The sequence below is a fragment of the Dioscorea cayenensis genome, chromosome 18, assembly GCF_009730915.1.
Source record: "Dioscorea cayenensis subsp. rotundata cultivar TDr96_F1 chromosome 18, TDr96_F1_v2_PseudoChromosome.rev07_lg8_w22 25.fasta, whole genome shotgun sequence".
Classification (NCBI taxonomy): domain Eukaryota; kingdom Viridiplantae; phylum Streptophyta; class Magnoliopsida; order Dioscoreales; family Dioscoreaceae; genus Dioscorea; species Dioscorea cayenensis.
Window position 1 is genome coordinate 1 of NC_052488.1, and position 67812 is coordinate 67812.

The following is a 67812-nucleotide window of genomic DNA, read 5'->3' on the forward strand; positions in this document are numbered from 1 at the left end:
TATAATTTTTGAAATAAATGTGGATAAGCGACGAGTTTATTGAATAGGAAAAAGCATGTCAAGTAGGAAAGCTCCTCCGTCGGGGTGAGGAGAAAGCGGAATCTGATGAAGTAAAAAACGAGGAAAAAAAGATCTAGGTAGGCGGAAGACACCGTCTAGCATCTCACGCCTTCCTAGATCATATTTGTTTGTCAGTTTAACAACTTCTAATGAGTGGCATTTGTTGTCATTAGCAAATGGAAAAATAAAATAAAATTTGCCTACTTCCTCTTATTCCATTAGATTGCATATAATACATATTAACAGTAAATCCAAATTTCCGTTCAAGTAAAGTGTGAGAGCGTATTAAAAGATTGACTCCACGCGCGCTTCTATATTTCTTAAATATATATATATGTATATATACATATTAACAGTAATGTTTTCAAACAAAACAGTGGCGGTTGGCCGGAGGTTCATGGCAAAGGGAATATCATTCAAGAACACAGCCGGACCAGATAAACACCAAGCGGTGGCGTTGCGTGCCGGCTCCGACCAGTCAGTCTTCTACAAATGCTCATTCGACGGGTACCAAGACACTCTCTACGCCCACTCACTCCGCCAGTTCTACCGTGACTGTGATATCACCGGCACCATCGACTTCATCTTCGGCAACGCCGCCGTGGTCTTCCAAAGCTGTAACATAAAACCTCGTCAACCACTCCCGAACCAGTCCAATACCATCACCGCACAAGGCCGGACTGATCCCAATCAAAACACCGGCATTTCCATTCAATCCTCAACCATCTCTGCTTTGGATTCTTTAACTCGTCCTACTTATCTTGGCCGGCCTTGGAAACCATACTCCACTACAATTATAATGAAGACTGAAATCTCCGCAGTGGTTGATCCCTCCGGCTGGATGCCGTGGGTGGCCGGCACTGTGCCACCGGAGACTATAATGTATGCTGAGTATGATAACACTGGGCCTGGTGCTGCCGTTGCCGGCCGGGTTAAGTGGCCGGGATACCAGTCTTCTGTGAGTGATAACGTGGCTCAAAAGTTTAGTGTTGCTTCTTTCATTGCCGGTGATGAATGGTTGCCAGACTCTGGTGTTGAGTTTGTCTCCACGTTGACTTGATTTTTTCTTTTCTTTTGGTTGTTTTTTTTTTTTTTAAAAAAATACCTATCTATTTTTAACTGATAGAGTTTTAATTATAGAGTGATATATTGATGTATATGGTGAATTGGTCAATGTTTTTATTGAATTAATAATATCTGGTCTAGTTTATGTACCAGTTGATTGATTAGTTTAAGTGTGAGTGAATTACAATGTGGATCTTCATAGGTTTTTAATTGAAGTGATTTATTAATGTTTTTTTGAAAAAGTGGATAAACCACATTCATTAAATAAAAAAACAGAACAGAGTAGCACAATCCACTAGATGTGGTACAAAACAAGCCAACACAAAATAAAGTTCAGATCCATGAGAGGCCACCGGGCACTCTCCAATCCACAGCAGACCACTAGCCCGTACTCAGACTAGGGTTCTCCTCCGGTGTTGAATCTTCATCAGGAATTACAACACGAGGTCCCAGGAATTCGAGGCTTCTACGAATGGACGTCATGGAGTCTGCCAATTTTTCTTGGTCACTAGCTAAAAAAGATGAGAACCAAGCAAGTAGCATGCGATCAACTTTCAGAATAAGCACATGAGCAGGCAAGAAGTTGGCATTAAAAATACAATCATTTCTAGCAAGCCAGACGTTCCACACAATTGCTTTTATGACTAAGTCCCCCAGCATCCTACACGAAGGATGAAGCGACGCCCTCCATGAATCCCAAAGGATCCCCATAGAGGGAGGCGACTCAGGCCACTGAAGTAAATTACAAAAGTAATCCCAAAGCCTTTTAGAGTAAGGACACTGAAGAAACAGATGATGAACTGTCTCCGTGGTAGAATGACACAGCACGCACGTCGCAGTTGGGAGTTTATTGCATTTTCTAATTGCCAAGTTCTCAAGAGTCAAAACTCGATTATTCCAAACCAGCCAATTAAACAAGTTGATTTTCCTAGGACAGAATTTACGCCAGAAGAACTTCGCAATCGGACACCGCAGGCCACTGTCGTTGAGAAAATTATAGAGAGATTTCATCGAAAATAAACCATTTCCGTTAAGCATCCACCGAATCGCATCCTCCGATGCTCCCTCATTCACTCTCCCTACCTCCTCGCCTGGGATATTACCAAACAAAATGCGTCCTCTAAGAGCTGGCAAGCAGCAAGATGCCCCTTTCCAAAAGTAGGAAATTCGACCCGAAAGGTTAGGGTACAAGTTCTAACGCGACAAACCATAATTAAACTTGATGACGCGCGCACCACACCAATTGGAATCAGTGACAAACTTCCACCACCATTTTCTAAGGAGGGCCATATTGAAAATGTGTAGGTCCAATATACCCCAACCCCCCCGTTCCCTGGAACGGCAGAGATTTTTCCAACATACCAACCGACATCCAGGGTTGTCCATGTCAGGGCCCGACCAAAGGAAGTCTCTCCTGATCTGGTCAATTTTCTTGATGACCCAAACCGGTAGTCTGAAAATGGACATCTAATAGGTGGGAAGGGCAGAGAGGACCGAGTTAACCAAGATGAGACGACCACCAAGCAACAGGTGCTGAACTTTCCAGGATGAAAGCCGCCTTCTAACTTTTAAAATTAAGCTTTCCCAATCTTGTCGCCTGGGTCTTCTCCCGGAAATAGGTATTCCCATATAGGTGACAGGCAGTAAACCCATACTGCAATTGAGAGTTTTAGCAGCCCGGTCCTCAGGAGTAATGCCCATCGCACTCAAAAAGAGACAAGTCTTGTCAAAGTTCGTTGCAAGTCCTGACATGCCTTCAAACAGGAGCAAAATCAATTTAACAATCCTAAGATCCTCAATACCTCCCGTGGTGAACACCAGAAGATCATCCGCATAGTGTAAGTTGCACTTGCTCCCGTATTCGCCTAAAGGAACACCAACTAAAATTTTGGATCTCAGAGCATGATCAAACATAGTACTTAGTAAATCAGTAACTAAGACGAAAAGCAAAGGAGAGAGTGGGTCCCCTTGGCGCAAACCACGCTGACATCGAATGTAACCATTGGGAGACCCATTCACTAAAATGTTAGCCTTAGAAGAGAACAGAATCGTCTGGATCCAACCGATCCATTTGCCACCAAAACCTCTCGCCACCAGCAGATCCCAAAGGAAGTCCCAATCAACTAGATCAAAGGCTTTCGCAAAGTCTACTTTCAGTAAATGACCCGGTAACCTCCGCTTATGCATACTAAAGAGCAGTTCCTCAGTAGTGGCAATGTTATCAAGGATGCATCTCCCTTTAAGGAATGCAGACTGGTCGGAGTCAACCAGATCATTCAAGACCTTCCTCAGACGGTTCGCCAGCAGTTTTGAAATAATTTTTAGAGAAGAATTAATAAGGCTGATGGGTCGGTAGTCCCCCGGGGACGCAGGGGAGTCAACCTTGGGAATGAGGGCAATATTAGCCCAGTTGATCCGCTCTAGGTTGGCCCTGCCAAAATAAAAATCCTCACACAATTTAAACAGGTCTAACTTAATTGTTTCCCAAAAAGTTTTAAAAAATTGCATGGGAAAACCATCATGACCCAGGGCTTTATCTCCACCTAAGTCAAAAACTGCCTCCTTGATTTCCTCTAAACAGAACGGCTGTTTCAGGTGCAAGAGATCAATATGTCTTTTATGCTCAAACAACTTTAGGAGATTAGTCTTAAATCTTGTTTTTTTTTTTAAAAATTACAATATGGATCCAATGTTATGACACACTGGTTTGGTGAGCCTGAAACATGACAAAAGACTGTGCATAAACAAGGCCAACATGTACACATGTAATAAGCAAAGTTTCAGACCCGGTCTCAGAAATTTTAAGATAAGATATTAATTAATTAAGCAAAAATATCAAATTTTAATTTTTAAGAAGTGTTGATTCAAATGCAGTATTTCACATCAGACAAAAGATTTCCAATGCAAAATGCACAAGTATAGGCCTCAAAGTGTTAGAAAATATTGATAGAACACTAAAAAATCACATATTTGAGACGCAAATGATATGGTATGGTGAGCTCAGTTCTTTGGCAGACTGATGCAGAAACACCCGACAAAAGTGCGCCAACGTCAAGCCTCGTGACTGCAAACTCACGTGGCACAGTAGCGCCAATGGAGCGTGATCAACGTCCGAGGCAGAGACCACACAAGTTCCATGACTTTATAATGGACTGACCAATCAGTTCATAGTTTATATATTATAATGTTCTATCTAAGAGACAAATGGTAGTGGAATGCCAGGTGGCGGGCTATGTATGGCATGAATGTTATAACCATCTTATTATATGCCAATGAATTGCATGGGAGCAGGGCATGATGAAGCAAACCCTCTCTTCAATTCTCTCTCTCTCTCTCTTTCTCTATCACCTCCGTCTTCTCTCTACTCTCTCCCTCTCTCCGACTCTCTGAATACAAATCTCCGGTACCACAACGCCCAGCAGCTTCTAGGACAAGCGAGAGCACGCATCACAGACCCTTGTCAATTCAGTTGTACCCGTTCATGAAAGTGGATTGAGTTACATTGAATTGAATGATGGATTGGATTTAAGAGTGGGAAAGTTTTTATTGTTTGTATTTGTATCAATAATCAATATGCTTCCTTTCTATTAGATTTAAATGAAAAAAGAAAAATATAAATAATTATTAATTTAATGTAAAATAATTGAATAATGTTAAAATAAATTTAAAGAAGTATGTATCATCGCAATTATTTTACATTAAATTAATATAATTAATATTTTTAATTCCATTTTCCTTGTCTAAGTACTCTACTCAATTTACAAACTACTAACGAGTATAGGAGCTCATTTTATTAATTTTGTTCTTTTTAGAGTAAGTAAAATTCATTGTTGACAATATAACTCTAAAGTGTAAGGTGTTTGTGTCTCTTGTTGAGAAAATAATAAAATATATTCTAAATTTAGTTATCGTGAGGTGAGAATACAAGTGTGTTGAAAAAGTATCTACACTTTGTGTTCGCTCTTGACCCATGATTTATTCACATTTAATAATATATATATATATATATATATATATATATAACGCATCATCTAGGATGCCCAGAGATTTTAAATCCATGAACGTCCTTCAGGGTTCATTGGATCACTACCAACACGCCTCACATCTCTCGGCCCCCAGTATGAATGTTCATATATGTATGATGTTTGCAGATGATGTGAATATATATATATATATATATATATATATATATATATATATATGCAAATAAAATCCCTCCATCAGTTTCTTTATTGGATCCTACTAATGTTGCTTAAAAAATTATTAAAATATTATAAAAATTATTAAAAATTATTAAAAATTATAAAAACATTAAAATTTTAAAAATGTATGAAAAATTATAAAAATATTTATAATTATTTATAAAAAGTATTAAAATTATTTAAAAAATAAAAAATAAAAAATATTTAAAAAAAATAAAAAAAATATAAATCATTTTTGGTAAAAGAGATTGAGATTAGGGTTGGAGAAGATAGGTTGTGGTCCTGTGGAGTTAGTTTAGGTTTCGAGTTTGTGGAATTTTATACTCGGATCTTAAATGAAGTGGCAGTTATTTGAATTTTTTAAATAATTTTTATAATATTTTTGAGTTCAATAATTTTAAATTTTTGCATAAATTTTAATTTTCTTTATAATTTTTAATGTTTCTTATAATTTTGTTATAATTGTTAATAAAATTTTAATATATTTTAATATTTTTTTATAGATTTTAAAAATTTTAAAATTTTATAATATTTACTGTTTATTATAATTTTTTACAATAGTTAATAAATTTTATTTTTTTTATAATTTTTAATGTTTCTTATAACTTTTTTTATAGTTGTTAATAATTTTTTAATAATTTTATAATTTTTAATAAATTTATCTTCTTTTATAAGAGTTTAATAATTTTTTATTAATATTTTAAGCCACATCAATAGAATCTAATGAAAGGAACTAACAGCCATTTAGCAGAAACACTTAATTTGCTCAATTAAAATAATAGATCAGTAACTTTTATAATGGAAACATCAAAAGGGTCAAGTAGCTTTATCTTTTCTTCAAGAGATTTTAGGGTTTTTTTCCACTATAGCTATTTTTTTTTTAAATTATCAAAATAACGCTACCCAAAGTATATTCACCAAACTAATCATAAAACCATCACATCAACCCAATCTCATAACCCATGTGATTTTAAAATATAAAATATTCAATATTTTTTCAAAAACACCCTTTATTTAAAAAAAATACAAAACAAAAATATTTTTATTTTTAAAACCATTTTCTTAAGTTATTATTAATAAATATTTATTATTATTTTTATAAAAAACCAAAAAAATAAAATAAAATTTTCACTGGATTTTATTTAAAAGATATAGTATTTTAATATATATATATATATATATATATATATATATATATATAATTATTTTTTAAAAAAACCAAACTTTTTTAACGGCATTTATTTTAAAAAATATATCGTTATTATTATTATTGGTTTAGATATTATTATTAATATTATTAAAACCAAAACTTTTTTATTTTTAAGTAATTATTATTATTATTAAAACCTTATTTTACAGCTTTATTATTATTATTATTATTATCGAATAATTTATTTGTACTTTAAAAAACAATAATTGCATTCAACTACAAATAGAAATACATTCATCAATGTTCTTACATTACATATTTCTATCCCGTGTTGGGCAAATAGTTCTATAATGTCCAGCTTGCTTTCATAAAGAGCATAAATTATGTCTACTGGAGTCAGGGTTTCGATCCATGTGTTAGAGGGTGGATGCCTCAAGCTGGTAGTGATTATGCAAAAAATGTTCTATTGGGATCAGGGTATTTTCTATTTGATGAATGTATTTTCTATTTGTACTTGAATGCAATTATTGTTTTCTAAACTACAAATAAGTTATTCGATAATAATAATAATAATAATAATAATAATAATAATAATAAAGCTGTAAAATTAAGTTTTTAATAATAATAATAATAATAATTACTTAAAAATAAAAAAATATATATAAACCAATAATAATAATGATATATTTTTTAAAATAAATGCCGTTAAAAAGTTTTGGTTTTTTTTAAAAAATAATATATATATTTTACAATAATATATCTTTTAAATAAAATCCAGTTAAAAAATTAATTTATTTTTTTGGTTTTATATAAAAATAATAATAAATATTTATTAATAATAACTTAAGAAAATGGTTTAAAAATAAAAATATTTTTGTTTTGTATTTTTTTTTTTAAATAAAGGGTGTTTTTGAAAAAAATACCTAACATTTTATATTTTAAAAACACATACGTGATAAGATGGGGTTGATATGATGGTTTTATGGTTACTTTGGTGAATATATTTTGAATAAGGTTATTTTGACAATTTTAAAAAACTTTATCTTTTCTTCCTTGTCGCACCAGATCAGGGATAATAAAATCTTAACTTAATTAGGTCCTTAGTTAGGAATGATATGATTATAAAATCATAAAATCATATTTTTTCTTTTAATCCACCTGTCTAATTTCGTTTTTGTTTTTTTTTAATCTCAAGTACTTAGAAGGATAAAATAAATTTTCAAAAATTAAAATTTTGATTTGTTTCTAATTTTTTTTTAAATTTAAAATTTTGATTTAATTTCCTTATTATTCCCTGTTTAACATTTTTTCCTAATACGTTTTCTCCTTTTTTTCCAACTACGTTTTTATTTGAAAACAATCTTTATTATTCATCCTCTCTCTCTCTCGCGCTTTGAATTAAATCTTAATTTAATTAGATCCTTAATTAGCAATGGTCTAAGAAATACTGAAGGGCAGAAAGGTAAATGATCTCATCTTCCGCCCCGCTCTTTGTTTTGTTTTTGTTTGTGTTTAGGGTTTGTCTCTCTGATGACTCCCCTAGTACTGGTGGATTAGATTCTCCGATGTTGGCGTTGGTGAGAGCCCTGGGGCGTTCACGACCCTGTGGTCGGTGCCGAAAGGCACCTCATGTTGGAGACTTCGAGGCGAGGATTCAGCGGGATAATAATGATGCGTCTTCGATCACAGATCTGTCCTCATCTCGGCGTCGGATAGAAAACAAGAGTGCTGCTGACACCTTCACTCCCCTTGGATTTGATCGGCACCAGCCCTGTGAGCTATCCCTCCGATTCCTTTTTCCATGGTAAAAAAATAATTTTGCAAGTTTTTCTTTTATTATCTTGATGAATGAATGGCTTGCTAAATCCGTTTTGGTTTCTGTACGTTGATTTATCTTTTGACCATTTCTAGGGTTTCTTGACAAGATAATTTTTTAAAATCCTGCGGTTTTTTTTTTCCTCTGGACTGTGTGAGTTCTAGCAAAATTAATGTATGCGTTTGAGGCGTCTGTCCCGATTTAATTACTAGACTATGGATTTGTCCTAAGATAAACATAACAGAAAATTTTAATGGTTGTTTCTCCAGCCACCCAACCCAAGTGTCTTTTAAGTGCATGATAAAGGTATTAGGTTTAATGTTATCTCATTTAGTGAATGGTGAAATAACCGCGCGTGTATATTCAAGCTTGCCCGCACGGCACATTAAGACATGATAAAGAACAAATAAGTCGGTGTATATATATGTCTACGTGTGATGTAAGTTCATAAAATACGAATACGATTCTCTCTTTCTTCATTGAAAACATCAATCCAAACTTCACTGCCCGACACAGAGGTTCCTTTTAACAATGATATTGTAGTTATAGCGCCATTTGAACATGTCTAATTAGTGGCTATACATTACCGCTTGAGTCAGAAGCCAGTGGCATTCATGACATCTAACAAGTGCTTTATTATGATTGGCCTTGATAGTTCCTTTTTATGTTTCAGTGATTGTATCTCGTATGCTGAATGAGACATCTATGGCCGATAGATTTGAGAGGTGGATTGTTGAGCGTGGCCGGCACTACAAAGATGTCTCTGAGAAGCAGCGTCGCTTCGAGATATTTAAGTCTAATGTTGAGTACATTGAGTACTTTAATGCCGGGAATCACATGTATTGGCTTGGCATAAACAACTTTACCGACCTAACAAATGAGGAGGTGACAGCTTGGTGCACTGGCTATATCCCTCCTGATGAGGATAAAGACTTTGGACATATGGATTCATCTTCTGATGAGGATGAAGACTTTGGACATATGGATTCATCTTCAAAAGATAAATCCTTAGTGTAAAAGGTGGAGAAAAGGGAAACATCTTTTGAGGACATATGGATTCATGTTTTAAAATATTATGTTCCTTTGATTGTCTATTTCGCTAGTCGTGAAACTTTAGTAAAAGAAACTATTACCTTGTTGTTGTAGCGTCTTAATGTGTTTGGCTGGTGATGTTGACATTATCGTTGTAGCGTCTTAATGTTTATGGTTGGTAATGTTGACTTAATATTTATGGTTGGTAATGTTGACATTATCATTGTAGTGTCTTAATGTTTATGGTTGGTAATGTTGACATTATCATTGTAGCGTCTTAATGTTTATGGTTGGTTATGTTGACATTTATTTACTTTCATCAGTCAGCTTTAGTGCCTTTTGGCTTTTGTACTTTACCTTGATATTTATTTTTGTCCTTGTAGTTTCAAAGTGTTTAATATGGTGGCCACTTGACAACTTATGATTATTTTATCCACTTTTTCAATTCAAAACATTATTGTAGTTTTCAAAGATGATAATGCAGCAAAATAAGATGTTGCTTGGTATGGTACATCACCATCAACTTCTATCCTAAATCTCATGTCTGTTGGAGGAAGTGGACGAGATAATAGCATGTTCTAGGTCGTCATGTCAAGTGTTCACCATATTGAACATTTTGAAAGTTTAAGGGCCAAAATGAACCGAAAAAAGGGCTAAATATAGATGTCATCTTGAACATTTTAATGAGTACATGGACACAAATGAACGTTGAGACAAAATTCAGGGCGAAAATTGCACTTAAGCCTTTATGAATTATCTGTGAATTTAGGCCTTGGTTTTTTTCATAAGGTTCAATAAGCAAGAATAAGCAAAGTTTTTGGGTTATCTTTCTTCTTCTTCTATCCTTTTCTTTCTTTCTTCTGTCTCTCTCTCTCTCTCTCTTTATCTCTCTGGCTCTAGCATATACATGGTTTTGAATTATGGTTAAAAAAAAAATTTGATGCAAAGGAACGATGCAAGCTGTGCGATAGCACCAGGCCGAATAATGCATATTTTAAACAGATAAAATGTAGACACAAATAGTTGCTCGAGAAAAATCGTGGATTTATGAATTTATCAGTTTATTGTTTTTTTTTTGGAAGATTTAAATTATGAAATGCATATTTTTTGAAGAACTGAATGACATAGACGTCTTATTTTCTGTCATGGCATACTGTTAGACTGAGTCTTAATCTTGTTATATGTGTCCCTGTTTGTTTATCTATATATTTAAGTGGTTGTACTATTTTGCTACAAGTTTCCAGGTAATTGGGTAGGTGAGTAACTTTTTGAGCTAGTTGATGTGATGACACTCTTTGTCCTATTGTCAGCAAGTGTGCTGAAGCACTATGTATTAGAATGCTTTTGCTTGAGAAATAAATCAGTTCTCTGCTTTTCATCTTTCAACCCTAACATTTGGTATCCAGAGCAACGGTGAGATCCCAAGGAGTTGATGTCGAAGACTCCGATGGTGACTCCGATGAGCAGTAAGACCCCGGGGAGCGGATGGTCAGACTCAGGTGGCTCACGAACATCCTCAGGAGGAAGAGGCAACCTTCCAGCGTCCTTCCCTCTCTTGGTGAAAGGGGGGAACTACGCGACGTGGGCTGTCAGAATGCGCTCGTTCTTGGATGCGCAAGGAGTGTGGGAAGCAGTGGAGCCAGAAGCGGGGATGACCATAGATCTGAAGAAAGACAAATCTGCGATCTCTGCTATCCATCAAGCTATCAGTGATGACTTCTTGATGCTTGTTTCTGAAAAGAAATCGACAAAAGAAACATGGGAAGCTTTGAAGTCCCTGCATATAGGAGCTGTGAAATTTCAAGGTGCGAGGATGCAGCAACTTCATGGGGAGTTTGAAACCCTAAAGATGTCCAACTCTGAGAGCATTGATGAGTTTGTTAGTAATATTTCATCCTTGGTGAGTCAAATGCATGGTCTTGGCCAGAAGGTGAAGGAACAGCGAATTGTAGAGAAGCTCCTCCGCGCTGTCCCAATGAAATTTTTCCCAATTGCCTCAAACTTAGAGCAATTTGGGAACCTCAGCACCATGTCCTTGGAGGAGGCTGTGGGCGCACTGAAAAACTATGAGGTGCGACTACGAGGGTATGATGCTAGTACCGAAGAGCAGGTGCTTCTCACTCGCGCTGAGTGGAAGACGAAGGCCCAACGGGAAGTTTCTCTCGTGAGCGTGGGCGTGGGCGTGGGCGCGGCAGAGTGCGAGGTCATGGCCATGGTCGTTCGAGGCACGAAAGTATAGGAGAAGGAGGTCGAGGCAGTAGCAACCCACCATTGCAGGATAAGCCGAAGAAGGACAAGAGCCACATCAAATGTTTCAATTGCCAACACTTTGGGCACTATGCCTCAGAGTGTAGAAGAACGGAGAAAGCATTTGTTGCAGAATCCAGTAAAGAAGCTGAACAAACTTCACTACTAATGGCCACTGTTGAGGAATTCATAGAAGATGGCATTTTGTTACAAGGTATCAATTCTGAACCTTATAACTATGATGTATGGTATTTGGACACAGGAGCCTCCAATCACATGTCGGGGAGCAAATCGTTATTCATTGAAATAGATGAAAACTGCATTGGTAAGGTAAAATTTGGGGATGGATCTGTAGTAGAAGTTGAAGGCAGAGGAAATGTTCTACTCAGTTGCCAAAATGGAGAAAAGAAATTGCTATCAAATGTGCTGTACATTCCCAAATTGAAGACAAACATTCTAAGCCTTGGTCAGCTTGATGAGCTAGGCTGCAGAATTACTATAGAGAAAGGAACTTTGTCCATACATGATTGTAGTGGTCATATCCTGTTTGAGGTAGAAAGGTCTAATAGCAGACTTTACTTACTGAAGATAAAGACATTGGAAACTTGTCTGATGTCAGAAATGAACTCTAAAGCATGGTTGTGGCACAACAGGTTTGGTCATTTGAACTTTCAGGCTCTGAAGGATTTGGCAAATAACAAACTGGTGGAGGGAATGCCAACCATACATCTGCATCCTCAAATATGTCAAGATTGTGTAGCTGCCAAGCATCAAAGAAGCACCTTACCTGTTCTTTCTACATTTAGAGCAGAAAAACCTTTGGAGCTGATCCATGGAGATTTGTGTGGGCCAATTACTCCTCCTACACTAGGAGGAAATAACTATTTCATGCTCCTAGTTGATGATTGTACAAGGTTGATGTGGGTTGCAATGTTGAAACACAAAAATGAAGCCTTAGGTGCGTTCAAGAAGTTCAAATCCGTTGCTGAAAATGAGAAGGATTTGAAGTTGAAAGGTTTCAGAACAGACAGGGGAGGAGAATTCAATTCCAAGGAATTTCGAGAGTACTGTGATGAGCAAGGGATCAAGAGGTTCTTGACAGCTCCCTTCACACCACAGCAGAATGGAGTGGTTGAGAGAAGGAATAGGACAGTCATGTCCATGGCCAGGAGCTTGCTCAGAAGCATGGCTGTTCCACAGGTTCTATGGGGAGAAGCTGTAAACACTTCAGTCTATCTACTAAATAGAGCACAAACTCAAAGCTTGAAAGGGATGACACCTTATGAGTGCTGGACCAGGGTGAAGCCCAATGTTTCACACTTGAGGGTGTTTGGATGCCAAGCACATGTAAAAATAACTGGATGTCATCTAAAAAAATTGGATGATAGAAGTAGAAGAGTTGTATTCATTGGGTATGAAGTAGGAACCAAAGCTTACAGGTTCTTTGATCCAATGAGTAAGAAAGTGATAATAAGTAGAGATGTTTATTTGAAGAAGAAGTGAAGTGGAATTGGGACTGTGCAGAAATATCTGAGAATAGAATGTATCCTAAAACCACAGGATTCTTCAAAATTGAGGGAATACCTGAGGAGGCAGAAGCTGAATCAGTGCAAACTCATTCATCAGACCAGCTGCTATAACCATTTGAACAGGGTGCAGATTCTTACACTGAAGACACAGCAGAGGTGCAGATGAAAGACCGTACACCAGTGCAGTTCAGTTTGAAGAATCTAGATGTGGACACTCCAGTTCAGCAGCTGTCGATTGGAGGAAGAAACGAGGATGTTGAAAGCTCAGAGAAACCAAAGAAATTCAAAGACTTGGAGTGTATTTACAGTAATACTGAAGAAATGGAGGAAGTCGAATGTGAAACAGAATTGTATTTAGTTGCAATTGAAGGGCCTTCTCATTTCAAAGAGGCAGTGACTGAAGAGATTTGGAGAAAAACAATGCAAGAAGAGTATTCACAGATTATGAAAAACAAAACATGGGACCTTGTCACTCCCCTATCTGATTGTAAACCCATAGGCCTAAGATGGGTGTTCAAGCTCAAAAGGAACACTCGAGGTGAGGTTGTGCAACACAAAGCCAGGTTAGTTGCCAAGGGATATGTTCAAAAGGCCGGGGTGGACTTTGAAGAAGTATTTGCACCTGTAGCTAGGATGGAGACTATGAGGTTGATACTTGCATTGGCTGCTCAAATGGGTTGGCAAGTGCACCAAATGGATGTTAAATCGGCTTTCTTGAATGGGGAAATAGAAGAAGAGGTATTTGTGAAGCAACCAGATGGATTCATTGTGAAAAATCATGAAGAGAAGGTGCTTAAGCTGAGAAAGGCTTTGTATGGTCTCAGGCAAGCCCCTAGAGCATGGAACATAAAGCTTGACAACTCTCTACTATCTTTTGGTTTCAAAAGATGCACTCAAGAGCATGCTGTGTACACTAAAACCTGTGGAATTGACAGACTAATTGTTGGAGTGTATGTGGATGATCGAGTAATTACAGGAAGTTGCTTGAATCTAATAGAAGAGTTCAAAGAGCAGATGAAGGTTGAGTTTGAAATGACTGACATGGGCTTGATGAATTATTATTTAGGGATTGAAATATCTCAAACAACAAAACACATAACATTGTGTCAGTCTGCATATGCAAAGAATATTCTCAAGGAAATGGGAATGATGAACTGCAATCCAGCTCATACACCAATGGAAGAAAGACTGAAGCTGAAAAGGGATGGAGGTGCTGTGAAAGTGAACAAAACTGAATATAGAAGTCTTATTGGAAGCATGAGGTATCTTACACATACAAGGCCTGATCTAATGTATTCGGTTGGGATACTTAGCAGATTTCTAGAGGCTCCAACTACTGAGCAGATGGCAGCAGCGAAGAGAGTCCTAAGGTATGTGAAAGGCACCATTGACTATGGCATTGTATATTACAAAAGGAGTAAGGAAAAGGAATTGACAGGCTATAGTGATAGTGACCATGCTGGGGATGTAGAAGATAGAAAAAGTACAAGTGGGATGGTTTTCATGCTTGGGAATAGCTTGATCAGCTGGGGTTCTGTGAAGCAAAAGGTGGTGGCATTGAGTTCATGTGAAGCTGAGTACATTGCTCTTACAGGTGCTGCATGTCAAGGAATTTGGCTTGCAAGATTGAAGAGTGAATTAACTGGGGAACCAAAAAAAACAGTGAAGTTGTTCGTTGACAACATGTCCACTATAGCTTTGAGCAAGAATCCAGTCCACCACAATCGGTCCAAACATATTGAAACCAGGTTTCATTTCATCAGACACTGTATAGAGACGAAGCAAGTGGAAGTTGAGCACATTTGTACTAAGGAGCAGAAGGCAGATATCTTCACTAAGGCTTTGGGTCGACTGAATTTCGTTGAGATGAGAACCAGGTTGGGAATAAAAAAGACCAAGGAATAACAAGATTAGGGGGAGAATGTTAGACTGAGTCTTAATCTTGTTATATGTGTCCCTGTTTGTTTATCTATATATTTAAGTGGTTGTACTATTTTGCTACAAGTTTCCAGGTAATTGGGTAGGTGAGTAACTTTTTGAGCTAGTTGATGTGATGACACTCTTTGTCCTATTGTCAGCAAGTGTGCTGAAGCACTATGTATTAGAATGCTTTTGCTTGAGAAATAAATCAGTTCTCTGCTTTTCATCTTTCAACCCTAACACATACTACCTTTTATGGTTCAAGTTCTGCTTATAGATTCTTTGTTTGAGATTTTATTTGCTAAGTAATCTCTCAATTATAAAGTGTCCAGTAAGTGCACTAGTAATTATGGTAAAATAATCGGGTACATTAATCGAGGCTTTGCTTCCTTGTATTAGCACAAATTGTTGTTATCTGCCTGAGAGAGAGATGGTTAAGTGTTCTTTAGTGGCAAACATTTAATGACACCAGAAGCCTATAGAAAGGGAATGCCAGGTTGTGGAGTAGGTATTCAATTTGAAATTCTAGGTGAAAATTGTAAAACTGTGGGTTCTGCAGTATTTTGGAGGCAACAATTAGATCTCTCACTATGCTCATAGTGTTTACTCAATTTGAAATTCTAGGTGAAAATAGCAAGCATCATTTAGTTCTTCCTTTTATTTGCTGCTTCACTCTACCGTCTCATATTGGGCAGAAAAATTAGTTGGACATATATCGATTTGAATCTTGGGGCGATTCTATAATACCAAAGTACACTGTGTCACAGTTTAGTCATTAACCTTTCCCTTCCCAGTTCTCTTCATTATGTCAGTAAGTTTTTAATTTGATATTAGATATCGTTTGCCAATTTTTTTGTGCGAACATTTTTAGAGTTAATTTTAGTTGTTGTTTAGGAGCTTGGATGTGTCTAAACTAGAGTTGATATGTTTTTGTGCTTGTTATGGGGATAGGAAGCCATCCTGATCCTTTCTTCTCTTAATTTCGTTAGTCAAATATTTTGCACATTTTTTGACAGCATTTGGCTGCGAGCCATTGATACTATTAATGTTATTTGAGTTTGTCGTAGAAATGTGATTTTGACATGAGTGAAACCTTGAATTATGCTTTCCGCTATCTAACATTCTTCAATGAAATTTTCCTCAATTAATTTCAGTCAATGGGCTTGTTTCATGTCAGTTGGGCGTAGATTTCACTCCATGAGGTACTTTGTTGGATTTTTATTGGATTGACCTATCAATTTGCAAACAATATACTTGAAAAATTCAGATGGCACTGCCAAAAAGGCATGGCATAGCTCTTTGGCACTTGTGAGTTCCCCCATCCTTCTATCTGTTTCAGACAATTGGTTGATTAAATTATTTTTTGTATGTTATTTCATAATCATCGTTCAAATTAGTTTACAAAAAGTTATTTGGTCCCCTGTACTTAAGGATATCTCATGTGTCCAGCATTGTCCAGCATTAAGGAATTTGGAGGGTTAAATCCCACCGGCACACTTTATTTTTCATAAATCATTATGAAAAATTATATAATTGTTAAAATTTTAAAAATAAACATTCATTTTTGTAAATTTTGAAGTTCATTTTCATTATTTACATGGAAAATTTAATCATCCATTTTATCATAATTTATATCAGTTTTGCATGTTATAGGTTGCAAAATAAGTTTGAACGAGGAGAAATAGAAGTTGAAGTGATAAAAATTGTTTAATGCTACTGGCATGGCATCCCACTTGCTTAGCTAGAAGTTAGGGAAATTGTATTAAGAGTTGTTATTGTGATGCTATTGTAATGGGCTCCATAATATATATATATATATATATATTTATATATTATTTTGAAATTATGCCGTGCTATCCTTTCCTTTTAGTCTCCTTTATGCATTTCTAATACTAAGGCTTGCGCTGTTACTGGCAATTTTATGACATTCCTGAATCTGGGGAACTAAAGTCAATAGCTTTTGGTTCTTGTAATTTTTGCAGTTTCTACCAATGCCATTGACACTTGATTCAGGAATCAGCAAGGCCGCCACCTCTTTAAAGTGACTCTGATTTGCTAAGTTGCATAAATAAAGTGAGTTTTCTGGTCCTTCCTATCGTGCTCTTTGTGATGCTGACTTTATATGAGATCATTTGTGTTTCTTTGTTTCTTGTAAGCCATGATTTTATTTTCATTCATGTTGTTTCTTATGAAATATGCCCTTTTTTTTATATTAATTCACTAACGTACAAATTATCATTGATTATTCTTAGGCAGCTATTGGCACCGATGCAGCGATGCATGATAATTTCAAAAAGTGTCTGCATTATGCCATGAAGGATTCAAATACATGCTTTTCCCCTACAAATCTTGTACAACTCATTGCTTCTATAATTCTCTCCACAGTAAACGGCCAATTGCAAAACTTTACTGGCTTTTTTTTCTCCACATTTAACATACAAGTGCGCGACACTTCTGGTTTCTTTTTCTCAAATGTTATCACACAATTCTTAGAATGGATTCAAAAGCAATTCAATTTCATGCTGATTATCAAAGTTGTATCACAAGGCTGAAGAGTGCTTGATTTGTGTTATTTTTTTCAACGAGTTTGTTTGAATTTCTGCAGGCTTATATGCGTGATTAGTAAGTTTGATAATTTGCCAATTTATTATTTTATGAGAGACTTTTGTTTCATTAATAATGAGGTTATTTATTACTAGAAATTGTGGGCAATCTCTTACCTAGATAGTTTACATGAAGTGTGAAGGTTTCTAGAGTTCATAGTGTTTAATTAGTGTAATTACGCATTTTGGGACTTCTCCTACCTGATTAGAGCTTAAGTGACTGGCTTCATTGAAGCATCCTTTATTTCTCAAGTGTACTTACACTTCTATGCTCATTACTAATGAATAAATATATCGGCTGATAGAGTTATCACATCACATAATGACCTTCCTGTGTCCAAATTATACTATCTTATAATGGCTAAGATGATAATTTTTACAAAACAATTCTGTGTTCAAACACACCCATTGTGAACAATGTTTGCCTTGTGTTGGTTGTGAATTTTAATTTCATTAAATCACTATTTTATGATATGCAATGCACTACATAATTCACCGACTAAAGATCTTGTTGGGCTATTTAGTAATGTAAATTATGTTAGATAGAAACGCAAAACATTTTAAGCTTAGCTAATACGATGAGACATTCAATAGATACATATTCATGTCCAAACATACTATTATTGACAAATGTGGGATTGTAAGTTCCTCTAATACACTCTTTGGTATGTGTTAGTCTATTTTAACCTGCCATGTTGCATATAAATCAATTGACCTATTAGAGTTGCTTGTTACTTTGGAACTTTGAAAATTCAAATGTTTCTTTTTTTTTAAAAAAAAAAATCATATAATGTTGTATGATTTTAGTGATCTCTCGAATACGCAATATTAAATCATATAATTTTATCTCTCATTGCAGTATTGTTGTGTAACCACAAGTGTAGAGTTTTTTCCAAGTAGCAATTAAGATGCCGATCCCTCGGAGACCAAGTGAGTGAAATTATGAAATCTGACTTGATAGTCTCTGCATTTTAGGTCTTTCATTGAGTGCTATATGCATCACTTGTGATGATCCAAGCAAACACAGAGAGCTGATCTATATTCAGTGGAAATCAAAAACTAGAACTCACAATGCACTCACACTCCAAAGAAAACTTCTCTATTTTTTTCTCTTCATTCAACTCAACCAGCTAACCCATTACATTCTTCTTTCATATTCATACATTCCAGAGAGTTCAGCTACTATTCAACGTACAGACAAAACATAATGACATGCTAAACACATAGACTCAGACATAGCTATATTGCACTAGAGATGTTACAATATATTATATGTTATATTATCAACTAGCACATTCCAAGAGTAGTCTAGATGTTCAACACTTTGTTACATAGTTGAATAAGTCAACTCTGACTTCAATCATAGTCCAACAATTCCCCCTTTGATTGAAGGCAGCGCAGTCCAAGCTTTTGTCTCAGCAGTTCATATTTTTGAATTGTAAGTGGCTTTGTAAGAATGTCTGCTTGCTGTGAATCTGTGTCACAATACTTTAGTTCTATAATCTTGCTTGCCACTAAGTCTCTAACAAAATGCAGCTTCATATCCATATGCTTGGTCCTCCCATGGAGTACTGGGTTTTTTGCTATTGCAATACAAGCCTTGTTATCACACCATATAACAATGGGTTCTTTCACTTGAATTCCACACTCAATCAACATTTTCCTTAACCAAATACCTTGACAAGCTGTGGAGCATAGAGCATTGTATTCAGATTCTGTTGTTGAAAGAGCCACCACTTCTTGCTTCTTTGATAGCCAGGTTACAGCACCAGAACCCAAATGGAACACACCACCGGAGGTACTTTTCCTATCCTCTTTGCAGCCTCCCCAATCACTATCCGAAAAGCCTTCAAGTTTAAATTCTCCCCCTTTTTTGTAATAGATTCCAAAATCAATGGTTCCAGCAAGGTATCTAAGTACCCTTTTGCATGCACTAAAATGTAAATTGGTAGGCTTGGACATAAATCGAGATAATACTCCAACTGTATATGCTATATCAGGCCTTGACTGTGTTAAGTACATAAACTTTCCAACCAGTCTTCTATATTTAGTAGCATCTGCAAAGCCAGAATCATCTTCAACTTGAAACTGAATGCTTGCATTCATTGGAGTTGGCATTGATTTACAATGCTCCATTTAAAATTCCTTCAATATATCTCTGATGTATTTCTGCTGACAAATGTGTATGCCTTGCTTCATTTGTCTCACTTCCAAACCTAGGAAGTAAGTCATGATTCCCAAGTCACTCATTTCAAATGATTTCTTCATAGTGCACCTGAATTCTTCCACCATTCTTGTAGATGATCCCATAATAATTATATCATCAACATATATGCAGACCAATAACACCTCACCTTCTCCTGTGCTCTTCTTATACAAAGTGGGTTCATGAATGCTCCTTTGAAAGCCTTGCTCATGGAAGTATGAGTCTATCTTGCTATACCATGCTTTTGGTGCCTGTTTAAGCCCATATAAGGCTTTCTTGAGCTTATACACTTGATGCTCTTTCCCTGGCACTATGAAACCTTGGGGCTGCTCTACAAAAACTTCTTCACTAACTTCTCCATTTAAGAATGCAGATTTTGCATCCATGTGATAAACTTGCCACTCTTTGTGTGCAGCAATTGCAAGCATTAACCTGACAGTCTCTAATCTTGCAACAGGGGAGAATACATCTTCATAATCAACTCCTTTTTCTTGCACATAGCCACGTGCCACCAATCTGGCTTTATATTTTTGAACTTCTCCATTAGCATCGAATTTTGTTTTATAAATCCATTTTAATCCAATAATCTTCTTATTCATAGGTGCTGCAACCAATTTCCAACTATCATTCCTCTGAATTGCCTGAAACTCTTCATCCATGGCTTTCTTCCAAATAGGATTTTGACATGCTTCATCATAATTTGAAGGATCTGACATATGTAAGGCAAAGGAGCAGCTTTCATATATGTCTCTCAACATGCGTACCCTGCTTGGTGGTGAATCTTCTTGAGTTGATTCTCCTTGTGATGAAGAGTTAGAGCTTTCACCATCAGATACTGAACCTTCCTGTCTTTGAATTTCTACTCTTGGAATATTTGCTTCAGTTGAACAATTGCCTTCTAATGCTCCATGTATAACTTTTTTCTGCACAATCTATTGTTCAGTACTCCAATTCCAACATTCATTCTCAAAAAATGTAACATCTCTACTTATTATTACTCGTCCACTAATTGGATTATATAATTTGTATGCTTTTGATTCATCAGAATAACCTATAAAGATGCATTTCTGGGCCCTATCATCAAGCTTTTGAAGTGTATGCGAAGGCAAGTGTGTGAGTGCAATACAACCAAATATTTTTAAATGACTTACAGTGGGCTTGACTCCTCTCCAAGCTTCATAAGGTGTTCGATTTGGTACAGCCTGTGTTGGAGAAATATTTGATAGATAGACCGCAGTTGCAATGGCCTCAGCCCAAAATTTGGTTGGCAGCTTCCTTGCATTTAACATGCTCCTTGCTTTGTCTACTAACGTTCTGTTCTTGCGCTCAGCTATGCCATTTTGCTGAGGTGAATATGGGGCAGTGAACTCCCTTCGAATTCCCATTCTCTCACAATATTCCTTGAATTGATTTGACTTGAATTCACCTCCTCGGTCTGATCTGAGAGTCTTCAATTTCTGTCCAGTTTGTCTTTCAAGCATAGCTTGAAATTTTCGGAAGTACTCCAATGTCTCATACTTATTCTTCAAGAAGTATACCCATGTCATACAGCTAAAATCATCAATGAAGACCAAAAAATATCTGCTGCCACCTAATGATTCCACTTGTATAGGGCCACAAAGATCAGTGTGTATTAACTCCAACCTTTGTCTTGCTCTCCATGATTTTCCAGAAGGAAAAGGTGTTCTTGATTGTTTTCCAAATACACAAGCTTCACACTGATCCAGCTTCTTCATAACAGGTATTCCATGCACCATATGTTTCTGGTAAAGTAACAGAAGACTTTTAATATTCAAATGTCCAAACCTGTAATGCCATAACATTGATATTTCATCATTTTTAATTGCTACATTGGCATGACCAACTTGTGACACCTCCAAGGGAAACATATTGTTCTTGGTTTGTTGAACATGAGCCAACTGTGCACCAGTTTTAATATCCCAAATTGTGCATGCATTTTTCTCAAATACCACTCTGTATCCAGACTTCATCAATTGGCCTACACTGATCAAATTATGAGCCAGATTTGGGACATACTACACATCATGGATTTGTTTCAATCTCCCATCTGTTGTACCAAGAACTACTGTTCCCTTACCTTCCATTTGAATCTCCTTATCATTTCCCAAGCGCACCTTATTTTTCTGTGTCTCATCTATACTTTGAAAAATCTTCCTGGATCCAGTCATATGGTTGGAACAACACTGTCTACCAACCATATTGAGCTACCTGGATGTTGACCTGTTGTTTGTACCATGAAGAGATTTGTTGGCTCATTTGAGATGTTTGTCTCCAGGAAATTAGTATCTGCAGCTTTATTTCTGAACCGACAATCAGCTTTCAAATGACCATATCGCTTGCAAATATGGCATTGAATATAGCTTCTAGTTGGCCGTTGATTGTTTGCTTGTGATGTATAATCACCTCCGCTATTCTGTTTTGGAACATACACTCTTCCACGGCCTCTTCCTCGTCCTCGTCCATGAAAAACACCTCTACCTCTACCTCTGGGTATCCACTTTTGCACACCAGAAGACTCACCTTTCACATGGAATGCTCTCTCTTCCACTTTTTCTCCGACATTCTCCATTCTAATCTCATGTGCTTGTAATGAACTTGTCAACTCATCAAGGGACATTTTGGAAATGTCTTTTGCCTCCTCAATGGCTGCTACAACATAATTAAACCTTGGAGTCAAGCTCCTCAAGATCTTGGATACTACTTCCTCTTCAGTGATTTCAAAGCCCAATCCTTTGATCTGATTAACTATAGTTACAACCCTGGTGATATACTCTTGAATATTCTCAGTGTCTTTCATCTGCAACACTTCAAAACGCTGCCTCAGCGTCTGCCTTCTCACTGAGATTATACGTGATGGCCCTTGATGCTGCTTTTGTATCTGTTCCCATGCTTCCTTGGCTGATTTTGCTGCAGATATTCTGTCAAAAATATGATCATCCACAGCCTGCTGAATCAAATACATGGCTTTTGCATCCTCTTTTTGGCTGTCTTCTTTCTGTGCTTCAGTTCCGGTTGTTATCACACCGTTCTCCACCACCTTCCAAAGTCCTTGAGATCGGAACAAGGTCTTCATCTTCACACACCAACGTTCATAACCTTCACCTTTGAAGAGAGGAAGTGTTGGTAAAGGAACTTCAGTTGTTGAGCTACTAGCCATGACTACTCTGTCTTCTACTCTTCTAAGTTTCTGAACTTTTAATAATCTTCTTCAAATATGCTCTGATACCAGTGATGATCCAAGCACACACAGAGAGCTGATCTATATTCAGTGGAAATCAAAAACTAGAACTCACAATGCACTCACACTCCAAAGAAAACTTCTCTATTTTTTTCTCTTCATTCAACTCAACCAGCTAACCCATTACATTCTTCTTTCATATTCATACATTCCAGAGAGTTCAGCTACTATTCAACATACAAATAAAACATAATGACATGCTAAACATATAGACTCAGACATAGCTATATTGCACTAGAGATGTTACAATATATTATATGTTATATTATCAACTAGCACATTCCAAGAGTAGTCTAGATGTTCAACACTTTGTTACATAGTTGAATAAGTCAACTCTGACTTCAATCATAGTCCAACAACTTGTACCTTTTTTGTAATAGCGGATAACTTAACAAGCATAATGGTAGGTTATTGCTAGAGCAGTGCGTTTATCTTTTTCTTTTTGCATTGCCTTGCACTTGCATCCCATGGTTTTATCATAATTTATCGATTAAAATGCAACTACTCTACTTGTACTATCTTGAATTTCCCAAATGCTGGTTTACCCAGAGTAGCCTAACTATGCTATGGCTATAATTTGCATTCTACTTAACTTGTATTATATTTAATTCACATGTTCCTTTAATTGTATTTTGAGAGCTTCTTTTGCTGTTAACAAACATTTTGTGAAAAATAGCTTGAACTATTGTATGGCAGTGAAGATTTGTGGGCATTTATCAACTTTGCTAGAGAGGATCATATATACTAGCATACAAACTCTTGCGGCTTTCTTGAGGATGCATAGCACGTTGGTATGTGAAAAGCTTGCTGATGCTTTAGATGTGATTTTTGTTATCAACTTGCTTTGTGGTTATATAAGTTCTTTCAGGCTTCTAATGAGGAAGGTGCTTCAAAAGTTTTTGAGTTACTTTAGAGTAAAATGAGCTGCTCGTTTGGCCAGATTACCTTGTTGCCATGTGTTTTTTAATGCTGATGCTTTTGCTTTGCCCTTTCAGACCTAAGTCTCAGAGTGTACCATTGAGCACATGTCAAAACAAAACAAAACAACAACAGCAGCAATTACAAGAATAGTGTGACCAAATTACCAAAATGTTGGATATTTTCTGATGGCTTTCTTTGCAGTTAGTAAACACATTCAACAATTTGATATTTCAATATGATGAATCAATTCTTTATATATATATATATATATAAACTTACATGACCAATATGAAAGCATTCATTGGAGAAACACAGAAGATTTTTTTCTTGAGTAAAACAACCATTGATGATTAAAGAAAATCACAGTGTTTCTGTTCAGGATCGGTCTGTCAAAGTTTGGTACCCAAAAGGATACAGTTTCAGTAACCAGAAAGAGACAAAGTTTTAAGAGTGGAGGAGAAACATATTTTTTTGCTTGCATTCATTGGGCTAGACCAAATTAGTTAAAAAGAAGTTTACAAAAAAGTTTCTCATCATGACATTTGAATTCCAAGACAAAACAACGTTAATAAACCTAGTACTATAAAGGCAATCAAGAACTTGAGCATACATTGGCTGCAGTGGCGGTGAGAGATCTTCTTTTTCTTTTAATGCTGGGTGGCACATTTAATGCTGAGTGGAGGGGCATCCTTGCTATTTGCTTGTTGACAAGTCAACCATCCTTTTGCTTCTCCACATTGTGTCCCTTGTATTGCTGACCGGTCAACTTCTTCAAGTTCAGTTTCAAGCATCTTGCAACACCCTTCCTTGTTTGAAACTTCTTCAACACCCAACTGTAATCTCAGATAATTATGCTTCTTTACTGGTAGGGATTTTGTGAGAATATCAGCCTTCTGATCTTCGGACTTACAATACTTTAACACAATTAAACCATCAGCAACTAAACCATGAATAAAATGAAAGTGAATGTCGATGTGCTTTGTCCTCCCATGGTGTGCTGGGTTCTTTGCAATTTCTATAGCCGACCTGTTATCACACCAGACTTCAATGGCTTTATCTCCCTTCATTCCACAATCATCCAGCATTCTTCTCAACCAAATTCCTTGACAGGATGCAGCAGTAGCAACAATATACTCAGCTTTGGTTGTGCTTAGAGCTGTTACCTCTTGCTTCTTGGAGCCCCATGAGATGGCTCCTGAACCAAGATCAAACACCATCCTAGAGGTGTTGCGTCTGTCATCTATCGAGCCTCCCCAATCGCTGTCACTGTAACCTCTTAGCTTCCACTCTCCAACTTCAGTATACCTTACTCCAAAGTTGGTTGTTCCTGCTATATATCTCAGCAGGTGCTTTGCAGCCCCGAGATGAGTTTTGGTAGGTTTGCTGACAAAACTTGAGAGTAAATTCACAGTGAAGGCAATGTCTGGACGTGTGTGTGTGAGATACAACAACCTTCCAATTAAGCTTCTATAAACCTTTGGATCAGCATCTCCAGAATTGTCATTGCTTTGGAGTTTCTCATTGCATTTCATAGGTATGCAAACTGGGTTGCAATGTTGCATCTGAAACAGCTTCAACGTCTCCTCCGCATATCTCCTTTGAGTGATGAAAATCTCCTTTCGATTTTGCTTCACTTCCAATCCTAGGAAGTAATTCAACAGCCCCAAATCTGTCATCTCAAAGCACTCCTTCATTTCTTGCTTAAAACTCTCCACCATTGCTTGAGATGAGCTCAGATAAATAATGTCATCCACATAGATACTCACCAGCAACAGGTTTCCATCTCTATCACTTCATTTATATAGAGTATGTTCATTTGCACTCCTAATAAACCCTTTACTCAGAAAATACCCGTCAATTTTCGAGTACCAAGCTCTAGGAGCTTATCTCAGACCATACAGGGCTTTTCTCAACTTCAGCACTTTGTTCTCTTCTCCTTCCTCTTCATAACCAGTTGGCTGCTTAACATATACCTCTTCAAGGATTTCCCCATTCAAAAATGCCGACTTGATATCAAATTGATAAACCGGCCGCCCTTGTTGAGCTGCCACAGAAAGAAGAAGACGCACGGTCTCCATCCTAGCCACTGGTGCATAAATTTCATGAAAATCAACCCCTGCTTGTTGAGTGTAACCCTTCACGACCAGGCGAGCTTTGTGTCTCTGAACCCTTCCATCTGACAGATACTTGGTCTTGTACACCCACTTTAGCTGCACCACCTTCTTGTCACGAGGACGATCAGTCAGTTCCCAAGTCCCATTTCGTTCTATTGCATCCATCTCCTCTTTTATAGCTTCTCTCCACACGTCAGTCTTCACTGCTTCTTCATATGTGATTGGGTCACAGACTTTTAGAGCAAATGTGCAGCTCTCATAGATGTCCTTCAACAATTTCACCTTTCTCACTGGTGATTCTCTCACGTGATCATCATCATGGTTAGCATCATCTCTGGTCTCTCCTTCTGTATTAACTGCATCATGTGCACCTATTTGAGTTGCTGGAGATGAACTGAGTCTCGGGCCAGCGTCTTCACCTGAACAGTATGCGTCTGTAGCTGAGTCTTCAAAGAAAATCAGTGGAGAATTCCCAGTCTTTGAACTAGAATTCCAATCCCAACCTGCACCTTCGTTAAATATTACATCTCTACTTATAATAACCTTAGATGTAATGGGATTGTAAAGCCGATATGCCTTAGAATTCAGGCAATATTCAATGAACACACATCGTTCAGATTTGGAGTCTAACTTTTGTAGTTTATTTGAGGGAATTAAAGTATAGGCTATACACCCAAAGACCCTGAGATGACTCACCTTGGGTTTGCATTTGTGCCAAGCTTCGTATGGTGTCATGTCTCTCAGAGCACTGGTAGGCGATAGATTGATGAGATACACGGCTGTGTTAACTGCTTCTCCCCAGAAACAATTTGGCAGCCTCCTCTCCTTCATCAAAGCTTTGGCCATGTTCATAATGGTTCTGTTCTTCCTCTCCGAAACGCCATTTTGTTGTGGTGAATATGGAGCAGTGAGCTGCTTGATAATTCCACATTCTTCACAGAGAGAATTGAAATCATTGCCGGTGAATTGTCCTCCTCTATCCGTGCGTAACACCTTGATCTTCAAACCCGATTGAGTTTCCACCATCCGTTTGAATGTTATAAAGGTTTGTAGAGCCTCATATTTTTGCTTCAAACAATAGATCCAACACATTCTGGTGTGATTATCAACAAACAACAAGTAATACTTGCTGCCGCCTAGAGAGCTCGTTTGCATCGGCCCACAGATGTCAGTGTGAATCAATTGCAGAGGAGCACGAGCATTTCCCCCGGTCTTAGATTGAAAGGATTTCCTCACTTGCTTCTCCATGGCACAGCTTTCACATTGATTCACCTTGCCAATATTGCCAAGTCCCAACACCAATTCACTATTTTTCATACTCCTTAGTGCATCAAAATTCAAGTGACCAAGCCTGAGGTGCCATAACCTTGTTGTTTCCTTCACACTCATTGCTATATTTGCATGTCCCATGTCTGAAATAATAAGAGGATACATGTTGTTTCTTGTCTTGATTATCCTCGCCATTATCTCACCAGTTTTATCACTACTAATCGCGCACCCATTTCTTGCAAACATTACTGAGTACCCGTTGTCCGCGAGCTGGCCAACACTTTCGGGGAGGTTAGTGCCAACCCGAAACATCATCATACACCATGCAACAGCTTGGTCCTTCCTCCCGATGCAGCAAGAGACACAGTTCCTCTCCCTTGAACAAGCATCTCCTTATTATCTCCCAGCCTTACATTGATCTTCTGGGTTTCATCAAGGTTAGAGAACAACTCCCTCGCACCAATCATGTGATTGGAACACCCACTGTCCAGCAACCATACTGATGAGGTCTTCTCTCTTTCTTCGCACACAGCCATGAAAAGATTGCTTGCGTCTTTCTCCTCAGCGACCATTGTAGCTTCCTTTTCTGTGCTCTTGTCTCTATACCAACAGTCCATCTTCATGTGACCAAACTTCTTGCATATATGACATTGTATGTTCCCTTTGTAGCTCCTTTATTCACCTTGTTGTTGCCTATACTCACTTGATCGACCTCTACCTCTTCCTCTGAATCTCCCTCGAGAGCATCCTTTTCCACGACCCCTAAAGGAATATTTTTCTTTGTCTTTACTTCCTATTGCTTCACCTTTGACATGGAATGCCTTCTCTTCCTTTTCGGACTGATCAACAGCTTGTCTCAGCAACCTAGCTTCATGAGCGAGTAGCGAACCACTCACATCGTCCATTGTTAGTTTGGTGAGGTCCTTGGACTCCTCAATGGCTGTCACTACATGGTTGAATTTGGACTACTCAAGAGTTTCCCAACAACCATAGCTTCTGAGATAGTATCTCCCAGGCTCTTCATTTGGTTTGCCATCTCTTGAACCCTTGTAATGTAACTCTAAACTCCTTCATTTCCTTTTATCCTGAGATTCTCAAAGTCCTGTCTCAGTGTTTGAAGTTTGACAGCCACCACCTTCGGGTTTCCTTGTACAACCCTCTTCAGAGCAGCCCATGCCTCTGCAGCTGTGTTTGCCGAAGCAATGCGTGCGAGGATAGGTCGTGTGAGGGCTTGCTGTATGAAATACAGCGCCTTGGCATCCTTCTTCCTGTTCTCTCTCACTTTGGCTTCATCATCCTTCTCTGAAAAACCCTTCTCAACAAGCTCCCATAGCTCTTGAGATCTAAATAAGGTCTTCATCATTAGACACCAAATGTCATAGTCTTCTCCATCAAAGATGAGCACCGCTGGTCCTGAAACACCTCCTGGTGGATTGCTGTTGGATGCCATGGATGTTTGACAAAGAACCAGCTCTGATACCACTGTTCAGGATCGGTCTGTCAAAGTTTGGTACCCAAAAGGATACAGTTTCAGTAACCAGAAAGAGACAGTTTTAAGAGTGGAGGAGAAACAGATTTTTTTGCTTGCATTCATTGGGCTAGACCAAATCAGTTAAAAAAAGGTTTACAAAAAAGTTTCTCATCATGACATTTGAATTACAAGACAAAACAACGTTAATAAACCTAGCTAGTACTATAAAGGCAATCAAGAGCTTAAGCATACATTGGCTGCAGTGGCGGTGAGAGATCTTCTTTTTCTTTTAATGCTGGGTGGCACATTTAATGCTGAGTGGAGGGGCATCCTTGCTATTTGCTTGTTGACAAGTCAACCATCCTTTTGCATCTCCACAATGTGTCCCTTGTATTGCTGACCGGTCAACTTCTTCAAGTTCAGTTTCAAGCATCTTGCAACAGTTTCAAGCAAAATGAAGACAGAAAACAAGAGATTTAACATAAATTATCAGAAAAACAATGCTAAGAAAAATTAGAACTCACAGTAGACTTCATTGGAATATCCTCCGCACCGAGACCCCTCCTATGTTCCCGTAGTTTCTGCAACTGAGCCCTATAAACTCTAGAGTTCATTGGCTTCCTTACTTTTAATCCGGAAGGTCCGGAGCCGTCATTGGAATCTTTCTCTTTCATGTGGGTTTCATCACAGTTGTTGGCCGATGGAATCCGGCAAAGGCCTGAATAAATTCAAATCAATGTTTAAAATTGCCTTTCATCAACAAATACTTTGAAAGAAAGACGAAAACTTACTACTGTTTGAATCTTCACCGATGCCATTAAATTCCATATTTGCTTTTCTGTTTTTGAAGCCCTTCCTATTAATACAGAAATTGTTGATTCTGCAAGCATCGTGACCAAAGATCTTTAGAGTAAAAACCATGTTACCCTCATAACAGAAGAAAAGAATGCATCCTTCACCGAGACCATGGGCTTTGATCATTTCTTCCCAACCATCTGTGAAGAATAAGCCTTCTTCGGTTTTTTGAACTTTTACGTGCCAAAATTCACCAGTCGAGAATATCATGGCTTTTCCATGGTTGTCATCGATAATATGCCCAACAAATGCTGGTGGAATGCGCTAAAAGAAAACACCACAGCAAACTTAGAAATTATATCAAGAGATAGATAGAACTTCTTTCCATATTGTCATATAAACCAAAAACATGAGCCTCTTCTTTACACATACTCGAGGTATTTTCTTTTAGAAAACTGTTTGATATATGGTATTAGATAAAATGTATATTTTTAACACAATGAAATGATAAAGAAAAGGAACTTCGCCAAAATGATGTTTTGTTTTGTCCCTTGGAGAAGGAAAATGCTTCTCATTAACATTTCATCATATTAAAAATGTACATTTTATCTGATTCTATACACCAAGCATTTCTCTAAAAATTAACCAATACCGCCTCAGTATATGTTCTGAGTATCTTCAATAACAACAGAGTGACTAGTTATTATCAGTCAAAACCTTAGTTAACCTCTCTCTTATATATATGTCTACGTGTAATGTAAGTTCATAAAATACGAATACGATTCTCTCTTTCTTCATTGAAAACATCAATCCAAATTTCACTGCCTGACACACTAAAGGTTCCCTTTATCAATGGTATTGTAGTTAGAGCTCCATTTGAACATATATATCTAATTAGTGACTATACATAAACCCTAGTGTTTGTGCATTTGTTGCTTATATCCTTTCAATTCTGTTATAAGCCATTACCGCACGAGTCAGAAGAAGCCAGTGACATTCATGACACCTAAGGAGTGCTTTATTATGATTAGCCTTGATTGTACTTAGTTTTTATGTTTAAGTGACAACATCTCGTCTGTTGAATGTATCTCGTGTGCTGAATGAGATATCTATGGCCGATAGATTTGAGAGGTGGATTGTTGAGTATGGCCGGCACTACAAAGATGTCTCTGAGAAGCAGCTTCGCTTCGAGATATTTAAGGCTAACATTGCGTACATTGAGTACTTTAATGCCGGGAATCACATGTATACGCTTGGCATAAACAAGTTTGCCGTCCTAACAAAGAAGGAGGTGACAGCTCAGTACACTGGCTTTATACCTCCTGACGCCTGTGACGAAGGATGAAGACTTTGGAAAGAGTTAATTGATCCTTAGTGTAAAAGGTAGAGAAAAAGGAAACATCTTCTAAAGACATATGGATTCATGTTTTAAAATATTATGTTCCTTTGGTTATCTATTTCGCTAATCATGAAACTTTAGTAAAAGAAGCTACCCCCTTATCGTTGTAGCGTCTTATTAATGTTTTTGGTTGGTGATGTTGACATTTATTTACTTTCATGAATTAATATTGTGGTCACTTGACAACTTATTATTTTATCCACTTTCTTCAGTTCAAAACATTATTGTAGTTTCTAAAACAGCCTCGAAGATGTTAATGTAGCAAAATTAGGTATTGCTTGGTAGGGTATATCATCATAAACTTCTATTCTAAATCTCACGTCGGTTGGAGGAAGTGGATAAGATAATAGTATGTTTTAGATCGTTATATCAAGTGTTCACCATATTGAACATTTTGAAAGTTTAAAGGCCAAACTGAAGAAAAAAAAAAAGCTTAATATGGATGGGGCTGTTTGTTTGGCTGGATTTGAAAATATATGGATTTAAAAATCCTTAGATTTGAGAAATTTTTTGTTTATTTCAATGAATTTGAAACTCCTTTGTATTTTCAAATCCAAAAATCATGGGATTATGAAATTCGGCCAAAATGACCGAATTTCAAAATCCCATCCAGTGAATCCCATCCAGTAATTAATATACTAATTATATTAATTACTTATAATATTAATTACACCATAATTATATTTTATAAAATATTAAATAAAATATAATAAAAATATAATTATAGTATAATTAATATTAGTAATATAATATATTATTGATATATTATATTACATTAATTATTTATTAAATAATTAATATATTATATTTTATTATAATAAATTAAGTATATATTAATTATATTAATTATACTGGAATTATATTTTATGAAATATTAAATAAAATGTAATTGTAGTGTAATTAATATCAGTAATATAATATATAATTCATAGATTATATTATATTAATTGTTTTAATAAATACTTAATATACTATATTTTATTATATTAAATTAAGTATATATTAATTATATTAATTACTCATAATATTAATTATACCATAATTATATTTTATAAAATATTAAATAAATATTACTATAGTGTAATTAATATTGGTAATATAGTATATAACTAATATATTCTATTATATTAATTATAGTGTAATTAGTAATTGATATATTATATTATATTAATTATTTTAATAAATAATTAATATATTATATTTTATTATAATAAATTAAGTATATATTAATTATATTAATTACTCATAAAATTAATTATACTATAATTATATTTTATAAAATAATAAATAAAATATGATTATAGGGTAATTAATATTAGTAAAATAATATATAATTAATATATTATATTATATTAATTATTTAATAAAATCTAAATTTAAAAATCCCTCCAACCAAACGCAAAATTTTGTGATTAAGCATTATAAATACATCTAACCAAACACTGGATTTGACTCTTATGAATTTTCAAATACAAGGATTTATAAATACAAATCCATTACATTTTTAACTACATCCAACCAAACACCCGAATACATAGACGCAAATGAATGTTTAGACAAAATTCAGGGTGAAAATTGCACTTAAGCCTTTATGAATTATCTCTAAATTTAGGCCCTGGTTATTTTTCATAAGGTTCAATAAGTAGAGATGGCAATTTGTACCCTACCCGACGGGTATACCCTTACCGTGCAGGTCGAAAGAGTACCCCTCTTTGGCCAGAGGGTGCAGCATAGATACCCGATAGTTTTTGAGCGAGTGCGAGTCGAGTAAGGGGTATGGCCCTCACCCTGCCTGCTTACCCCTTCTACCGATTGAAGAGGGTGCAGGGTAAAAACCCGTACCCGTACCCTTACCCTCTCATATATATATATATAATTTTTTATTAAACCAAACATTTACTCACAATTTACTCAATATCTATTTTCATGATGATTAATTTGAAAATAATACTTCAAATTTTCTCTTAATATGTTATTTTTAAATTTTTATTTAATTTCTATATTTATATTTGATAATATTATCAAAAATTGAATTTTTAGATATATATTAAAAAAATCATAATTAAATTAAAAAAATAAACAAATATAAAAAAATAATGTTATAATAATTTATTCTATAAATTATAAGAACATCCCGAAAAAAATAAGATACTTAATAAAAAAATCAATTGGATATAACTTATGAGAATTACTTATAATGTTTTTTTATATTCAAAAATCTTGCTAGATATTTATAAAATTTGAAGCTATATAAAAATATAAATAGTAGATATATGAAAAAAATTTTTAAACAAAAAAACCAAGATGGTTAAACATGAACAAAACAAAAGGTAGAGTTATCGATTGAGTCCTAAATAGAGCGTCGTTTTTATGTGATTACATAATTTAAGATAAACAAATATATATCAACTTGTAATTTTTGAATTTATAGACATGTGTTTAAAAGATTGTAATATAATGTATAATTAATTTATTTTTATTATTATTTAAATTTAATTCGATAATTTGAACAATGGGTAGCGGGATGCTGCTAGGGTATACACGTACTCTGCAAGTGAGGTATGATTTTTTTCTGCAGAAGGAGTGCGGGTGAGGGATCGGGTATGGGGTAGGGGGTTACGGGTACGGGTAAGGGTTTTGGCATACCCTATCCATACCCTATCCGTTGCCATCCCTATCAATAAGCAAAGTTTTTTGGCTTGTCTTTCTTCTTCTTCCTTTCATCTCTCTCTCTCTCTGGCTCTAGCATATACATGGTTTTGAATTATGATTAAAAAAAAATTTTGATGCAAAGTAACGGTGTTAAGCTGTGCGATAGCACCAAATAATGTATATTTCTAACAGATAAAATGTAGAGACACAAATAGTTGCTCAAGAAAAATCTTGGATTTATGAAATCTTAATAATTTAGTTAATTTGTTTGTTTATTGTTTTTTTGGAAGATTTAAATTATGAAATGCATATCTTTTGAAGAAATGAATGACATAGACGCCTTATTTTCTGTCATGACATACTACCTTTTTATGGTTCAAGTTAAGTTTATAGATTCTTAGTTTGAGATTTTTATTTTGCTAAATAATCTCCCAGTTATAAAAGTGTCCAGTAAGTGCACTAATAATTATCGTAAAATAATCTGGTACATTAATGAAGTTGTTTTTGTATTAGCACAAATTGTTGTTATCCTGCTTGAGAGTAGGAAAGTTTTTTTATTTTTTTGTATTTGTTTCAATATGCTTCCTTCCTATTAAATTTGAATGAATAAAAAAATGAAAAATTAAAAGAAGAATTCACTTGTACCCAGTCTATACGCATAATGGTTGAGACTTTTGAATAATAGACAACAAGCCCGGATGTACAGTATATGTACATTATGAGAATAATATAAGAATCTCGAATGAACAATGTATGAATAATATGGGGAACAGTATTGTTGGGGGAGAGATTTGAACCCATGACCTCTCCTTTACACTTTGATGTCATACCATTGGGCTATCCAATGGTTGATATAATGGTTGAGACTTGAGAGTGGTTTTGTAGATATATTCTTTTCACTAATCTTTATTTTATTCCAAAAATTGTGTTGACACATACTTCTTTAAATTTATTTTTACATTATTCAATTATTTTACATTAAATTAATATAATTGATATTTTTAATTCCATTTTCCTTCTCTAATTACTCTGCTAAATTTACAAAATTATAGGAGCTAATTTTACTAATTTTGTTCTTATTAAAATATAAGCAAAATTTACCGTTGACAATATAGCGCTAAGACTTTAGTGTGGGATATGTGTTTTATTGAGAAAATATGTTCTAATTTTAGCTCTTGTGAGGTAAGAATTCAAATGTGTTTAAGAAATATCTACACTTATGTTCGTCCTTGACCCACGATTTATTTATATTTTATAATATATATATATTTTTGACCCGTGATTTGTTCACACTTTAGAATATATATATATATATATATATATATATATATATATATATATATATAACACGTCATATAGGACGACCACAGATTTCAAATCTATGGACGTCCTTCAGGGTTCGTTGGATCACCACCAACAACCCTCACTTCCCTTGGTCCTCATGTTTTTTCTCTTTAAATTCTAACTCAATTTGTTCCTTTCAATATTTTTTTTTGATTTTTCATCTTCTATAGACGTTTATATGTCAATTTCAATCTCTCTCTTTGATTTTTCATTATTTCTGAACGTTGGTATACGTTTATCTGTTCCTTTCAATTAATCTCTCTTTGATTTTTCATGATTATTTATAAACATTCGTACACGTTTATATGTTCAATTATTCTCTTTGATTTTTCATTATTTCTTCATGCTCGTATAGACGTATGGATGTTTAATATGATTTTAATTATATATATATATATTACTATATAATATTGGATGGGACATCGCAATGATGGTCCCCTCTAAATTTTTGTATTCGAATCTATGTGCCAATTTGGGATCGTTGCTCCGTCAATTATATGTATAAAAGAACATATCCTATATTTTTCTAATTAACCTACTATATATCTTTATGCTATCCACTTTCTGCTCTTCCTATCCCCATTGCCTTTTCCTCCACATTAAAAATAACTTACAATAAAGAATATCATATTTATTTGTCTTATTTTATTTTTAATGTTTTTTTTGTTATAATTTACACGCACTCCTAAGTTTAATATTAAGCTTTTAATTATTTATTTATTTATTTATTTATTTATTTTTAAATAAAATAAATAAACCACAAATTTATTAAAAAATGAATAATACGGAATAATACAACGGAGAAGAAACAACAAGAAAATCTAGAAATAACAACGGTCTAAAATCCTCACTATATATGAGGAGAACAGCGAACGAAATAGTATAAAAGCAAAGATGAAAAACAAAAGTAAAGGAAACAGACTAGACCGGCGAAAGCTACCATCTGGAGACAGAGACTTGCCCAGTAGCAATTAGAGTAGAACTACTCCGGATCAATAATGTGCACCGAATCGCCGATATGATCTGTATGTCGATCTGGTGCTCAGAAAGTTAAGGGAACGCTTAATCCTCAGTGAGGCCTCTGAAGCTTCCTACTGATATGATCTGTAGACATATATCTTCTATTTATATTATAAAATAGCATCAATAAAAACTTTAATTATGAATATTTTTTTTCTCTAAGCATATATTTCTAGCGGTGTAAAATTTGCACTGCGTTAGTATAACTTTATAAATTCTATATTTTCCTAAATTATGAAATAAATAAATAGTATTATTATAATTAAGTTATTGTATATCATTTTAGAATGCGAAACAAAAAAAAGAAAGAAAGAAAAAAATAGAAAATGGTAACTCAAAATAATATTCTATAAAATATCTTTTTGAATATAGTTGTACACAATTAATTTCCTTAGTTACGTGTATGCTTCTATTTATTGTTTCACAGACTTTATAAACTTGTATTTCAATTCCAACTATATTTAACTTTTGTCAAGTCCTTGAGCAAACAGTTGGGAATCCACTTTCAAACAGTTGAAAATTAAGTTTTTTTTAACTTTTTGATTAATTGGGATCATGAGTTACCCTACCAAGCTTGATGTACATGTTCACCAATTAACTAATCTCAAAGCAATGAACTCACTTTCAATCCTACTCCAATTTTTGTCAACTAACCAAAAAGAAACTAAAAATAATTAAACCTTGCAGACTTAGAAACTTGATATATATATATATATATATTATTTAAAGTTGCAATTGGATTTAAGAAACTTCACGAAACTGGCCACTTATATATATGACAAAAAGTCAATGGAGATCTTGTCTAATTAGTAATTTAAAGGTAGATTTTTGAATTAATCTTCATTACCGCTTTTGAGAATTGAGAGACTTTACTTATAATTAGTTTTAGTACTAGTTTTAGAATTCGTTCTCCTTATCCTTACATTTTTGTCACCTTCTTAATGTTTTGTAGCAAAACTCTCTGATTCTTTTCTTATCACTTGAAAATATTTCATATATTTTATGGCAATTTGTTCTTTAATTAATAGAAGAAGGATATATAAATGTTTATATATATATATATATATGTATGTATGATAGTGTTGCTTGTGGTCTTCTTAATTTCTTTTCTTGTTTTGTTAGTTATATATGGATATTCATAAAGTACTTATGCTTATCGAGCTTCTTCTATAAATGTTTTAGTTGTTGTTTAGAATAACAAGAATAAATTAAACCTCTCGGCATATATTCATAACGAATATATACAATATAACAACCAACTAATGTGTTTATATACAACTGCCATTGAAGTCACTATAGAGTATCATTGAGAGTTAGGATAAGATCTAGCATCAAATATATGTCTTAATTGATTAATTAATTAATTTGTTAATAAAATTGGAGAATCTCTTTATAATCTTGACTCTCAGAGGTAGGTCCCAAATAGAATTAGACAACCATTGTGGTATGTTGGTGTGTCTCTAAATTGATAATGATTGGTGAAAGTATAAAATGAATGGGTCAAAAAGGTTAATCATTATTCATATTGCTTGATTAATTAATTAATGAATAATATATGTCACTTTGACTGATGGTACATATATGGCATCCCATGCATAAAGTCAAGACTTTATTTGAGGAGTACTCACGTACATATATATAGTATATATTTTTTTAGTTTTTTATCTTCTCAAAAAACTTTTTAGTTATATATAATTAATTAATTAATTGATTGATTTAAAAATTTTACAAGTGTACAGATAAGATCAGATGGTAGATGAGAGCAGATGATATGTGAATGCTTAGTGGAGTACAAAAGAGATTGAGATGGACTGGTTGTGATGGTATTGAAGTTAGTTTGCTTGTCGCTTTAGACAAAGCCTTTGCACACATAACTCCAAAGACTGCATGTTCCTTCAAAGCAATTATCAAAAGCACTTAAGCACTAGCACTACCACTTGGGTGTTCTTTCATTTCACATTGATAAATATATATATCAGTGACTAATATGTGTCTTTTGTTAACTAAGAGAGCCAAATTCATATGTTTTAATTGAAGGAAGATGACTCACTAACTAAATGTAAAATGTCGGTAGGGTAGATAAATCTCTTCTTCTTCTTCTTCTTCTTCTACTTCTATATATATATATATATATATATATTTATATCCTAGTCATATAATAGTGAAATGATGAGAAGTAAAACGTTGACATGCATGACTTATCTTTATCTTTGTACATGCATATTCATTAACACAGGTTTCAGATCTCTCTCAATTGTTCCATTACTAAATTTCAAAGATTAAAGTATATATTGGTTAGAAAAGTCAATGATTAGGGACAAATTTCATACTTCAATGACTAACATTAACTGTATTAATTAAGGACAAGAAAAAAGGAAAGAGTTAGAGATAGAGAGACCTTTCTATAAATTTTTCACCTAAGTGTATATATTCTAAAATAAAAAGTGTAACATTTGATAAGATCCATAGAAGGCAAACAATGAAGCAATATTGGACAACCATGTAAAAGACTGATTGTTTGCTTGTCCTTTAGGTGGCTTTGAGCTATCAAATGAAGTAGAAGTTTTCTATGGTTGGTTTAGATGAGCATTCCCTTTTTGATTGCACTATTTGTGGCCCTTAACTTGAAAGACTTTTCTTCGTGGAAAGGGTGTACATGTGTCATTGTTCATCCTTTATTTCTTGTGGGATCATCCAAAGATACTTCATCACATGACTTGAGTAATCAAAGCAAAAAGAGTAGACCATATTGATTTTTAGGTGTTTTTCTTTATGAAATAAAAAGAAAGAGGGAGAGAGGAAATAAGACATTATATTTATATAGGGACACATAACAAATATAGATGGTTAAGAACTCTTCAACTTGTGCATATGCGCGCCTCCAAGATAAAGAACCTAGGGAGACAATTAATATAGAGATCTATATATCATCTATATATATATATATATCTCAAATATAAATCAACCGAGTTTTTTATTTTTGGTTCCATGAGATTGCTAAATTCAAATGTCAAGTATGACTAGTTACATGTTTCATGAGAAGTTGAATTTGTGTTTAAAATGGAGGATTAATTACTTGCTGGTTCATCTAATTAGTAAAGTAATGCAATACTTTCAAACATAATATATGAAGATAGTGACCTACTAACCATATCTATCAGCACAATAAGTATGGTTTTTCTAAGTGAATAACTGGTTAACTATGACATTATTATGATTAAATGACAATTAGAAGTTAGTATAATTTAAGGGAATAAATAGATTGACGATGTGGCCAAAAGCATCAGACCAACGTCTTTATACATCTTTCCTTTTACATGAAAAATTAGTATAGCTTATAATTTTCTCCCTCATGTTATTGTCAAAAAGACTTGATTATTATCAAGTCTTTACATATATAGTTATAGCCTCAAGTTGGACTGATTAAGATGGCATGCATGCAAATATGCAATTCTTAAAAGGAAGATGAAGAAAGATTGATTAAGATGGCACTAAGTGACTAGACTATTCCATTCATGAAAGAAAGGCACTATTGCAACTTGCAGAGAGGCTAGCTAGCAAAGAATAATGACCTCGATCTGGACATAGGAAAGGAGAATTATTATTATTATTATTATTATTATTATTATTATTATTATTATTATTGTGTGTGTGTGTGTGTGAAAGACTAATGCACTCTTTTTATTTGTTTCTCTAATATTACCTAGATTCACAAGTATATATATATATATATATATATTGATCATTTGGATACATTTAATGAAAAAAGTGTTTGATGGATGGTTGATATTATAAACAGAATTAGTATTTAGATTGTTATCAAAGGTTGGACTTTTAACATCTTTGGGATAAGAAGAAGAAGAAGGAAGAAGATATGGAAATTAATTAATTAGTATTTTAAAAGGTGGGTTACAGATAATGGATATGAGCTTCTTTAATTTGTGATTGATGTGAAGGCTAGCTTGTATAATTTAGATTCCCAAATGAACTGAGGACAAATATTTCAAAATTTCACTAGACAATGAAAAAAAGATGATAGCCAATTTAAGCCAATGCTTCAAGCACACCTTGCGCTGCTAGACTACTAGAAGCTAGCACATAGTTTCTCATATGTGGAAAAGTTTTAATCCGTTCCTCATCAAACCTCATCAAAGAAAATAGTTAGAGATAGAGATGAAAATGATGCAAGAACGGTTCTTTAATGGACCATGATGTCTAGACACTCTACCTAATTAATATCACTATAATCAAGCATGTTAACATCTGCCACATCATACAAGATATTAGCACCAGGGCGGCATTAGATCAAACAGCACTATATATACTAACATGGGGACAAAGTTGTCTTAGTAGGCCACTGTATGTTAATTGATCAGAATTATAAATGTTAATTGATCCAAAAAGAATTTAAAGAGATGAAGTGATGCTTTTGCATGCAATTAGTTACGTTGACCACGTAAAAGTAAGTACGTATAGGTACGGGCTAATAGTTTTACTCCTTTGCAACGACCCTAATCATGCATGCATGGATGAACTCCTTTTATAATAAGTTTTGGACACAAGGTGACGTGCACTCTATCAACTTATGACCTATGCCATCCATGCATGATAGAGAATAATTTCCTATAAGAAATAATTAAATTAATATATATCTATGATAATTTTCAAAACTAGCTCCATCTGCTTCCTTGGTCCCAAACTTTGAGATCTCAACCACATGATGTAGTACACTGCCTTGCATGCAAACTACTTTCCCTGGCTATATATACTCCCCCGTTACTCAACATTAATTCAAGCAGCTCAACCAATACACACACACCAAACTCTCTCTTTAATTAATTCATCATGTTCCCAAGAAGGAGGTTCATCCTATGTGCATTTTGTGTCATCCTTGCAACACTGATCTTAGGTGCTAGCACAACAAGAAAAGGAGGAGGTGGAGGAGCTCAAGCTCAATCACAATCTCATTCGTCAATATTGAACAAAGGATTAAAGTTAGGTACTGTTTTCACTAGTGCCATGGTGTCTCCTTGCAAGGACACACTATACCCATCTGCATGTGAGTCAGCAGTAGCCTCCATTGATGGAGCTCACTTGAAGAAGACAACAGAAAAGGTTTTTGATGCATCCCTCAAGATGGCTGTGGCCGGAGCTCACTCAGCTCGCTCCATGGCTTACAACTTCACAGTTTACCACCAAAAACTAGCCTTTGGCCGGCCAACCGCCATGGACGACTGCTTTGAGCTCATGGACATCACTTTAGACCTTCTCAACGACGTCACCAACTCAAACAAGAAGGCTAGTTCTAATGATATCCAGACTTGGCTAAGCGCCGCCATCACCAACCAGGTCACCTGCCAAGAGAGCTTGGCCACTCATGGCGCCGGCTTAGCAAGCAAAGACACCATGAATGATCGAGCTCAGAGCTTGATGGAACATGTTAGTAACTCCCTGGCTCTCTATAAGTCAGTGAAAGGAAAGAAGAAGTCATCCACTGCTGGTGCTGGCCGGAAGTTACTCGCCGACGGCTACCCTTCATGGCTCTCAGCCGCTGACCGGAGGCTCCTCAAAGCCTCGCCGGAGGATATAAAAGCTGATGCTGTGGTGGCTCAGGATGGGACCGGTACTCACACCACCATTAACGAAGCTCTTGCCTTCTTATTTCAAAAGTACTCCACCGCCTCCAGCGGCGGTGGAGGCGGTGGTCGGAGTGTGATGTACCTGAAAGCAGGGACGTATAAGGGACCAATCGTCATCCCCACCAAGCAAAAGAATGTGATGATCATGGGTGACGGCAAGGGTAAAACCGTCATTATAGGCAGCAAGAGCGCCGGGTCTGGTTCGTCCACGTATCAATCAGCCACTGTCGGTACGCATTTCTTCACTTTATATTTACTCTTCTACCCTCCTACTCTTTTCTAATTTAATTTGTTCCATATCTTTTGCCATTCACGTCCTATTTATTTATTTATTTATTTATTCATTTCTTATATTATCAACAGTAGAATCCTGAAAAAAGTAGAAAAAAAAAAGCATCAATAAAGTATTAAAGTGATAAAGAGAAAAAAAAGATAGGTCGAGGACTCGAGGTTGGTTGGCTGGTGTATATAAGTCATATTTATTTGACTTTTGCTTGAGGTCTTGTATCAATGCATATCCATACAGATAAAGATGTATTATTATTATCATTATTATTTGACATAAATATATTGGTTTTTTTAATTATCTTCAATTCACTATTTTATTTGGAGCACCAAACTCTAAATTATTCTTTGATAAAATCAATAGCCTCATAGACATCTCCTAGTGAATATATATATAAATTTAAATTTAAATTTATTTATTTAAATAAATTAATTTAATCATAATCAGTAATATATTAAGGTATTTTTCCTTTCCTCATTAATGTTATCATGTAGATGTATATATATATATAAAATATTGGTTATTTTAGATAAAAGTGATCCATACTTATAATAATAATAATAATAATAATAATAATAACATAATAAGCACTATTTAGTGTAGTGGATTGGTATGAAAACAGTAAATAATGGATTTAGAGTCAATAATATTATTATATTATGGTATAAATACTGTAAAATGATATAAAATAATATATATATAAATATTATAGCTTTAGTATGGTTGTTGCTCTTGTATAATAATAATAATAATAATAATAAATAATAATATTGGTATATATATATAATATATATATGATTTTGAACAGCGGCAATGGGAGCTGGTTTTATCGGTAAAGGTTTAACGATAATAAATAACGCGGGACCAGAAGACCACCAAGCGGTGGCGCTGCGCGTCGGCGCCGATAAATCAGTGATTACACAGTGCTCAATCCAAGCTTACCAAGACACACTCTACACCCACTCCAACCGCCAGTTTTACCGAGACAATGACATCACCGGCACCGTCGACTTCATCTTCGGCAACTCCGCCGCCGTCTTCCAGAACTGTTTTATCCAACCACGCCGTGCTGGCTCCGGCCAGAAGAATTCAGTCACCGCACAAGGCCGCAGTGATCCCAACCAAAACACTGGAATTTCAATCCAGAGTTGCACTATTAAGTGCTCCTCTGACATCGATGGCACGCCCACTTACCTTGGCCGGCCTTGGCATAAGTACGCGCGTGTTGTCGTCATGGAGTCATTCTTGGATGGGTGTATTAACAAGGATGGGTGGGAGCCGTGGTCGGGGAGTTTCGCGGAGAGCACGGCTTACTATGCTGAGTATGATAACAGTGGACCTGGTGCTCGACCATCTGATCGTGTGCATTGGGGTGGTGTTCATCCTTCCATTTCCTCATCTGAAGCTTCAAAGTTCACTGTTTCGGAGTTCATCGTCGGTGATTACTGGTTGCCCGGCACCGGCGTGGATTATAAGGCTGGTCTTTGAGCCACGCATTTCGTCGAATAGCTTGTGTGCATGAAAATTACTTATGCTTTTCTTCTTCTTTTTTCTCTTATTATTATTATTATTATTATTATTATTATTATATAATTTACATATAGAACTAATAGAAGAAGAAGAAGAAGAAGGATGGGGATTTATCCGTATTTATTATTTTTTTTAAAAAAAAGGAGGGGATGGACAATGTGTGTTAATTATATATTGATTTGCAAGTGTAGATTATGAATTGATATGATTAATTATATATTCAATAAAAGTTGCTTGTCAATGTTTCTCCACTCTCCACTAATTAATTATTGTAATTTTTTTTATTATTGTTAATTTTTTTTTTTGTGTTTGTTTGTTTTTATTTTACGAATATGGTAAGTGCATATGGAGATAGGCTATCACTATTGTCACTAAGTTTAGAATTTAACCAAAAGTCTATAGGTTGATTCACATATCGTTTTTATATTATTTGTAAATTTTTATTAAAAAGTAAACTAAAATTATGTTTTTTTTTAATAAAATATATACATGGTAATTTTTATATAAAAAAATAGAAAAAAACTATTAAAAAACAGTTACAAAGGGAAAAATATCAAACAATAAAACAACAAAAATCAATTAAATTTTGTTTGAATAAATCAAAAACAAAATCAAAGACAAATACATTCATAAATACAACTGAAAGTTTAACAAATATTTATATTTTTAATTACTTGAGTTTTGAAGTTTGATTTTGAATTCTTTTTTAAAAAACATATTATACAAAAAAATTTAGTATTATTAGACCAAAAATTAATTGGTTTACCGTATACAACCCATCAAAAAATAAAGTGAAAACTTAAACAAGATTATGCATTATTTTTTCGGACTGTAGATTATAGATGGACAAAGAGAATCTATAGATAAAATCATTATGGAATCTTCGTGTTCACATATAAGTTGTTAATTTTTTTAAATTATTTACATAATTATATTTTTATATTTTCTCGTTGCCGGTCATACATATGATGTGACAAAGACGGAAAATAATTAAGAGCCATCAACAAAGAGAAAGAAGTGGACTTTTTTCTAATCGTATACTGACGGCTAAACCTACCTAATGTTTAATATAATATATAAATAATTCGCATTCAATAACAAATTTAATTTTTCCTCTGGGAGTCTGAGTCATCCATTAATTCCTATCCAAAGGAGAGGTGTTTCATGCAAGCAAGCCAGCGTGCATGATAGACCTTTCATTTTTATTATTATTATTTTTTTAAAGGACGTGGATAAACCACCAATAATAGAGCTTTTTTCTAGAAACCTTTTATCCAAATTGAACTTAGTAATGATAATAATAATAATACATAGGTGCATATATATATATATATATATATTATTTGGTAGGAATGTTGTTGTATTGGGCTGAGCCCAATCCAAGTGGTGTCGGCTTATGGATCAAAATCAAAGCTCTTTCACTTTATAATTATTTTCTATCAAACTCTTTTTTATAATTAATCTTTTCATCCGTTTTAAATAACATAAATATGTTACTGGGTTCTATTAATTTTTATAATTAATCTTTTCATCCGTTTTGCATAACATAAATGTGTTACTAGGTTCTATTTTAATTCAAAATTGAGGGAAAAATATTTCAATTTTTAATGCCTATAAATAGTTTTTTTTTCTTAGACAACCTATAAATAATGTTTTTTTTTTTTGTTTTTATTATTTGAGCATATCTTAGAGCTGTAAAAGTTAGGGGGTAATACATGGTTGAGGTGAAGTAATTAGGCAAACTCCATGCTTCACCGACGGCCAATTTTGGTCGATTAAGCGTCGAGTCAGCTAGCGTGGGGTGTTCGCCTCGAGTGTCGAGTGTGGCTCTCCGAGTTCGATCCCCATCTCACGTAAAGTGAGGGTACGATTCGGTGGTGGCCGATTCACGCGTGTTCGTCGCAGGTTCGCGACATGTCGTTTTTCTATAATAAATAAAATAAAATAAAAACTCCATGCTTCTCACTAGGTTTTTATAATTTTGGAAATTTTGATATATACAAAAATACAATGAAAACTATAACACTATAATTAAATAAGTTCAGACGATGAAAACTATTGCCCTAGCTTGGTTTTAAAATGTCTCATGAATATTTATTGCCTAAACAACAAGTGCAATAAACAATTTTTAGTTATTAATAAACAAAAATTTAAACATAATAAAAAAATATTTAAATTTGTCCTAAAAAAATACTCTAGAAGCAGAATATACATATATTTTTAAATATTCTATTTTTTAAAAGCTTTTTATTTTTATATGTCAATTCAAAAATATATGAAGTATTAAATAATTCTTCTTTTTTTTTTTGCAAAATTTACCCCCTATCATTAATTCATTTTTACCCTTTTTAATATTCTTTTGAAAAACATAAAACATCCATGGTGAGAGTGGGGATAAAAGATATAATTAAAATAGATAGAAGTTAATGATATATTTATATATTTTCAAATAAAAGTTACTTTTGAAGACTAATATATATATTTTTTATAAATTTAACAATATTAATTGATTTTAACTGAGTTTTTAATTGCCATAAATTGGTTGAAGCAGGCGTATAATTTGAATGGGAAGGAATAGTACCACGCATTATATATATATATATATCGAACTAGCTATTAGGGATATCAGTAAATAATAATTCTACAAATGCCTTTATAATAGTTGTTGGATTTAAATTCAATGGATGCAATATAAAGTGAGATAAATAGTAATACAAACTGTTGAAGTGGGTTTTTTTTAAAAAAAATTGGGTACAACCCACCCACCAATTTTTTTTTAACCGAGTACAATCTTTTAACTTTCTTTTTTAATTATTGTTACCCAATTTTTCTTCATCCTTGTTTTTTCTCTCTTATGTTTTTTTTACTTATGTCTTCATGCGGATATTTTGCGAATGTCCGCAGAAAACATAAATATATATGGGGCTCAATCTTCTAATAACGTTCTTAGAAATGCAATTTATAGATGTTGATTTTTAACCTTTGGATTATCAATCAATGGTCATGATCATCTAAAGAAATAGTTTCTATGTGCCTATGAATAGTAACATAATAAAAAGTGGGATATACACTGTTTTGATTTGAACCCATAACACAACACACAATTAAGATGAAAGTCAGTATAATATTTTTTACACTGTTAGATTACTATTCATTGGTTGTATCTTCCTATCTCTTTCCACTAATTCTCTCCTAATTTTTGGGGATGTTCCTGTGAACGTCTCCAGATGATTTATTTCATATATATATATATATATATATATATATATATATATATATGTATATATATGTGGGGCAATGTGAACAAGTCACTCCAAATTTTTTTTTTTAAGTACTTTTCAATTACATGTGGGGCAAATGTTTATTATTTTATTTTATTTTATTTTATTTAACTATTTTCAATTATATATGGGGCAAATCAAATGTTCTACTGATTCAACATTGCAATGGTGACTATCAAATATATGGAGTAATAAAAAGAAGCCATGAAACAATGCACATAAATTGGCAAGTTTGTAACCAGAAAAAAACATACTAAAAACATCCTTGAGTTGAGGGGCTTATGTGCAAAAAAATGTAGAGAAATAAAGAAAAAGAGAGAGAGAGAGAGAGAACCACGCGCACACACATATTGTGGTCTGTGGATTCCGTGGGCTTTAAAGACTGAATCGCTGATTTCAATTAGCTCTCGCTCTTTTTGGCTGTTGTTCGATTTTGACTCTCTCTCTCTCTCTCTCATTCGATCTTTTTATTAGTCAAAAGCACAGGACAAGCATGCGGAGATTTGCCGCTGAACGAACCAGAAAACTACTCTTCTCGTCCTTGGGGTTCTCTTCTTCCTACTCTTCATCGCCTTCATCTAATCCTATCTCTGCCGCTGCCGCGATGGCATCTACGACTTCACCACCGGTCACCTACGAGTCCATCAACCCAAAGGTGAGATCTTGGGTCCGGTTTGGGGTTTAAAGTTTGGATTTTTATTGTTTTCTGTGGGGTTGATTTCATTGATGGTTCTCTTTGTGGCTTAGAAGTCTTTTTTTCTTTGGTTTGGTTCTTCGATTTCAGTTTATGATTGGTTTTTGTGGCCTGATTGGATGGTTTTTGGTTCATCTAGAAACTTTATGGCTTTTTATGCTTGTGATTTTTGTGGTTTGATCTTAAGAACATTTTAATCTAAAGCTGTGTTTTTTGTTTGATTTGACGGATCACCATATTGGGATTTTGATCTTTCTGAGGACAAGTTGATGATTTGACGTTTGGTACTCGTTGGGCTCAGCTGATGTGATAGCTTAAATTGTTTGCTGATCTCTTTTATGTGTATTGATTGAAATTGTTGGGGAAAGTTATGAGTTTTTGTGTCCTTGCGAAGTAGATGTGTTTTTTTTTTCTTTTTTTGGTGAAAAATAGTCAGGGAGGGCTCTTCATCTCTTTGGGGGTGCCAAAATTCTAGATCTAGAAGATCGTGGATCAAAATTCGGAGACAGCTCAGTCTTTTTACCGTCAAAAATCCTGTGGATCCCTGTGTTTGGGTGATGATGAAGGCCAACGTGCTTATACATCTGTGGGACCGCAGGTTGATTGGGAATCGAATGATGTAGGTGAGGGTTTTTTCTTTGTAAAGTTCTCGTTCTTTGACGCCATGGATGGAACTGTGGTCATTATTTGGACGGAAATGGCATCCAGATTTTCGCTTAGCATTAGCCTCCATTGCTTCCACTGCAGTATGGGTATAGTTTCCGGGCTTGTAGGTCGAATATTATGATGAGAGGGAGTTATTGTCTATGGGAATACCTTTGGAAAAGCTATTAAAGATATACCTTAACACTTGTTTTGCTTCAAGGAGAAGAGTTTGCTAAGTTATGCATTGAGCTTGATCTAAACAAGGTTTTAGTGCCCAAAATTATGCTTAAAAATGCATGACAGGATATTGGGTATGAAGATTTTAGTATGATTTGTTTTGCCTGTGGTTGCATGGGGCATAGCGAGTGGCCCACTTAAAGCACACTTCTTGGAACAGTAGATTGTGCTTAGTTTAGGGAGCTTGTTGATTTAGGTGTTGAATCCAATCTTTTTTGATGGATATTCTCCAATGGAATGGTAGATGTGTGGGGAACTATAGCTTTTTTTAAATGAAGAGCATGCCTTTTTGGGTTAGAGTTCTTAAGTCAAAGTATGGAGTGTACGGTGATTTTGTGCATTATGAATTATGGAGTAATTTTTTTAATCTATCAATGAAGGATTGGTTAGTAGGAAATTGACATGGTTTGGCTTTCTTTCGTGGTAGGGATTGTGATTGCCATTGTGTTTATTTTTGTCGGTGGTTTGAAAACTTTGGACATGGTGATGTAACTTAATATTTAATGAAACTAATTGCTAAGATGTAAGGAACTTCAACATGTACAAATATTGTCCGAATAGTTCAAGAATGCTTTTCTAAAAGGTGGTGAGCTTCTTAAAAATTAGGTCATGATTTGATGGTTTTCCCTAGCACATGATTTTGTGAAGTTCAATATAGATGGGGCATCAAGGGGGAATTTGGGTGTTGCAAGAGTTGGTATTAATTAGGTCTTCCTCAGGTCAATGGCTTGTTGGTTTTCAAGTGCATTTGGGAATCTGTTCGAACATGGTGGCTGAGTTTCAAGGGCTGAGATTTGGCAGATTGCTATCATGGCCTGCGGGGTATCGTAATATTATCTGTGAACTTAATGCTAAAGTGGTGCTTGATCTCATTAAATTTGTTGATGTTGCTTTGTACTTTCTTGGAAGCCTAATTGGTGATATGAGGGAATAAAGAATAGAGATTGGAATATCTTCTTTCATCACACTCTGGAAAAAATTCTTGTGCGAATGCTCTTGGTTAATTTGGATGTGAAATGAAGATGTATTTGAGCCACTGGGGTGTCCTTTTTTGTTGCTTGCTGATGCTTTAGGTATAGAGTTTGCCACATGATTCACTGTTAAACATGTGCCTAGTGTTTTTTCTCACAAAAAGAAGTAGCTCTCTTTTGCTTTGTGGTTTTTTTGTGGTTCTGAGTTTCTGAGTTTTTGATTTCTCGTTATTTATTTAGATAATATAATCTTGGAACTTCCCTGCCAGTCTCTTGAAAGATTTAAATGGAAGTCGAAATAAGGACAGAGTTCTGAATGATTTTTGCTGTAATTAGTAATTATCCAATATAGGTGCTGTCCACCTAATTTATGGTGGTATATACCCATATGTATATGCAAAATATAGTTTTCCAAACGGTTTTTGCTAGCGGACATTGTTATGATTTGTTTATCTCAAATTAAAACTAGGTTTGCATTGTGAGAGAAATAAGAAGTTGCTCATTTCTGAATCTACATGAAGTTGCTGTTGCAAAGTGCACTGCTGTGTTTCATTGTGCTGTCCAAGGTGCTCTATTACTGGACGTTGTTACAATTCATTTTTCTCAAATTTTTTTCAGGTCAAAAAATGCGAGTATGCGGTACGTGGCGAGATTGTAACCCAAGCCCAGGTACTATAAACCGCTTTTGTCTACTTTGTTCTGTCTTTGACCTTTTTTGGTCACATAATTCATTCAAGAGGAATGAAGATCACCAATAATTCATTTGAATAAAGAACAATAAAATTATCCTTAATTCAAGCTATGCATATAGTTCAGCATGTTCCCTTAATCACTGGCATCTCCCACTAGTGGACATTTTGAGAGTTCTTTTGAAAAAAACAAAGGAATTTCTTAGCTTCAACAATGATTTGATGAAATTGCAATTTCCTATCTTTTCTGGACTCTATTGTTCTGAGGAATAAAGGCCAAGCATTTATATCACTTCCTCTGGCATGACACACGCTAAGCATGGCCTGCTAGTTGTAATATATTTGTTTATTTAACCATGATTGGTAGATTGATGGTTCGATTGTTTATAATGTCTTCATCCTTAGATCAAGAAAGTCTAAATAACTGGCCCCTTTTTTGGGAGTAGTGATGTCATTAGAGGGTATACCAAAATGGTATTCCAATCATATTCACTGAAAGATTTTCATCAACTGTTACTCTATTGCAGCGTTTGCAGCAAGAGTTACAAGAAAATCCAGGCTCCCATCCCTTTGATGAGGTACATACTTTTTTCATGTCTGTTCTCTACTTGCTCTAATTTGTTGAAGAAAACAATCTTTGGTATCAATATCAGTGGCCTTCTGAATATTTTGTTCATTAAGGTATATGACAAAAATTGTATTTGAACTTCACTTTTTTGGTTTGTTTCCTTTGAGCAGATACTTTATTGCAATATTGGAAATCCTCAATCTCTCGGTCAACAGCCTGTTACCTTTTTCCGAGAGGTTGGTTTTTTTTACACCATATGGAGAGGTGGCTCATACTATCTATCACCTTTTGTTTGCCTTGCATATTTATATTTCATTTTATTTTATTTTATTTTACAGGTTCTTTCTTTATGCAATCATCCAGCTATCTTAGACCGAGATGAAACTCATGGCTTGTTTAGGTATGCCAACAACCATAAGAAAGTATAATATGCTCCCAGTATGTGGCTCATCTCATATTCTAATGTGCATACTAGAATATATGATGCACAATTTTTTACACTGTCTTGTGATTTAAGTTGGATGAATGTCATCTGTTATTGCACTTCCTTTTCTTTCATTATGTCGTTCTTATCCTGGAAAATTGTGGTGATAACCTCAAGACATTCTACAAAAGATTAAAGCCGGAAGTCCTTCATAGAATGATATAGAGGGATCTTTCCCGTTGTTCATTATTTTGCTATTCCTCTTGAATTTACCTTTTGTCATTTTGTTTTCACTTTCATAATTTGCCATCATAGAAATTAAAGTTTAATGGTTGAACTCACAGGATTTAGTATGATTTCATGATGGAGAAAGCAGTGCATCTCTGCTTCCAGCTACTTAGAACTTCTCGACTTCTGGTGAATGAGCCACCCAAAAACTTTGCTGGGAACATATGGTTCCATTCCATGTTATTTTGCTTTGTATCTATTGACTTATAGGCATATAATTCTAACTAGCTGGAATAGAACTCTAGAGTATCTGTATTTTGAATTATATAACAATATATATTAGCCATTCATAGTATATAGTGGCAAGCTGAAATTTTAGTATCTTATTGCAGCTCGGATGCCATTTCAAGAGCATGGGAAATTTTGGACCTTATTCCCGGGAGGGCAACGAGCGATATAGTCATAGCCAGGTAAGTAAATGCTCAAAGTCTTCATGATCATAGTTTCTTTCCTGAATCCCTGAATTATTTTGTGGTCCTGAATCCTTGAATCATTTTCGTGGTTTTATCGATATAAGGGGGTAAAAGGACTGCGCGAAGCAATTGCTGCTGGAATTACTGCACGTGATGGTTTTCCAGCCAAGGCAGATGACATTTTCTTAACAGATGGAGCAAGCCCTGCTGTATGTCTTTGATGGCCCAGTTCTTATAAGCCATAATTTTCTTTTTGAGATAATTATAAATGGAGGAACTGCTATCCAAATTTCTTTCCTTTTGCTCTTTTCAGGTGCACATGATGATGCAACTATTGATAAGGTCAGAGAAAGATGGCATCCTCTGCCCCATTCCCCAGTACCCTTTGTACTCCGCCTCAATCGTCCCTCCATGGTGGTTCTCTGGTATGCTTGTTCTGCTACCTATTTAACTCCATCTTGGTATCATATATTCTTTTGTAGGAGTTGTGAGGATGCATTTGGTGTAGGTTTCAAACTAAATTTCTGCATCATTTGTGAATGTTTTTATATGGATGCCTGCAAAAATATGTTATCAATATAGTAAATGCATAATAACAGTGAGTTTTGCAGGCCATATAATTTGAATTTCTGGTGTCCCATGTTTTTAATTTGATCAGATATGGAAGGATTGAAATGGATGTGTTTCATGTGTTAGGTTCCATATTACCTTGATGAAGCGACAGGGTGGGGACTTGAGATTTTTGAGGTCAAAAGGCAACTTGAAGATGCTCGATCAAAGGGCATAATTGTTAGGGCTCTAGTCGTGATCAATCCAGGCAATCCAACTGGACAGGTTTGTGCTTGCTTTATCTTTTGGCATCTGCAGTAGCTATTCCGTTTATCATGCACCAAAATTTGCAGTGTGGAATTTTTGCAACACTGATATTTGAAGGTTATGGCTTTTAAGTTTCATTTCATGCATGGTTAAAAATTAATCCTTCTTGTCATGTGGTTTTTATATATTAGTTTAAGTAAATGATTGCTGTGTACTTCAGGTTCTTTCTAGAAGCAAATCAACGCGAAATAGTAGAGTTCTGCAAGAAAGAAGGTTTGAGTTCTCCTAGCAGATGAGGTTGGTTCCTTTTCTTCTTCAATCCATCAACTGAAAGAAATGAAATGAACATGCACTGAAAATTTGTGAAATAATTTGGCTATTTCTGGAGATTTGAAAAGGTGGCAACTTTAGGGGTTCACTGTGGTTCTATTTAGTTTTCCAGTATCCATCTGTTATGAACTGTTAATAATACACATGCTGTATATTTTTCCAGGTATACCAAGAGAAAACATTTATGTTGAGGAACAAGCAATTCAACTCCTTCAAGAGAGATTTCGAGGGATGATGGGATACTGACGAGGAGCTTTCTTTAGTATCATTTCAATCAGTTTCTAAGGGTATATAGAATTATAATATCTTGAACTAAACATAGCATAAATCCTGATTTGCCGAGGACTATAAAGTGGCTTTTTGATCCGTATGTTGCCAGGATATTATGGCGAATGTGGAAAAAGAGGTGGCTACATGGAAGTAATTGGTTTCACTCCTGATGTGCGGGAACAAATTTACAAGGTTGCATCCGTGAATCTTTGTTCAAACATCTCTGGTCAGATTCTCACCAGTCTCGTCATGAACCCACCAAAGGTAGACATTGTTTGTGATTGATTTGTTCTATTTTCAGTAATTATGAGTTGTGAATGATTCCAGTGTTACTAAACCAATTTAATTAGTCAGCAAGAGAAGCATTTTGTGAGAACATAACAATCGCAGTGAACAATTTGGTATGAAATCTCAGGTCGGAGATGAATCATATGAATCCTTCATTGCAGAGAAAAGAAGGGATACTTCAGTCTTTTGAGCTAGGCGTGCACAGGTCAGTATTCACTGCCGAAATCATATTTTCAGTTCATTAAAAGGATAGCATGTATGAGGCGATATGAATCATCAGTATGTATAATAAATTTGGTAATTTTCATTGTCAACTTGATACAGGCATTAGAAGATGCATTCAACAGCTTAGAAGGTGTGACCTGTAATAAGGCGGAGGGAGCAATGTACCTTTTTCCCCGGCTTCGGCTCCCTCAAAAGGCAATTGATGCTGCTAAATCAGTCAATACAGCCCCGGATGGATTCTATGCCCGCCGCCTTCTTGAAGCCACTGGAATTGTTGTTGTGCCTGGGTCAGGCTTTGGGCAGGTTAGTTTTTGTTGATCTCAACAGAAGTATGATGTGTGTAGCACATTAATGTTATATTGTTTCTGACATCGTTCCGCTCCTCTCTGATTTCTGTGATACAGGTCCGGGGACATGGCACATACTGAGTGCACGATCTTACACGCAGGAGGATAAGATCCCTGCAATCATCTCCCGGCTCAGGGCCTTCCATGAAACATTCATGAATGAGTACCGTGACTAGATTTTCACCCGAAACCTGCATGGCTTTGTGGCCGTGTTACCATTTCCAGAGTCATAAGTTTTAGTTAGTTTTTGCTGTCAAAGTTTTGAGAATAAAGAGGTTCAGGTTGTAGATGCATGTCACTGAAGTTAAATACATAGTGACAGCTTCCAGACATTATTCATTTTCATGCTGATGATACCTGTTACTCATGAAACCAATGAACGTCATAAGTCAAAAGTAAACATTTGATTCTTGAAGAGGGTTTAATTCCTCTTGTTGACAATATTGTCTTGTTTGGATTCACCTGAATTTCAAAAGGCGAAGATAATAATTCTCTATTACACAACAAATAAGTGAACAAAAAGACATACAAATGCACAAGAAGAGGTTGGACTCTGTTGAGTTCATCCTTCACAAAAATTTTTGGATGATGCTGTGAAAAAATGCAGAATTGAGTTTTACCAATAATCTCTACAAGAACACTTGCCATCTTTGAAGCGATGCAAACAACCAGGATCCTTTAGCAAAATTTCATTTCTATGACTTCTGGATATTAACTTGGCAGCAGAGTGGCAAGCTGCGCACATCCTGATACTCTTAATTATCCGAATTTTCTGAAAGCTAGGCACATTCTTGAGAGTGAATGCGATCGCAAGCTGCTCACTGTGAGCACCTGTAACTTCTTCCTCCTCCTCACTGTCAAGATTAGTATCAGAAAAATGTGCCGACCTATTCAATTCAGCATACCTGAGCTCCAAACTATTCTTTGGTTTTGCTCCTGTTAAGAATGTATACACATTATGCTTAACTACCAAACAGCAACTACCATAAGAGTGATCAACATTGTTGATCTCTGGTATCGGTTTCAGGGCCTTTAAACCTTCACTGGTCCTCCCGCTTAAAGCCTGTATATGCAACAACAATCTGCGAATTCTATAACTTCTTGGGTATATTTTGATAAGGTGTTCAGCTGCAAGGCTTGCTAGTTTGATATTACCATGAACTCTGGCAGCAGTAAGCAATGCATGCCAGACGGTGGAATCAGGCTCCATAGGCATTTTCTCAATGATTTCAGCTGCTTCTCTAAGTCTACCTGAGCGGCCATAAAGATGTCACGATCGCTGCGTAATGCTCCATGGTTAGAGATAGCTCGTATTCTTGAACATTCTGGAGTAGAACTCCTTGCCTTCATTCACCATTCCGGAAATAGCATACGCATCAATGATTCTTGCAAGAATAGCATGGTTTGGTTTGATGCCTTCCTTTTTTATCTTATTGAATAGATTTTTGCGCGAGCTGAGGACATCCATGCATAATGCAGCCCGAAATCATGGAATTACAGGAGATGAGATCCCTTGAAGAAATCCCATTAAAAAACCATCAGAGCACTATCTAGATCACCGGATTTTGAATATGTATCAATGAGACAATTGGAAATGGCAAGGTCAGAGTCTAAACCACTATGGAGTAAGGAAGCATGAATCTCCTTTACCTTCCATCCTGAAACCAGATTTGCGCAGGCTGGAAGAATACTCAGGATAGTAACTGAGTTAGGCTTCACGAAACTGACTGCATCTGCCGGAATATATTCAGTGCTTTGTCTAAATTGCCATTCCCCAATGTACCAGCAATAAGAGCATTCCATGAAGCAGTATTGCTCCTTATCCCTTCTCTCTCCATCCTGTGAAAGAGCTCCATGGCTTGATCTTCAGCCTTATTCTGAATATATCCTGAAATCATGACATTCCAAGTAATTACATTTCTCTGAACACCTGAATCCTCCATCTTGCAGAAAAGCTCATAGGCTTTGCCACAAGACCCAAACTGCGCATAACCTCCAATCATTGTATTCCAAGTGAAAACATCTTTCCCTCGGATCGCATCAAACACTCTCTCCGCATTGTCTAGGCTCCCACATTTTGCATACATGTCAACCAAAGCATTGCCCACCAACACACTGGTCGCACTATCCCTCTTGATAGCATAAGAATGGAGTTCCCTCCCCTTCCTCAGACACTTCAATGAAGCACAAGCTGATATTACACACGCAATGGTCATCTCATTTGGCTCAACTCCGGCGTTCTGCATATCAATGAACAAATCCAATGCTTCATTGATTCTGTTATTCTGCACAAAGCCAGATATCAAACAAGTCCAAGTGAACACATCGGGAGCAACACCAGAGCTCTCCATCTGCTTCATCAGCTGCATTGCTTCATCAGTATGTCCCAAATGATTATAGCTGGAGATCAGTATGTTCCATGTTACCACACCAGGCTCAATCCCTTCATCCTTCATCCTCTCAAAAAGCCGAAAAGCTTGCTCATGCTCACCATACTGACAATGGGCAGATATAATTGAATTCCAGGAAACAAGATCCTTGACAGCCATTTTCCTGAAAAACTTCTTGGCAGCTCCAAAAATGCCACATTTTGCGTACATTGCCAGAATCGCATTCCCAACCTGAGCCTCCACAGGCGAATTCAAGAACCCTCCTCGGACCGCAAGAGAGTGCAGCAACATCCCAGTCTTCAAATCGCCAGTGTTGGCGCACGCCTGCAAGATCTTCGGAAACAGAAGCTTGTCCAAGATCACACCTTCCGACATCATCTCAGCAAAGAGGTCAATAACCTCCTCCCACCGATGCTCTCGCGAGCAGCCATTGATCATGGCCGACCAAGAAAACAGGTTTCTCTCGCGCATTTCAGCAAACACCTGACGTGCATCATCCAAGCTGCCGCATTTCGCGTACATACTCACGAGTTTGGTCATAACAAAGGGATTCAAGTCGTGCACGGAGCCGATCGAAGAATGGAGCCGCCTGCCGACGTCAATGGAATCGGAATCGATGCAGGACTGGAGAAGGGCGATGTAGGAGCTAGAGTCGATGAAGGAACCGCGCTCAAGCGCGGAGATGGCTTCTTGGAGCTTGCCATGGCGATGATGGTTGGCCAAATGCGTGGTGAAAGGGATGGAATTGAAGGGGTTGGAGAGGGTTTGAGGTCTAAAGCAAGGGTTTTTGGGATTGAGATCTTGGATTTGGGGATTGGGAGTGGAGTTTCCATTGAAGGAGAACGAAGACGAAGCAGTAGAAGCCTCTCATCCACTCCCTCCTTGGTTTTTCTGTTAATAATTTTTATTTTTTATTTAATAAAAAAATGGGATTATCCATTGGAAAGAAGGCTAACTCATAGTTTTTTTTAGAATATTAGAAAAAAAAAAATTGAATAACGAATTTTGAGGGAAAATTACCTGCTTTACCTCGATAATTTCAAAACTTCCCAAATATTCTCGTGAGTTTTGTATACCCCGCATAACCTTCCTTTATTGTTTACCTTTTACCCCTCGCATTATGAAATTCCATCATCGCCTTTAAACCTCAGACATCTCATTCTTTTCAGATTCCTCTTCGCATCGACTCATTTCTTAAAATGGTAGCTCATAAACATGTAACTCATTTCTTAAATGTAGTAGTTCATTTCTTAAATGTAAACCTCATTTCTAAACTAAAAACTCATTTCTTAAACAAACCCCATAAACATAAAATCATTTTAAACAAAAACATTAATATTTAAAACAGAACGAAAATATTTACATGATAAATTAATCCTGGATATAAAACCAATTAATCTTGCCACTCGGACATATTTAAATAGAAACAACGTATATTTAAGCACTTTTTAAACGAAACTAATATATAAACAGAAAGCATCGATAGTTAAACAAAAAGACAAACAAGCATATAAACAGAGAACTCCATTTCTTAAAGTCAGAGCTTATTTGTTAAACAAAGACCCTCATTTTTAAACAAAACCCTCATCGAGTAGGATATCGAGAATCCCATCGTCACGATCTCGCGAACGCTGAGGTCGAGCTCCAGATCCGCGAAGCGATCTCGGGCGGTACGCCTGCACGGGTCTTAAAGGAGGAAATCTTTATCAAGGCGCGGGCGATCCGGCTGGCGACGCTCTCGCTGCACGGAGCGGTGAGGTCTTCATGGCGCACGCCTGACAAGACGTACGAATCCTCGAACGGAACCATTCTCGACTCACTGAGACCGCAACATGGATAGCAGTGAGGGTTAGCTAGGGATCATTCCGGCCTTCGGATCCACGCGCCAAGTCGCTGACGGGAACGGGAGGGAGGAAGCTGCGCGCGCGAGGGTTCTGACCCCGCCGCCTCGCCTCGCCTCGCCTTCACTCGCCTTCCCTCGGGCCGCCGCACCTCATCTCTCATCTCTTCGCCGCCGACCTCGGTGCGACCGCGATGCTCCCTCGCCGCCAGAGCGAAGGTGCATCGAAAGGTTGCACCTGCGTATATTTAAATAGAAACAACGATATTTAAGCATCGCTTTTAAAACGTGAAACGCAATATAATTAAAACAGTAAAACATCGATAGTTAAACAAACTGACAAACAAGCTATATAAACAGAGTAACTCAATATCTCTTAAACAGAACCTCATTTCTTAAATCGAGAGCTTATTTTTAAACAGAGACCCTCACTCGAGTAGAGGATCGATTAGTATCCTTATCGTCACTGATCCTCGCGAACGCTTGAGCGTCACGAGCGCGTGCATCTGGCGAGCAATCCCGCGCAGGTGGCACGCCCGTATGGGGGTCTTAAAGGAGAAATCTTATCATGCTGGCATGATCCCGGCGATACGCTCGCCGGGTCGGAGTGGTGAGGTCTTCATGGCATGTACGACCGGACAAGACTCGTCGAATCAATCGGAATCCATTCTCGTACCACGAGACCGCGATACATGGATAGCAATAGGGTTAGGGTTAGGATCATCCCGCTCGATCCATGGTGCCTAAGTCGCGATCGTGAACGGGAGGGAGGAAGGTGCGTCGACGAGGGTCTGGACCCGCCCGCCTTCGGCTCTCATCTTCATCGCCTCCTCGCCGCCGACCTCATCTCTTCATCTCTTCGCCGCCGACCCGGGAAGACCGCGACGCCTCCTGTCGCCGTCGAGCCGAAGGCACGAAAGGTCGCATCTTCTCCTCGCCGAACATGAAATCCCATTTTCGATGCAACGCGGATCAAATGGCTCGCGGTAGCCGCGACGCTTGCCAGTCTGACCTGCACGTCTAACCGCACTAAAGAGATTGGGAAAGGAGTAAAATACACCACACTCATTTCTAAACAGTAGACCTCATTTTTAAACAAAACCCTTACTTCTTAAAATGTAGAAAACTCATTTCTTAAACAGAGACCCTCATTTTTTAACAGAACCTCTTTTTCTTAAAACGAAAACTCATTTCTAAAATGTAAAAACCTCACTTTTAAACAAAAACTCAATTTTTAAACAAAAACTCATTTTTAAATAGAAAACTCATTTTTAAACAGAAACTCTATAAAATGTAACCTCATACCTCATATTTTTAAAATAGAAGTTTCATTTTCAAACAGAAACTCATCAGCAACTCCAAGGGCATTATAGTCAAACCCTCATCACACTTGCCTATAACTTCCCAATGCAAGGGACAATTTCGCTCAAAAATTCCAAAATTAACTCTATCAATCACTATTAGATGTTTGGGGGTTTATCATCAGTATTCAGCAAGGGTGTTTCGAGGAGTGCAAAACTAACGGGTGTTTTTGGCAATATTGCAGAAACTTACAAGGTGTTTTTGGCAATTTCCACTTTTAAAAATTGATAAAACAATTTTATATTCTAATTTTATATGTTTTAAGGCATAAGACCAAATTGACTTCGCATATCTGGATTGTTAAAAATAAAACCGCTTGCTTGTTGTTATCCCACCCTCACGAAGGCTAGAGATAGAAAAGAGCCCAGAGGCTTTTATCAAGGAAAACCAGACAGAGAAAAAACAAAACAAGAACTAAACTTAGAAACAAGAGCTAATAAGAGAGAAAGAAACAGTAGAAGCTATTAGAAACCATAGCAGCAGTTAAACAAAACTCTATTATCCAACGTGGGAGACTCACGCAGATGAAAAGAGAGAGTCAAGGATGATCAAGTCATGGGAGGCCGACTTGATAATAATGTTAAGGCTAGAGCGAGGGATGATGCTGAGCCGAGGAGAGCCCAAAAACTGGAGAAGACATGTTGATGCCACGATCCAACGAAGAAATCGCTAGAACAAGATTGGTGAGTGGATCAAGAGCATCCAAGATATAGGTGTTGGTGATGAAAAATAACTTTGGGTCGTAGTAATGTGATTGGAAACATTCGCAAGAACACTCATTAAGGTTTTGCGATTAGCGTAAAGCAAAAGAATCAGCCAGAGCTGCAGCAGGTCTCCCGCGAGAAGAATTCAAAAATTAGAGCGAGAATATGAAAAGCACCTCCGAAATTTAGTGAGCGCGATTCCAAAACAGATGCACTAAACAGAAGGGCCATCAAATTTGCATGTGTTATATAATAATAAGGTTCTCATAGGAAGAGATGCCGATATGAGAAGAGAGATAAGAAGCTTGAGAAGAAGCCTCTGTAAGCAATATTGAAAAGTTAGGCTTTAAAAATCCCTCGAAATGGCATCGATCTAGCCTTCCCGATATACCAAATACAAAGCAATAATTGATTTAGATTTAAAGGAAAAACTAGACTGAGATAACCAGTAACCTATACAAAATCCATCAGGAAAAGAGAAGTTTTTAGAGGTTATTGAAGATAAGGCATTCCAAGTACTTTGAGATTTAGCACAAAATGATTAAAAACAAATGTCTGGGGTTTCATCACAAAGATTTCACAAAAACACAAATGCGCCTTTGGACCCAAGTGAATAGAATGTAAAAATCAGCTAGAGCCATCGACTCATTAAAACAACGTACCAAAGAAAAATGCTTTAATCACTTGAGGTATAACCTTTAAAGACCAAATTTTACTCCCACCCAAACCAAGGTGAGAGACGGATTATTACAATTTAAGTGTAGGATAAACATTGGGGAGCAATCTTAGTGATCCCAGCTAGGAGCCCAAACCCACACATCTCGGGTGGAGTGGTCACCGCGGCCCAGCCTAGAAAACCAAACTCACCCGCATGGGAACCCAAAATATATTATAAAAGTCTATCATAATCCCAAATATTATTATTACACAAATCGTGAAAGCAAGAGATGTTATCTAGATTGGTACGCATATTAAATCTAGTGGGCATAAAAGCAATAGGAATATCCAAACACCGTGAACATATAATATAGAAGTATTGAAGGATTAACAAAAGAATCTCAGTAGTAGGCTCATAATGGCAAGATGATATAAACCTTGAAAACCGTGAGCAATTAGGTAGGAATGGAATCCCTTCCAGAAATTAACATGACCATATTTTGAGTCGAATAATATTGGACCCAAGTAATATCAGCTTGTTTAAGTAATTGAAAACATGTTTAGCTTTGAGGGAATGTTTAGCTTATAGCTAAGTTCCAATGAGCAAGACCCCTCGTGATTTTGCCATGGTAATACGACTCCAAGAGAGATCGCAGATGGATGCCTCCATCGCCACTTTTGTCCAAAAAGAGAAGTTTCTGCGAATAATTTTGGAAAATCACAAAAGAACAAAATTGGGGAATAGGAAGAATGCATGACAATAAGTAGGAATCTGCTAGGCAGAGAGGAATTAATCAAGGTGGACTTGCACAGAGAAAGTTTAGAATGTTTCCATCCGCACAAGTGGGAAATCTTATCAACAATTGGTTTGAAAAACTAGAGCAGCAGTCTTTTAGGAGAAAAACTGCATGACACCAAAGCGCACATAAAAGGGAAACGAATCGAGAGAATTGGAGAATAGATCTAATATCAGCCACTGCGATTAAACCAAGAAGGAAAAATAGCAGATTTGAAATGTTTGCAACTCTGACCAGCAAGCTTAGAATAAATATCTAGGCACAGCTTTGAGATTTCTAGCAAAGCAGTCGAGAGGGCTCTAGTAATAACAACCAAATCATCAAGACTACATTAGTGTGAAAGTTAAAATTATAAATAAGGTTAGGATCAAATCAAGGAATCATGCCAGAGCGAGGAGACTATTGAGGAGGGTGAGATTCTGAGAGTCAAGAATGAAAAGAGCAGAAGAAATGGGGTCACCTCGATCGAACACCACGGGAAGAAGAAAACCAAAAGTCGAAGGAGAACCATTAATAAGGAGAGAAAAAGAACTAGATCTAAGACATGTATCAATCCAAGAAATCCAAGTATTGGAAACTTCATTTTAGCTAAAGTGGCAAGAATTGCACTCACATTAGAGAATCATAAGCTTCTCTACCATCAATGGCTAACATCCTAGTCTTGATATCATGCTCCATCGAATGAACAACTCATGCACCGCAATAATGTTACTCGAACGAACACGCACTCGTAACAGCCTCACTTGCTCACTTACTAATAAGTTTAGGGAGAACACTTTTCAAGTCTATTAGCAAGAATTTTGGTCACGATTTTAAAATTAACATTGCACGAGATATGACTGATAATGAAACCAAACCCTGGGTATCCTTCTTAGAATGAGAGCAATGTAAGTTCTACCCCAAGAAGTAGGCATCACAGTAGTTGTTAAAGAAGCAGGAGATGGCCTCAAAGAGACTATCCCCTCGATATCCGCCAAAAGAAACGATAAAAATTCAGCATTAAAACCACAGTCCAGACTTACCGTATGAAGATCATGTAAGGTTTGAAAGACTTCATCGTGAGTAAACTGACGGGTAAGATAAGAACCCTCACCCCGTAGAGAGTAGGAAGATCATTGGGAGCATTAAAAGATATCTATGAAATTACTATTGGAATGGTCTGTCCAAAGATTAGTATAAAAATTAAGGAATAAACCTCAATCTAGGTGATCAGAGGCAGTTACCTAAGAATCTAAACCCTGGAGATATAAAGTGAAGTGAGTCTGAACGCGCATGAAAGTTATGAAAGAATGTAGTGGTCTCGGTCTCCATCCTTCTAACTAAAGAAGATGAGCACTGGGCCCATCTAAGGGAAATTTTTGATATCACAGTGGATTCGAAACCTCGAGAATGACTCATAAGGTATCTAAATCTGAAATATCTGGGAACTCAACAGCCTTCTATGAATACGGTATTCCGTCTCCCCTTTGATAGCGAGTCATTCGTGAGGGGTTAATCTACGACTCCAAGAGTTACTAGTATGTACAAGCACGGATAAACGATGAGTAAAAGCATGAAGAGGATTTCATTAGAGAGGAAGACCAAGCCTCCCTAACAACATCAATGCAAACCCAAGTATCGCCATACTAAACTTGAAGTAACTGTATGTCGAGGGAAGAAAGAAGAGTTTAACTGGAAGAGAGGGCGGATCGAAAGAGATACGAGGGTAAAAATGAACTAAAGAGTGAAGAAGAAAAAAGAAAACTGCAAGATTAACTAAACCACGATCCAAACGGGCAAATATCTGAAAAGTCCTGGTCTCGATCATGCACCAAGTATATCTACACCTCAAAATTAAGATCTGCTTAAATTGTTGCCGCCAATGAAACTCAAGAAGAGTCTAAGCTCATGGAGTAATAGTGAAAAAGGAGCCACCCACGATGCTCATCTTTTGACAAACAATAGTATTAAGATCAGCATGATAAGCCAAGGAAAGCTCAAGGGTCGAAATTTTGGATAGCTCCACCAAAGTTTTTACGAGAAGTAAAAAGCGATTAGAGTTATAGATCACTAAATAATACAAGTAAAACGAGACGAAGAAATAACCAATGGAGGTACCCGATGAGACACAACAATCGACCGCCGAGATGTTTGATCCCAAAGAATGATAATCACACCGAAAACCCATCGGCAAGTAAGGCCCAATTCCAATATGCGGTAAACATGGCAATGTAAACGATCAACACGATCGGGAGCTAGCACGAGTCTCCACAAGATGAGACTAAAGAAGGTGCAGGTCTGCGTGTAGTGACTGGATGCACACCACTGTGCGAAAGCTAGATTCCAAAGTACACCCTAGTCGAAACCATAAACATATAGAGAAGAAACGAAAACAACTCAGAGAGCACTAGAGGGAAACATGGAAAGATCATACAACATTTGAGATCAAGATGAGGATTCTCCAACTCCCAATCTTCCCCTTCTTCGTAGAAGAAGAGGCCAGGCAATACAAGGACTTCTCACCAAAGCTGCTGACGTGATCGGCTCTCGGTGTTGAATGAGGGTCATGGAGTCGCTGCTGGATCATCTTCATCGGCTGATATCTTCATCGGTAGCCCTCCCGACACTTTCTTTCGCCGCCCGCTTTCACACTCATCCGACTCCACACAAGAAATGTATTAAACACCCATCTACCCGCCATGGAATGAGTGGATCAAGGGATTTGGAAACAGGGAGGTAGAAGAGGGCGAAATAGAAGAACGGGATAACGTGGAGCAGGGGAACCCGTGAGCGGAGCGTTTCTGCGGTAGTGGAGTCGTGAAGGAGAGAGACAATCATGCGCTCGAGATTATCGCACTGCTTGGGAGAAAAGGCGCAGTCTTTATTGGAAGCCGTTCCATCATGGAGAGAGAGGTCTCTTGTCGTGGATATTGCTGCAGATATTGTTTGGAGGGGTATGGTTCCAAGGTCGCCAACGGATGTCGGGTAGGGTAAAGGCATGTAACTCCACTGGAACTTGGTCACGTTATAATAATGATATCATCGAGGCTGCGAGAAGAGTACCGTACGCGTCCATGACTCTTTTCACACCATCCAAGTGCCTCGGGATGGGACATCACGAGGGATGTTGGGAGCCGTTGTTTCTGCACGCGCCTACCGGTCAAAGCCGAAATGATGCGCGACCTGCCCACCCGGCTCCCGACCCACCTCACGGTGAGTGGTGACAAGCATCCAAGAGCCACCTCAGTACTGATCAGCTGGAGGATTCTCGCTCGCCTTGAGATTGACGGATCGGTTGATCCATGTCCATGTTCTCGCCAGTCAGAGCTCAAGACCGTGAGCATCGATCACGACCTTCGGGATCCTCGAGCGGCGGAGAAGTTCTACCTCTTCAACTATTAAGCTGCATGAGGGTAGGACTCCGATCCACTGTCCAATAACCCCACTGTGTAACAACGTAGTAGGGAAGTCTTTCATAGAGGACAAACAACAAAATACCTCACGAATCATCTCAAACCCAGAAACCGCGACTTAGAGGCTTGGAGAGGTCTAAATCAATACAAACTCTAGCAAATTTCGATCTGGTTAAGTTGATAGTAAGATCATCAATCTTCAACAAATTGCCCATGTGAGCAGTGACGGTATCGAGGGACTCACCATCCCATAATTCAACTGGTAAATTTATGCAAATTGGTGAACCCATACAAACAGAAGACAGTAAGTTTAGCGAAAGACTGGGTCAAGAAAGGCTTCAAGGGCAAGGCGAAGAGTAAGACCATTAATAGACCAAGGTCCATTAGTAAGGAGACTTCCGCGAGCATCATGAGAGGGACAGCGGATAAGCATCCGCTCGAGAGGTCGAGATTTGGAGTCCCGCCAACAAAAGGCCCATTTATCCATCGAGATTTCTTCACTTGATCGAATGGAGGCGGTTTGCCATTCACCAAGAAAGCATGTTGGACAGTGATGAGCGAAGCGACGTAGAATCTATCAAACTTGACAAAACAGTCGGGAAGAGTTTTTAATTTTAGCAAGAAGATCGGGATTAATGAAGAGGAGAAGGAGCCGTAGCACGAAGAAGAAGAGGCTACTGAGTCTGGACTCGAGTGGAATGGGGCCGAGGGAGAGACGGGAGTGTTGTCCCCGCTTGCCATGGCAAGAGACGAGGTTCGAGAAGAAGGAAGTCGCAAGGAGGTGAGGTGATGCTAATGGGTTTTAGCTTCGCAAACCTGGGTGTTAAACATTTTCATTTCACCTCCACACTTTTACCACCAACCATGAATGAAACCGAAGGCTAGAGATTTTGAAATCATCCAAATTTCGATCACATAATTATACTCAGAGCCTTATAATATATATAATCTGAATCACAAAACTGCATTTGTCTCCCGTGAAAATTTTTATTTTTGATAAAAGAAAATTTGTAATTTTTACTTTTTATAGAGTCATAAATGAAAAATCTATTTTTGTTCTTTATTATAATTTTTGAAAATCACTAAATGACAATCACAAAATTGCAATTAAACCTATATACGCATTATAATTTTATTTTGAAGAATTCTAAAATTTTTGTAGTATATAATTTTACAGGGTTATATATAAAAAATTTACAATCATAAAAATTAGAGATTTTCCTTTACTATAACCTTTGAAAATTGCTCAAATTTGGATCACAAAAATGCATTTATTTTGTCATGTGTAATATCTTTTATTTTAGATAAAAGAAATTTTGTTATTTTTATTTTTTATAGGATCATAAATGAAAGTTTACATTTAAAAATCTATTTTGTTTCCGTACTATATACTCTTGGGAAATGTCCCAAATGACAATCTCAAAATGACACCTATCCTTTTATTTTGAAAAATTGTAAGATTTTTGTAATATATGATTTTTTTAGGGTTATATATGAAAAATACCCAAGCATGAAAATTGAAAATTTTCCCTACAATAGCCTTTGAAAATTGCTTAAATCTTGATAAAAAATTAAATTTATCCATGTAAAAATTCTTATTTTTGTTAAAAAAAAATTGTAATCTCTACTTTTTATAGGGTCATAAATAAAAGTTTTCATCTGAAAATCTATTTTTTTCCTTATTATAACTTTTGAAAATCACCCAAATGACAATCAATTTATATTTTATTTGAAAATTTCTATACTTTTTGTATTATATAATTTAATAGGGTTACCTATGAAAAATTCTCAATCATGAAAGTTGGAGATTTCAATTTATAACTTACACGAAAAATGAATTATCAACCTTTTTTTTTTCCCTATTTTATATGGGACTCTTGGGAATCTCTACCCACATAATAATGGCTTTTTTTAAATAATGTGATTTTTTATTTAATTACGAAAATAGGTATATTTTAAATTATTTACTAATGTAGGTAAAACGATAAGGTTGTACTGTTGTTAGTGGATAATGTTAGAAAACAATATGTTTGATACCAGTTTTAAAGGTTGGGGGTATAAAATGGTATGCTTCATACCATTTTCACTGTTTTTAATTTTTTTTTTTTTTATAAAAAATTCATAAAAAAAGGGATTTATCATCCCCATCATCCCGTTTTCATTGCCTTAGCACAGGATGAAGCATCCCGTCTTCAGTGCTAATGCACTGAAGATAGGACAATCAATCCCGTTTTCACTGTTTTTTAATATTTTTTAATTTTATACAATTTATCAATTTTAACACTTTATATCATTTTAATTACATTTCTGTTTATAATTTCTGATTTTTTGCACTTTAACCCCACATTTCTTTTATAATTATTTCAATAATTTATTTGTGGTTTTTGTAAACCAATTTTTTTAAGAAAAATTATTTTAAATTATTTTATTAATATTTTGATTATTATTAGAGTGATAATTATTGAAGTAAGAATTATTGAAAAATAATAATAATAACAACAACAACAATAATAAAAAAATAATTTTTCATTACTCCTACTTCAATGATTATCACTCTAATAATAATCAAAAATTGAAGTTGATGTTTATAGCAAAATTTAAAAGTTTTGTTATGTATCAAAAATCGAGATTTTTGTAATATTTAATTATTGTAGG

General features: G+C 36.0%; 5 protein-coding genes, 1 long non-coding RNA gene and 2 pseudogenes across 6 annotated transcripts; 5 read left to right on the top strand and 3 right to left on the bottom strand.

Annotated features, from left to right (window-relative positions):
• The first annotated feature begins 130 nt into the window (after positions 1 to 130).
• On the top strand, positions 131 to 1270 carry LOC120282409 (pectinesterase 3-like). Its single transcript, XM_039289215.1, has one exon. It carries the CDS (start codon positions 395 to 397, stop codon positions 1118 to 1120), a length of 726 nt encoding a protein of 241 aa, XP_039145149.1. The 5' UTR covers positions 131 to 394; the 3' UTR covers positions 1121 to 1270.
• Positions 1271 to 7949: 6679 nt separating this feature from the next.
• Positions 7950 to 9681, top strand: LOC120282574 (chymopapain-like). The gene is made up of 2 exons (XM_039289412.1): positions 7950 to 8250; positions 8967 to 9681. The coding sequence occupies exons 1-2, from the start codon at positions 8043 to 8045 to the stop codon at positions 9308 to 9310; spliced, it is 552 nt and encodes a 183-aa protein (XP_039145346.1). The 5' UTR covers positions 7950 to 8042; the 3' UTR covers positions 9311 to 9681.
• A 12334-nt stretch (positions 9682 to 22015) lies between these two features.
• On the bottom strand, positions 22016 to 23008 carry LOC120282128. Its single transcript, XM_039288878.1, has one exon. The coding sequence runs from the start codon at positions 23006 to 23008 to the stop codon at positions 22016 to 22018; it is 993 nt and encodes a 330-aa protein (XP_039144812.1).
• A 6145-nt stretch (positions 23009 to 29153) lies between these two features.
• LOC120282130 (putative B3 domain-containing protein Os04g0347400) lies at positions 29154 to 29929 on the bottom strand. Its single transcript, XM_039288882.1, has 3 exons — positions 29656 to 29929; positions 29389 to 29582; positions 29154 to 29297 (listed from the first exon to the last, which is right to left on the bottom strand). Exons 1-3 carry the CDS (start codon positions 29927 to 29929, stop codon positions 29154 to 29156), a joined length of 612 nt encoding a protein of 203 aa, XP_039144816.1.
• Positions 29930 to 40771: 10842 nt separating this feature from the next.
• LOC120282701 (pectinesterase-like) lies at positions 40772 to 43584 on the top strand. The gene is made up of 2 exons (XM_039289553.1): positions 40772 to 41943; positions 42808 to 43584. The coding sequence occupies exons 1-2, from the start codon at positions 40920 to 40922 to the stop codon at positions 43485 to 43487; spliced, it is 1704 nt and encodes a 567-aa protein (XP_039145487.1). The 5' UTR covers positions 40772 to 40919; the 3' UTR covers positions 43488 to 43584.
• Positions 43585 to 47230: 3646 nt separating this feature from the next.
• On the top strand, positions 47231 to 54096 carry LOC120282131 (annotated as a pseudogene).
• On the top strand, positions 48028 to 49210 carry LOC120282230. The gene is made up of 2 exons (XR_005542913.1): positions 48028 to 48127; positions 49106 to 49210. It is a non-coding gene; the product is annotated as an uncharacterized LOC120282230 (long non-coding RNA).
• Positions 54097 to 54417: 321 nt separating the features above from the next.
• Positions 54418 to 57157, bottom strand: LOC120282229 (annotated as a pseudogene).
• Positions 57158 to 67812: the final 10655 nt, after the last annotated feature.

Coding starts and splice junctions, on each gene's coding strand:
- LOC120282574 (XM_039289412.1), top strand. CDS start 8,043: ATGTTGGCGTTGGTGAGAGCCCTGGGGCGTTCACGACCCTGTGGTCGG. Junction 8,251..8,966: donor ATTTGATCGGCACCAGCCCT/GTGAGCTATCCC, acceptor TTTATGTTTCAG/TGATTGTATCTCGTATGCTG.
- LOC120282130 (XM_039288882.1), bottom strand. CDS start 29,929: ATGATATTCTCGACTGGTGAATTTTGGCACGTAAAAGTTCAAAAAACC. Junction 29,583..29,655: donor CGGTGAAGATTCAAACAGTA/GTAAGTTTTCGT, acceptor GAATTTATTCAG/GCCTTTGCCGGATTCCATCG. Junction 29,298..29,388: donor ATATTCCAATGAAGTCTACT/GTGAGTTCTAAT, acceptor AACTGTTGCAAG/ATGCTTGAAACTGAACTTGA.
- LOC120282128 (XM_039288878.1), bottom strand. CDS start 23,008: ATGGCTAGTAGCTCAACAACTGAAGTTCCTTTACCAACACTTCCTCTC.
- LOC120282701 (XM_039289553.1), top strand. CDS start 40,920: ATGTTCCCAAGAAGGAGGTTCATCCTATGTGCATTTTGTGTCATCCTT. Junction 41,944..42,807: donor GTATCAATCAGCCACTGTCG/GTACGCATTTCT, acceptor GATTTTGAACAG/CGGCAATGGGAGCTGGTTTT.
- LOC120282409 (XM_039289215.1), top strand. CDS start 395: ATGTATATATACATATTAACAGTAATGTTTTCAAACAAAACAGTGGCG.